The following is a 56,435-nucleotide window of genomic DNA, read 5'->3' as shown; positions in this document are numbered from 1 at the left end:
CTGTCTTGGCCAAAACCATTACTGTGGTGCTGGCCTTTAAGGTGACTGCTCCAGGCAGAAGGGTGAGGCAGTTGCTGATATCAGGGGCACCAAACTCCATCATCCCCATCTGCTCCCTGATCCAACTCGCTCTTTGTGGCGTCTGGATGGGGACAAATCCGCCCTACATTGACACAGATGCTCACTCTGAACATGGCCACATCATCATCGTGTGCAACAAGGGCTCCCTCACTGCCTTCTACTGTGTGCTGGGATACCTGGGCTCCCTGGCCCTGCTGAGCTTCACCGTGGCTTTCCTGGCCAGGAACCTGCCCGACACATTCAATGAAGCCAAGTTCCTGACATTCAGCATGCTGGTGTTCTGCAGCGTGTGGGTCACCTTCCTCCCCGTGTACCACAGCACCAAGGGGAAGGTCATGGTGGCCATGGAGGTCTTCTCCATCTTGGCCTCCAGTGCAGGGTTGGTGGGCTGCATCTTTGCCCCCAAGTGCTACATCATTTTGTTAAGAACAGATAGGAATTCTTTACATGGGTTCAGAGATTTTAAAAAATCTGGAATAAAGAACCCTTCTTAAGTTAAAAATGTATGCTTTTCTAAAATATATGGAGGATCTGAACAATATGCACCAATTTTCCATCAGATACGAACTTGTAACAGAATATTTACTTCAACAAACAAAAGACTCCTGCTTCTTTCTGTGTCTTAAATTCACTAACTCTTCTAATAATCACTTTTTCTATTTAAATTTTATTTGGATTTTTTGTTTCTCCAGTGAAATCTAAAATCAATTTTAATAGTTATCCTTAAGTTTTATTATATTATTTAGTTTTATCTTGCAACATTTGGATTTTTCTATAATTTTTTCAAATGTCTAGTATGTTAATTTTTTCTGTAGATCATTATATTTGTGAGTTCTCTGATATAGTTCATTAATTTTTTTCTTTTCAAAAAATGTTGATTACAGTATTTTTTGATTAACAGTTATGCATTTCTGTTGTCATACCTGCCTTTCAACATCCCCTAGGCTATTTCTGCAGAAATCTCTTCTCTTACGCCTTCAGAACTCTAGGAATGGCTGGTAATTTGCTATAATCAACTCTCTTGAACACGAAATGTATTGAACACGAAATGTATATGTTAATTCAGGGGATGCCCAGTTTGCTATAGTGAGTTTTTCTATCAATAGTTGTATAAATATTTCCATTTCTCTTGTTTAATCATCCCTTATTAATGTAAGAAATGTATCCATTACTATCTTGATTTACATATGTTATGCTCATAGATAAATAAGTTATACACCGTCATTTGGTTCACATATTTATCCCTGGATTTTTTAGAGCCTATTTTTAATGTGAAAAGAATTTATCTATCTCATTTTCATGTACTTTATATTTCATAAAGAAAAATCTTATTTCCTGTATCAAATTTGACCTTATGCTCGTGTATGTTGGGTCACTTGAACTTTTAAGCCGAATACTCTTTTTTATAAACCTAGCTTTATCTTATCTATTCCTTTACTTATAGATGTTATTTCTGCTTTTTCTTTACACCTCTCAATGATGCTTGATAAAAAGACAACCATGGAATCGTTTCTGTTACTTTTCTTTTCAATAGGACAACCTAATGTTTTTGCCATGAAATATTATGTTTATATTCCATTTTGAGGCCTTACATTATAACTAATAAAAACATATTTGTATATATAAAGCCCTTAATTTGTTTTCAAGTCTTTTCTAGCACTTGTTAATTTTAGAGATATTCTTATTAGTGAGGAATAATTCTTACCTGTGTAAAACCTTACTCAGGTGTGGTGTTCTTTATTGAGACTATGTCAAGTATGTTTAGCGCACTTGCATCCATCTTGAATGCATTACTCGATCTGACAGGGTGTCTCGGCTCACAAACTAAATTTGTTTCACAGTTTTGAGGGAGATGGTTGTGTTTGTGCTTCTGTGGTGAAGATGGTTGTGGTCTTGTTTGTGGAGTTTGCTAATTGAAGCAAAATTTTGTCAAAAGCTTTTGTTTGTGAACTGAAATGTCTGCAAACAGAATCATCTCTAAACTGAGGCATTACTGAATGTCTTTGTAGTTCCATCCTTGTTTGGATTGTTAAGCTTATGCAAGCAATAAAAATTGTTGCTTAAATCAAGGGATGGACTGCATGCATGAGTGGATCAGTGGATGGACTAAATGATGGACAGACGGATGGAAGAGTGAACGTCAGCAGCAAAAATGGGACAAGTCCAAGAATAAGTGAATAAAAGTATAGAGGGAAGGTGTAAACACAAAATTAAAATAAGATGGAGAATTTTTCTCTTTTTTTTTTACATTAAGTATAGTCTACCAATAATAATAAATTTAAAACTAGAAAAATAATTTATCATTGCCCTGTCTGGTCTAAACAACTATCTGCCTTGTGTTCTGCTTAATCCGGAAGAGGCCTCTCCCTTTGTAGAGGCTTCAGACCAAGAGGACAAGGAAGTCCTTGTCCAGCTGAATGATCTGCTGAAGTGAATTCCTCTGTAGCAGACAGTTATCTTCCTGAGTCTTACTTATCTTCACTTGCTTTAGTTAACTGAGGCATCGTCCGGGCCAACATATGTTTCCACTTAGCAATGAACAAACACCAAGATAAAGGAGATTTACTGAGAAAAAAATACACCTGAGTATAGCTTTTAATTCTTCCTTTTTATTTTTGAATTTAGAATAGAAAATAAACATGGATGCACACTGCATAGACCCCTCAGGTATAGAAGACTCAGATTTATTCAAGTCAGCAATACAGCAGCAAAGGGCTAGCATTCATGGTCTCACTAGCAGCTAAAATGTACTGGGAAAATTCAGGCCAATTGGATGTGAGCAGGAGTATTTTTGGACTGTGAGGAGGCTGCTTTGATGAAGCTGACACAGCTGTGTGTCTTGGTTACTTTTCTTATTGCAGAGACAAAATCCTCGATAACCAAAGCTAAAGAAGGAAAGGTTTATTTTGGCTCACAGTTTGTAGAGGTTTCAGACCACAGTCAGCTGGCTCCAGGGCAGAGTGGCGGGGCACAGGGACACTGAAGGGGAGAAACAGTTCACGGCGTCTCCAAACCTTTCCAAACTCTTAGCGTGAGTGAGATCCAGAGTCCCCCGAACCACACGGTCAGGTTCAGTAATAGCAACAACCGAGTCTCATTACACATTATCTTAGTAACTTTTTGTCACTGTTGAGACAAAATACCCAACCTCCAAAGTTAAAAGGGGAAAGGTTTACAGTAGCTCACAGTTTGTAGTGGTTTCAGCTCATAGTTGTTGTGGTCGTGTGTGTGTTTATGTGCGTCCATATGAGAGTGTGCAAATTGGTACCTGTTGCATTGGCTACGTTAACAGGTATATGAACACTCCATTATAAAATCTGAATTATATATTGTGTTTATGCAAATAGACGCGATGTATTATTATCTTGACATATATTTAATATTAAAATTATTATTGATGTTATATATTTACAAAATTTAATTGAACTTTGTATACTTTTTACTTACATTATATTTTTATTTACCATACCTAGTCCTCAAATGCTTAATCATAACATGGAATAATATTTGCCAAAGGGGAAATATCATTTACCTTAAAATTTTGTAGCTTTAAGCTGGGCATGGTGGCGCATGCCTTTCATCCCAGCACTAGAGAGGTTGAGGCAGGAGGATCCTTGCGAGTTCGAGACCAGCCTGGGCCACAAAGTGAGCTCAAGGCCAACCTGAACTGTATAGCAAGACCCTGTCTCAAAAAAAGACAAAAAAAAAATTGTGGCTTTACTTTTTAGTTCTGGGTTTATTAAAGTGAAAATACAATTTCCTTCTCTTTGAAATAAAAAAAGAAAAAAACTCTACAAAAGAAAGAGAATAGCATTTCTTTTTTTACCTTAATCTCATCCCTCTACAATTCACATATTACTTATATGCAACCATTCATAAGCCAATAGTGATGTATATACACTAAATAAAGTCCAAGTTTACATTAGCCTTCATATTTAGCGAGCATCTTTTTTATTTTTTTAATTTTTATTTTAAAGAAAACAGTAGAAAAAAAGAACAATAGCAAAATACAAACAAAATAAAGCAAGAACATTAAAAATGATATGGGGTTTCACACCAAATGATAGGGATTAACAGTGGTTGTTATATTACATATTGTTATGTTCAATGAAGTTGCTCAGAACCAGATGAAAAGTAGAAGATTGATCAAATCATTAAAGGGAATAAGAACATAATAATTTAAAAGGACATTAGACACAATACACAGTTTCATTAAGCAGGATTGTAGGAATTCACCAATGGTTGTTCTACTGCAAATTGTTGTCGTCGCAGAAGTTGCTCAGATCACCACATATAAGCGTGCAGACTGTCTCTCTGCACCCTGAACCAGAGGAGCAAAGCCGGAAAGTGTTTCTATATTTTCCACTCCACAAGATGCTGACAGTGAGAATCACACAGTAGACCTCACAGCACTGGACTTCCAAGAAGTTTTCAAAGGAGGGAAGAAGTTATTTGTGAATCTGCAGTGGTTGAAAACATGCCAGTTTGCATGTGTCAGAATCAAAAAGATGTTCACCAAATATGCAGGCTAATGTAAACTTGCATTTTAATGTTTATATCAATATTGGTTTACTAATTGTGACATATAAACAATAAATCAGTTGGTTGAAGGATGAGAACAAGGCACAAAGGAAGTACTATTTTCAATTTAATTATTAAAACTTTGAAAAGTAGTCATTAAACTGTAAGAGAAATATATTTCTCAATTTCATAGATATTATCCCCTATCACAATTGAGCATCTGAAGTTGTAATGCAAGAACACAGTACACAAATACCAATACAATTTAATAAAAAGTATGACTTCTGGATAACGATTTTTAATGTTTAATATATGTCAAGATAGCACATTGTATCTATTGATATAAATACCATATAATTAAGATTTTTAAATGTAGAGCTTAAGTATCTATTAACCTGAACATTGCAATATGCACACCCTACCACACTCACACATATGTGCATGCACACTCCCTCTCTCTCTCACACACACACACATGCACAAAGCATAGCTGAGACCACTATGTAATTTTATTATCCCATAGTGAAACCATCTTCTCTAAATTCGGAGCCAGAACTGTTGTTTTGAAATAAAGCGTCTCTCCTTAAAATTATGGTACAACTGGTACTTGTGAATATTCATTCAAACATAGGGTCTTCACAGACACAACTGTGTTAAAATAAGACTATTAAGGCAGCAAGCTGCCCTAATTATACACAGAGGGAAATATCACATGACGATAGTGAGAGAGTGGACCCCACTGCGAATGAAGTATTAACAGGAATTGATGGCCCCTACCCAAAGCTAAGAATACATATAGTCAGGTGATATTCAGAGTATCAAAGAAAGCATGAAAAGGGTAGGAACTTGAATCCAAACACCTAGACATTAATGTCAGAGTACCTAATTTTGCTGTTTTAAATCACCTAGTTTTTCATACTTTGTTAAAGCGCCATAGAAAAACAGCTCAGGTGTAGGTGTTAGAGCTTACAGCAGACCCGGAATACAAGGACTTCAACCTCCTCCTTCAAGTTAGAACCTCTTTAGGAAACTATTCATATCTATAGGCCACTGTCTGTGCTTTTCCAGTGCAATTTTTCTGCACAAGTAGTTGCTGAAAAGCCTGTGGGAGTGTCTTAGATGCTGAGATAAGAGTATTTTGGCCCACTACTATGTTGACAATTATGGGAATTTTTGTTGTTTGTGTCCTAGAGTGGAGAATATTCTTCTAAAGGTAATTGGAATAAGATTCACCTTTTTAAAGAAGAATATACCTGATCCTTTTCTCAATAGCTTAATTTTTCTATTTTTATTTTCTAAATTGCTGACTCAGATTCTGTTTACTCTGCTATCCTGAGAAGTAAATTGTTCATATTTCTGCATTCTAGAATATGTGTGCTAGCCGGGCATAGTAGTGCATGCCTGCAATCCCAGCACTCGGGAGGCTGAGGCAGGAGGATCTTTGTGACTTCGAGACCAGCCTGGGCTACAAAGTGAGCTCACAGCCAGCCTGAACTGCACAGTGAGATCCTGTCTCAAAAAGACAAAAAAAAAAAAAAATAGAATATGTGTGCTACTGGAAGAATACCTGGACAAAATGGAATGAGGATCTGGGTGTGGTGGCACACACCTTCTAATCCTAGCACTCAGGAGGCTGCGGCAGGAGAATCGTTGTGAGCTTGAGGCCAGCCTGGGCTACAAAGTGAGCTCATGGCCAGCCTGAACTGCTTAGTGAGACCCTGTCTCAAAAAGACAAAAAAAATTGGAATGAGGAGTCATAAGTTCTTAAAGTTATGCAAAACTGTGTAGAAATACTTAACATATGTTAACTTACTAGTCAGCAATTCAGGAAATGAAAATAGAAAAATAGTTAACACATGTAAACTCACAGTTTGCTGAGATTTCTGCCCAAAATCAGCTGGCTCCAAGGCAGGGTGGCTTGGCAGAGTGCCATCACAGAGGACAACAGTTCATGGTACACACAAGGTCGCAAAAGCAACAAGGGAGGGTGACAAGACTCTTTCTGTCCCTTGCATTGTAGGCAGGCTACCTGCCCTGAGGCAGATGTAGCACTTGCACTCTTAATCCTAGCCAGAACTATGCCAAACCAGCGAACTGATTTACTAATCACACACCCTTAATCCTAGCCACCTCTGAATCCTCCACACTCTAGATCCAGCCACCTCTGCAAAGGCCCTATGAATGAGCTTTGGGGGCCATCTAGACACAAACCAAAACAACACAGGTTAGAATCCATACTTCCTAGAACTTCAAATGACACACTTGGGTGTTGATGTATTTTGGATCAATTTTTGCAGCTTGCAATCTATACTGTGCATTTTTCTCAGATCTGGAATGTGATTTACTGAAGGATGCTTAGATGTGGCAACAAGAATGCCAGACAGGATGACAAGGGTATTAGAGACAGGAAAATCTCTCTAACCAAGGTATGAAATTAAAATTGAATGCATGTGATAAAATGATAAAAAGGTAAGGAAGGGAGATTCAGCATGGCTGAATAGAAGGGGAGCCTCATGTGAGAAGCTCAGAAGGATCCACTGAGAAAGAAAATTATCAAGGTAGATGATATACACAGATCAAGTGAAAAATGGACAGCTATGGAAGGGAAGTGGCACTGCCAGGGCAGGCCTGCCCACCACCACTCCCCACAGCTCTGGGGAGCAGCTATGTTGACGGTGACACCAAAAGTCTGTGGGATGGATCTAGTGTCACTACACAGACCAGGTTCCTGGGACAGACTTTGTATTACTAATTCCTGCTACATAGCCTCCTCTCTTTTTTTTTTTTTGCAGTACCGGGGGTTGAACTCACAACCTTGTGCTTGCCAGGCAGGTGCTTATGCCACTGAGCTATATCCCCAGCCCAGCACATAGCCTCCTCTCTAGACACTGGGGAAAACAGAATTTCTGTATTCTCCGTTCTCTAAACCTAACCCTAAATCAAGACAGTAAAAAAAAAAAAAAAAAAAAAAAAAACACCAACTATAAAAGAAGCCCAGGACCTGAAGGATTCACTGCCAACTTCTACAAAACCTTATATCACATTCTCAATACTTCTCAAGCTCTTCAAAGAAATAGAAAGGGATGAAGTGAATCCAAACTCATTTATGGAAGCCAGCATCACTTTGATTCTATCAAAGACCCAACTAAAAAAGAAAACTACAAGCCAGTCAACTTAATGAACATAGATGCAAACATGCTCAACAAGATACTAACGAATAGATTGGAACACGTCATCAAAAGGATCATGTATTGTGCAGGTAGGTTCCAGTCCAGAGATGCAAGGATAGTTCAACATATGCAAATCAATAAATATACCACATCATATAAGCAAAAGGAAGGACAAAAATTACTTGATCACATCAAAAGAGGCAGAAAAGGCATTTGACAAAATCCAACAGTGCTCCATGATAAAAAAAAAAAGGAAGGAAATAGATATAGAAGCACCATACCAAATCTGATAAATGCTATTTATGACAAACCAGTAGCTAGCATCACATTAAATGGGGAAGCCTGAAAGCATTCCCTCCACAATCAGAACAAGACAATGATGCCTACTATCACCACTTCTACTCAACATAGTTCTTGAAATATTAGAGCAATCAGGCAAGTGAAAGAAATAAAAGGGATACATATAGGAAAGACAGAACTCAAATTATCATTATTTGCAGATGACATGATACTCTACAGAGAAGATCCAAGGAGCTCCATCAAAAAACTCTTGAAATTAATAGCCACCTTCAGCAACGTAGCAGGATCAAAATCAGTGCCCAAAACTCTGGCATCTGTGCACACCAATAATGAACTCAATGAGACAAAAATTAGGAAAACAATACTATTCACGGTAGCGTCAAGAAAAACGAAATACCTAGGAATTAACCTAACCAAGGAAGCAAAAGTTCTTCACAAAGAAAACTACAGTACTCTGAAAAAGGGCATCAAAGAGGACATCAGAAAACGGAAAGATGTCCCCTGCTCCTGGATAGGCAGAACCAAAATGGCCACACTCCTCAAACTATTGTACAGATTCAAGGCAGTCCCAATCAAAATACCAACCGCATACTTCACAGATAGAGAAAACAATCCTAAAATTCATATTTAGCAAGCAGAGACCCAAGAATGCAAATGCAATCTTGTGCAACAAGGGTAAAATAGGAAGCCTCACAAAATCTAAACTCAAGTTATACTACAAAACCATGGTGATAAAACTGGCACAGTACTGGAACAGAAACAGACTTTGAATTTTCCTTAGAGGGTTTAGCTGAGATTCTGAATTTCTGCATTCACTTACTGCTCCTAGGTAGGTGTGATAGACTGACAACGGTAGTCAGCTTATAACCCCCAGCTGAACTGAATCACCATGGTGCTGGGTGTGGGAGGCCCACCTGAGGAATGTTGCCAATAAAATAAAAAGGAGAACTGGAGAAGAAAAAGAGGTGCTGTTATAGGGGGCTGTTGGTTCTCTTGGAGCTGGTGATCCTACTGGAGGAGCTTGTCATGCTGGCTTTGCTAATAGGAACTCGTCTGTCATCATTGAAGGAGCTCGGGAACTTATTGTCACTGAGAATAGCTACCGTTCACTTTGGGCGAGCTCTGATTCTTACTTTGAGCATCGCTTCCTGGCTCCAGAGGGGAAGATGGTGCACTATTCAGTGTTCTGGGGAAGCTTGTTGCGCGGGCTTTTCTGCTATGAACTCAGCGGTTCTCATTGTCAGGGGAGCTCAGGACCTCACTGTCACTGAAATGGCTGTGGTACTTTTCAGGGGAGCTCTGCTCTTTACTTTGAGCATCGCTGCTTGGCTCCAGTGCACATCCTTCAGCCTGCTGGCACAGACTTTCTAGCTTCCACCACTGACCATGCGGCCCTCTCAGCTCAGAACCTTCAAACAGGCCCACATGAGACACTGTCGTGGGCTCTTGACCTCCAGCTGGACTCACGGGGGATATTGCCACAGGCTCCAGGTCTTCAGCTGGACTCATGCAGGACATTGCCGTGGGATCCAGGCCCTAAGCTGGATTCTTTTGGTCTTTAGTGTGTGGACAGATTTCCTGCATTCTTTTGTACTTGACTCTTTGGGTGACTACTATAAAATTATGTGTCCTGTATTAAATTATTTTCCTTGCAAATCCTGACTACAACAGTAGGTAAGTCTTCAGGTATCATTTTCTTTTCTTTTCTTTTTTTTTTTTTTTTGGTACCAGGAATCAAACTCATGAACTTGAGCTTGCCAGGCAGGCGCTTGCACTGCTGGGCTATATCCCTGGCCCTTAGGTGTCATTTTCTGAAATGTTCATTTCTCCCCTAGTTGGCCTCTATTTTTTTCTGATAGTAACATGTGCATATATGACTCACTTTGCTGGCACTGCACTGGTACTTTGAACTCTTTCCATGTTTCTTCATTTTATTTCCTTACTAGTTCTAAATTTAATAATTCCAATAACTGTATCTTCACAGTCACTAATTTTTTCTCAACTCTTGATTCTACTATAAGCCCTTGTAGTGAATTTCTCATGATAGTTGTAGTTATGACCACAATTTCCCTTCAGTACCATTCATAATTTACATCTTTATATTTTCATTTTGGCCAAATTTTTTCACTGTTTTTGTCCATTTTTTCTTTTTTTTTTTTTTTTTTTTTTTTGGTCTTTTTGAGACAGGGTCTCCCTATGCAGTTCAGGCTGGCCTTGAGCTCACTTTATAGCCCAGGCTGGTCTCAAACTCTCAACGATCCTCCTGCCTCAGCCTCCCCAGTGCTGGGGTTACAGGCGTGCACCACCATACCTGGCCACTTTGAATATGTCTACAGAAAATGTTTTGGAAATTTCTTCTAGTACATGTAGCAATTGGGCTTTGCAAGGAAGGGTTTCTATCACTTTTTGTTTTTGTATTTTTTTTGTCTTTCTGAGACAGGGTCTCCCTATGCAGTTCAGGCTGCCTTTGAGTTCATGTAGCCTAGGCTAGTCTTGAACTCACCACCTGCCTCAGCCTCCCGAGTGCTGGGATTATAGGCATGTGCCACCATGCTTGACTATCAGTTTAGTTTGTTTCTTTGAATGAAGCACTTTTTCATTTGTTATCTTGCATTGTGCTAATCTCTGGAAAAGCAGAAATCTGAATATTACAATGTGGTTATCCTGGGAAACCAGGTCTTTCTCTTTATACTACTGTTGCTTGTTTTCTGTTCATTTCTTCAGTTGCTGTGGAATGTCTCTGGGCCTCCTGATCAGGAATGTAAAGACTTTTCAGGCCCTTTCTTAGTTACACCTTTCTTGCATATTTATACTGACGTTCTCATTTCCTCCACTTATGTGATTAGTTTTTGGTAATTTATCTTCAATGTCTTGCTCCCTGAAGGAGAAAAAGAGAAAATGAGGGGGGAAATGAAAGTAATTAGCCTTTTCAGTCCCCTAGAAATGGCATCAGATAGAGCACAGGAGCCTTCTAGCAATAGGGTGAGGTGTACTAACGATGCAGCCCCCCATCATAAATTAGAAAGGAGACTAAGAATACTCGGCACTGCAGGCCACAGATCTTTTTTGCCCACCCTAACTCACGCCAGCTGCCTGCAAGCTGCTCTTTTTTTGTTTTTTGTTTTTTGTTTTGGCGGGGGGGGGGGGGGGTACCAGGAATCGAACTGAGGACCTTGTGCTTGCCAGGCAGGCGCTTATGCCACTGAGCTATATTGCTGGCCCTGCAAGCTGCTCTTTAAAGTCACTTGCCTCTGCCCTCCATGACCCAGGGACTAGGACATGGGTAATCGCTACTTCCCTAAGAGTGAAATGCACTCAAATTAATCCCGTTATAAATAACTCCTGTCTATTAATTTTATTGTTACACTTTTGACATACATAATGATCACAAATTATATCTAATTTTTTCTGTGGAAATTACAAGCTTTCATAGGCTCCACAGTCCCAAAATACTCACACCCAAAGGATTCTGCCCCTGAAATTGTATTCTAGGTGAGGAGGAAGATTCCTTCTAATTCCTATCCTGCCATCTTCCCTGAATTTTATGCTCTGCAATTGAAAATTAACCAGATATTTGGGCCTTGTGACAAGTCCCCTTGCTTGCATTTCAGTTAGTCATACTGCTTTTTATGTGTAATTTTTTTTCTTTGCACTGTTCAGAATCCAGGAAATATAAGCTCACTACTTTTATTGCTTCTGTGAGAGCCTACAAAGAATCTAATCCAGAGAAATGAAAACAAATTGAACAGTGTCATCTTTACTTCAATCAACTCTTATTCTTTACCTAGCAGCTGCGTCGCCCCTGCACTCACTCTGTAATGTGAATATATGGAGAAAATCTGTGAAGGCCAGGCTAAATACTCACATGGGTCATCTCCTGGAGAAAGGGTTTATGAATTTCACAGTTTCTTCAGGTGAGTGTCTTTTTTTTTTTTTTTTTTTGTCTTTTTGAGACAGGGTCTCACTATGCAGTTCAGGCTGGCCTTGAGTTCACTTTGTAGCCCAGGCTGGTCTCGAACTCTCAGTGACCCTCCTGCCTCAGCCTCCCAATTGCTGGGATTACAGGCGTGCGCCACCACGCCAGGCCCCAGGTGAGCATCTTAAAGTAAGAATTTCCCTCTTGAGAATCTTAAGGTGACGAAAGGAGAGTTTCCACACTGAGAGGAGGGAACATCCAGGCATAGTGAGCACCTAGATTTAAATTTCTATGGGGACCAGCTGCAGCACCAGGGATTGAGGCTGCAGGAGGCTGTATTTCAGCAGTCAGGCTGGCAGTGAAGCTGGGTAGGAGAAATCGTTCCTTGAACCTTCTGAGGCAGCGTGAGTAGGGAACCCCAGCTGGTGGGCACCAGGCCTGGGCTCGATGGCTGCATCCTCCCCAAGGTGCACCCCGCCTTCACGTTTTGCCCCAAACCCTCTGTGGTCTTCCCATCATTTCCCGCTCAGAAATTGGTTCCCGCTGCCAGGTGAGATGTGTACTTCTCATAATTGACATGAAGAAACAAGTCATGGGCCAAAGTTCAAGGTATTTCTTTGGAGAATATTGCTGGCAATGCTGCTTTACAAAGCTATATAATGAGTGTTTAGACCTTTATCTTGGAAATAAGTGAAAATTAGATTCTTTAAGGAAACATTTTCCACGTGATAAATTATACTTGTAATAGGCAACATGGCAGACAATTCAGTTGCATTCGATGGTGTAAAAAACTCTTTGAAAGAAGTTAATCCTGATGGAGACTTTGTAATTATGCTCGCAGAGCTGCAGGCTCTTAACAGAGCTCAGGTCCACAGATGCATTATGAAAAAATACAGGAAGCTGGGCATGATGGCCCACGCCTATAATCCCAGCACTCAGGAGGCTGAGGCAGGAGGATGGTTGTGAGTTCTAGACCAGCCTGGGCTACAAAGTGAGCTCAAGGCCAGCCTGAACTGCAGAGTGAGCCAGGCATGGTGGCGCATGCCTGTAATCCCAGCACTCAGGAGGCTGAGGCAGGAGGATTGTTGCGAGTTCTAGACCAGCCTGAGCTACAAAGTGACTCAAGGCCAGTCTGAACTGCAGAGTGAGACCCTGCCTCAAAAGAACAAAAAAAAAAAAATTGATGAAAGCTTACTGACTGGTGAATGGGATCATCCATTACCTCTATCAGGTATTCATGTAATACAAGGTTGTAGAAGAACAGTAGTTACTGCTATAGGTATAAACTGGAACTATCTTTACCTTGGAGGAAGATAAAAAAGATAAGAAGAAAAAGGGAAAAAACAAGAAACAAGATGGAGCTACTGAAAATTGCAATAAAGCAAAAGCTCAGGACGGTGCAGTCATGGAAATGCAGCCATTAAAGAGTGAAGACAGTGGAGCTGGTAATGAGAAAGACAAAAGAAAACAAATTTGCCAAAAAACAAAAATCTGTTTTACAAGGGAAACTAACAAAACTGTTCAGATTGGCAAAGCAGGCCTGTTGATGCCTGCCATCACAGTTATTAGTCTAGTATTATATTTTGTAATTCGTACTTCCTGGGTTCAGGAGAGACCATGACTTGCTAGGTGCACACCAATTTACATACAATATTTCGTGAAAGTCTTTATGATTGGAGTTACCGTTTTAGTGGTTGCAGTGCCAGGACATCTCCCACTTGCAGTACTCAGTCAAGAAAACAATGAAAGATAACTTAGTAAGGCACCTGGAAGCTTGTGAAACCACTGGAAATGCTACAGCTATTTGTTCAGATGAGATCAGAATATTGACAATGACATTTGTTCACTTACATAAATGAAAAATATTATTAAAAAGTTCCTGAAGCAGAAGCTATTCCACCAAATATTTTGTCCTACCTTGTGACAGGAATTTCCATGAATTGTGCTTATAGGTCAAAAATACTGCCATCAGAGAAAGAACGTGGATATCCTCAACATGTTGGTAATAAAACTGAAAGCACCCATTGGGATTTCTTTTGGATTTAAAACGGGATTATCAGGACGTTGAAACTTCCAAATGCAGGTTGTTGTTTGGACATTGGATAAAGCAGACTGCCCGTCTCAAGTGGATCAAATATATGTGCTTGTCTTCCATTTTGATTGCTTTGTAGCAAACATCTATAGTTTCTATATAAAGTTAATTAACCGTTATTGGGATGCTTTCATTTTCTTGTCTGAAAATGCGTCAGTTGATCGCTGCGGTCTGAGACAGTCGTGGTAGCCATAAAGCCAACAGCCTGAACCCAAGATGGTGAAGAGTAACATCAGGTCCCCACGGTTGCCGTCCTGCCTAAGGTCAGGAGCTGTCTCCACGGGACACCGAGTCAGGAATTTCCGGGCTTACTGTGCCGTCATCTCAAGGAGAAAGTAACAGCAAGGGTCCACTCTGGACAGCCGGGAGCGAATTCAGCTTGAATACAACTCACCCCGAGGCTATGCCAGGTTCCGCCCCGTGAGGTGGCCTGAACTGAGAAGGGCTGGGGGCTGAAACCTGGGCTGCGGCCCCCTTGGAGCCAGGCCCCCAATCCCTTTCTTGTCACTCAGCGTTCACAGGGCGGGGCTCGCACCACTAGCCAATCTGAGCCGTGCGTTAGGGCCTAGAAGTATCCAATCAGGAGCGCCGGTGGGTGGAGCCTCCCTAGCACCGTTCAGCCGCGCCGCCATTTTGTCTTCCGTTAGCTCCACGAGGGAGGCCGCAGGTGCCTTTCTCTCGTCAAGGTGTTCCCCGCAAGGGCCCAGCACTGTGGAAAGCAGCGGAGACCCCGCGCCGGAGACCCCGCACCGGAAATGGTGAGCTGGCGGATCAAACCCTCCGCGGCCGCGTCTGGCCTGGCCTCGGCCTGGCCTCCCCGCTCCCCCTCAGTGGCGTCTGCGCCGCTTGAAGCCCGCAGGCCGGGGAGGACACCCGAGGCCCGCACCGCCCTGCGGTCCCCAGGGCGCGGCCAAGCTCAGGAGCAGGAGGCGAGTTCCTCGTGGCCCTGCGCATGGGCGTGGATGGGGACACTGGGCGCCGATGCTAAGAGCCGCTGTGGTCGGGTGGGGGGGCGGCGCTGGAGACGGGGCCACTTCCTTGCGGGGGCTGGCAAGAGAGGGGTCCCCCGCTGGGGCTGAGCCGTGTTGCCTGAGATCAGCCTGACCAGACATAATCATGGAGAAGGGGAATGTGGGGTTGCTCGGTGGAAGGAGGGGCGGGGGGGACAAGAGAGGTTTGAGGTGTTGTAGATAAAACATGTTTTGTTCCTACTGATAAACTCATCTTTTTTATTGCCAAGAATAGGAAACTGGGGGCTGGAGATTTAGCTCAGTGGCACAGCGCCTGCCTGGCAAGCGCAGGGTCGTGAGTTCGATTCCCGGTACCGGAAAAAAATAAATAAATAAAAGAATAGAAAACTGGAAATTGCGTGTGTGAATTTGTCCAGGCTAAAGATGGGTCGTCTAAGAGTTCTGAGAATGGGGTTCCTTTGCTCTCGTCCGTTTCTCTGCAACAGAAAGTGTTGTGAGGTGGCAGTTCCATAAAATACCCTCCGTTTAGGAGCAGGGTATGGTGGCTCACGCCTGTAATCCCAGCAGTCGGGAGGCAGAGGCAGGAAGATCACAGTTCAAGGATAGCCTGGACAACATAGCAAGACCCTATCTCAAAAAACCAAATAGTAAACAAATAAAATAAAAATAACTGCTGTTCAGCAAAAGTACAGCACTTGGATAAAATTGAACCTCTTCAGCTGGTTGTTTTATCTAGGAGTTAAAGGCAGTATAGTTTGTGCCAACTGAGAACGCTGGTGAGCGTCTGACTCAGAAAAAGACGTTTTTGTTCTCTGTTGGAAAAAGGGCTCATGTTGAGAATTTATTGGGTCTTTGTCCCGAGTTTCTTCATTAAGATCCTAAAACTGATTGTTTTTGGTTGTTCATAACATCTTTCATCTAATCGTAGTTTAAGGTGGTGAGGCAACTCAGGCAGTGAAAGACGGATGTTTCATTCTGGGGACTGGTGAAAAGACAGAACAAGCACATGCTTTGTACAGGTGGCTGCAGTAGGTTCCTAGTGGAGGGACTCTGTAATCTATGCTTACTCAGTGGTGTCATAATTGAATTGTTGGACACCCAGTTAATGCCAAAGATTTGGTTGATATTAAGTACACACCACTCATTTTTGTGTCAGCATTGATGACAGAAAAAGAGATCACAGGTGAGGCCCTTAAAGTGACTCCAGTGACTGATGAATACTGAGAAAGAAGGTCCAGGAGGAAGGAGGCTTTCACACTGAGAGAAAGCCATGAGGTGAGGGGCCCCAAATTAAATTGTTTGATCAGATTCCCTTACTTGCTACCTATGATTTAGCTGCACTACTCTACCTGTCCTCTGGGCAGGAGGTCCCCAAGCACCAGTGTGGTTCTAAATTCTGAGTGTGGATTTGTCAAGTTTGGGTGGAGTTGGCTTCTTTGACTTTTTTTTCTTGTCTTTTTGAGACAGGGTCTTACTATGCAGTTCAGGCTGGCCTTGAGCTCACTTTGTAACTTGCAACGGTCCTCCTACCTCAGCCTCCTGAGTTCTGGGATTACAGGCATGCACCACCACACCCAGCGTCTTTGACCTTTTGACCTTTTATTTCCTTGGTAGAATCCTGTTGCCATAAAATTCCACTTTATAAACTATTTCAGGATTTTATTTTGGGACTTGGGTGTAAGAATGTGATTTTCTTGGTTGGAATCTAAGTGGTTTAAGATTTGAAGTATTAAAGAGTTAGGTAAACTGTGAACACTAATTTTAATGACTGCATACTGACAACATGTGACATAATATACAGTTAATGTTTAAATTTAGAAAAATTTTTACATAAAGACACATTGCCATCAGTAACCTCCAGAATACTTCCCCTTGGTTTAAACACTTATCTCAGCTCTTTCCACTTTCTGAAGCAATTGTGGAAGTCTTTTATGTGTCTTTAGTTGTACTTTTATGACTGTCTTGATGTCACGAATTGACTCCAAAGGTTTACCTTACAAGGGGAGCATCTACAGTTACATGGTCCCAGATCTCATTCATAAAATAATAAGGGCACACTCTAATGTTTACATAAGCTTGTCTTTCCATTGGATTGCACTCAGCAGGAATTCACTATATTTTTTAATCACACTTTGTAAAAGATATGAAAGACTTTCAGTACTGCTTCAGAAAGTGCAAGAATGACAGGGTAAGTGATGGATTGAGGGGGTGAGTTTTTGGAGGGAGATTAATGGCAATGTGTCCTTAACTGCAATAAATTTTTTAGACTATGTATTCACTGTTCATTACCTCCCTTTATACACAGCTACCCTCACATAAGTCACCACAAGTAGATACAGATACTCCTAATGTAGCCCTTGGAGGATAAGACTGATTTTGTCATTAAGGCACATAAACATGGATCTGCCAGACCCATATTTATTCTTTAGAATATTTCTGTGGAGAAATTATGAATTTTAATTTTATGAGTTTTATTATATTAAACAAGTATTTAACAGGAAAAATATCACAAAAACACTGATTTTTTAATATTTATTGTTTATAACACAGCATCAAAATTTTCAGGATTGACTGCCTTTTGGTGTACAAAATCCAAAAAAAAAAAATGAGAAATAAATTCCCATATGAACTACAGTGAGAATACCAGTAGCAGTCTACCAAAAAAATCTTTACTTCAATTATCACACGTAAGGCAATTTGCACACATGACCACAGCACATTCCATTATATTGATAGCGCATGTCTTTTGCTTTCCTGGACTTTTTGTAGGACATACTTTCTCGGGTTAATATTATCCCTTAGTTATTGCAGACCAATCAGGTCCGCAATCTCCCAAACAAGTGGACAGTGAAGGCTAAATAAAAGAGACAAGTGGAATGATTTCAGGGCTTCAGGAGGATCAAAACCCTCACAGAATTCAAGATTCTAATGGGGCTAATACCAAGATCTTCTCTGGGAGGGGAGTACTCAAGAAGGGCAAAACCTCTCAAGGACTTCTCCAGGTAAGACATTAGGTTAATTTAGGAGAGCTGTGTTAACTCCAGGAAGCTCTTCACCCAGGAGTGAGATGCCTGAGGCTATAGTCTTCATCTAGTTGAGGTTGGAGCTCGGTGCCTTTAGCTGTGACATTGTCTTATCCTTTGAGGCTTCATGGCTTCAGCCACCATTACAAGCCTCACTAGGGATCAGTGACTCACAGGGGTTCACTTACTATGAATCCGATGCCCATCTACAGACAGGGAGCCTAGGATTTGGACAGACTCACAAGTAAACATGGAAAGTCAATTGGTTAAGTCTTGCTCAGAACTGCTTCATACATCTCCATCAGTCCTTGATATCTCATTGGTCTTGTTTTGTTATCAGGAAGTTCTTATATTGTACAGTGTGTAGTTAATAGGAACATAAAATATCAACAGAATTATCAGATTCTTAATATATATGGTTCGTCTAGAATAGGCATCCACATTTTCACATCAGCTGTATACTTGCTTACAAAACCTAAAAGATAACATCAGAAATAAATTCTTTATGGAACTACAGTGAAAATTCCAATACAACTCTACCACAAAAATAAGCTTTGCTTCAACTGTCACACAAAGCAGTCGTCACACATCACAATTGTATGTTCCATACACAAATATTGCTTACACGGATAGTACATATGTTTTGTTTTCCTGTACTTTCTTGTAGGGCACAGCTGACATCTCTTGTGATTTCCTGTTGTTGTAGTAGGTCTTCGTGGTGCTGCACCTGCCTATTCACTTGTGCAGTGTGCTGCACAATTTGTTGGCATAGTTCCTTGGGCAGAAATATTTTGTTTTTTCTCTGCTGTAGAAATACTTTGTTTTTTCTCTCTTATGAGCTCCAGTCCCAGTCCTCTAAGAAAATTTTGCCATGATATTTTGTACTTGTTATTTTCTTTGTACGCTATCAAACTATTTAAGCCACATATGTTGAGGATCAAGTAAAACACATCCACTGGCCAATGCATCATGTTTCAAGGGACATCATAGTTGCTACATAACTCATCGACAATATCTACTCCACATTTGGTTTTGTTGTTGAAAGTTTCCATGTCAGGTTTCCATTTTGTCATGGTTTCCCTATCAGTACTTCTGGGTGAAATGTTGGCAGGAGTATGAATTTGTTTGTTTGTTTTCTTTTTTTTTAAGTTTTGTTTTGTTTTTGTGGTTTTTTTGTGTGTGTGGTTTTTTTCCGGTACCGGGAATTGAACTCACAACCTTGTGCTTGCCAAGCAGGCGCTGTGCTGCTGAGCTAAATCCCCAGCCAGAGTTTGTTTTTCTTTACCATACATAAGGCCAATGTTGTATCTTTTAGAAATTCACAGACTGTACTGTACAGATCTCTGTTTTGAAATTGCAACATTTCATTTGGTTTTTTTTGTTGTTGTTGTTCTGTTTTGTTTTTCCAATACCAGGAATCAAACTCACGACCTTGTGCTTGCCAGGCAGGCGCTGTGCCACTGAGCTAAATCCCCAGCCCCCAACATTTCATTTGGAATTTCTGTTTTGTTCCTGTGTACAGTTCCTGTACTGGTCAATTTGTGCTGTGTTAGCAAATGTAACATCAGTTGGGAACCAGTAAACCAATTGTTAAATGTCACATTCCTCTTTGTTGGGAGATGGGATCAATAAGTCTGTTCACAACATCATTCAGTTTATTACTTTATGAATAAGGGCCTCATGGCTGATTCCAGGATAAATGTCTAAATTGAAAGAATAATAAGTCTTCACATCTACAAGAGCATAAATTTTTATGCCATATTATGACCCATGGCTTTTCATTAAGTCTTCTGCATTCCTGCAATCACCATGAGAAATCTGTGCTCTACTGAGAAACGAAGCCCCTTGCCTCAACCTTTCCCTGACTTCTCCTTCAACCCTGTCACTGATTTATGCAGAGTTGGCCATATTGAAACAGATGTTCCCTTAATTAGCTAAAAGAATGTGATCAAGTCCAAGACTGCCAACTTGTCTCCTTACAGCATGTGGGCAAGAAAATTGCCCTACCCCTGCTGATAGCTGGAATGGGGCCTTAAACAGGAGCCTGTGAGGTTCTAGGGCTAAGACATGAGAGAACATCTTAGCTGAGGTGATGGGACTCAATAAGAATTACACTCTTCTGGCAGTAAGGTGCCAGCCTTGCATACATCAAGCTATCCATTTCATTGCTAATTAGAGGCCTTTGTGCCTAATATAATATTGCTGTTTCTCATTGCAGCAGTACCTGCAAAGTTTCTTTTCCCTAGCACTCTGCTGCAGCCCCCACCCACCTCCGTCCCTAATACCAATAAAAGCCATGAGCTTTGGGGAACATCATTCTTTGTTCCACAGAGAGCATTTGCAGAGCTCCTCATCTGCAGAACTTTTTCTCTTTATTTTGCCGTATTGCCAGGTGGGAGACCTGAACCCTCTGCAGGGATTTCAGTAATGTATATAGAACGTAAAACTACAGTAATGTATAGAACACTCAGCAAAAATTACATTGCTGTATAAAGGTGAACTCTACCCCCCAAAAAGTTAAAGCTCTACAAACAAAATATATGGAGCTATACCCAAAAGGTAGGTCATAAGTCTAAATAGCCCGATAACTTCCTGTGTGGCTCATCTACCTCTGTACACACATCCTGTGTGATTTCATCTACTTCTGCACATACAGGTGGCCACAAGACTGTTTTACAAGCTTCACTGTGTTACCATCTACTTATGGTTTTGCCTCTTTTGAATTTTCAAGGCATTATAATGTAGCATTCATATTGTGATTGAAAGACTTTGTGGTTCCTTTGCTTTTTTCTGTTGTGTATGTGATGGTAGATGAAGCTGTATAGTTTGGTCAGTTGATTCACTCATCCCACTGCTAAGAGGTTGGGAGTTTGTTTTTATGTTGGTGCAATTTTGGATTTTGTCCTCATGTATTAATGCATCATAATTTCTTTCACAATATGAAAAAAATCTCATATATAGGTCATCCAAAAATAGAGAGGTGTGTAATTGTTCATAATAGTCCTTTGTTTCTCTTGTTTCTCTGTGCTTTAATAGAAAGGTAAATTGGGCCTGTTGGCACACACCTATAATGCCAGTACTCTGGAGGCTATAGCAAAAGGATTGCAAGGCCAGTCAGTCAAGAGTTAGATGTTTACATCTTTCTTTTTCTCTTAAAATATTCATTACTTGTTTTAGATTTCACTGAAGCACTATGTTTGTGCATCCCAGGAATTTTGAAAGATGTATGATCATTTTCAATTGTTTTGAAACACTTTATTTTATCCTAAACCACCTCTCTGGTACATGTGTAATTTAGAAGTTTTTTATTTTATCTTCCAGTTGTGTGCAGGCTTTTCAACTCTTAAATTCCAGTTAAATTCTAATATGGCCTGAGAACATAACTTGCATTATTTGTGTTCCATTACATTTGTTAGGGTGTATATCAGACTCAGAACCTGATCTGGGTTGGTCAATATTTGATGTGATCTTAGGAAGAATATGCCCTGTACTGTTGTTGGATGGAGTATTCTCCAAACTCAGATGACTCCTGTTGGTGGAGGATTTTATTGATTTCCTGCCTTTGTCAGTGTGAAGTTTCTAGACAACATTTTAGATTTGTAATTTCCTTTTCAGTTTTATATTTTTATGGGAAAAGGGTAAAACAAAATTTCATAACAATAATAGAATAACAATAGTTAATATATTGAGTATTGTCTTTTTTGAAGTAGTTAATGAGTATACAAGATACGGGCTTATAAAATTCTCCAAACGATATTAGCACAAAACTGTCTTTTCAGTGAGCTAAGAAAAACTAGTAATATAACTATCTTGTTTTGTTTTTTTCTTTTCCCTTTCATCCTTTTCCCCCATCCTAGTTCCTTTTCCTTTTCAACAGTTTCTTCCCATTTCACAGTATCTCTTGTGCATTTCTGACCTTATTTATTCTTTCAGTTCCTCCAGCAAGATAGTATGATACTTACACATGTGAGTCTGATTGATTTCACTTACTGAGTGCTTATTTGATATTTCATATCCATTAATTTTTTATACAACTAGGTGCTCCTATATGTGGTGCATATAAGTGTATGATTATAATCTCTACTTGGAGGCTTCCCTTAACAAGAATATAGTGACCTTGTTTATCTCTTTTGATCTGTCTTTGAATGAAGTTCACATTGTCTGAAAATAGAATAGTTACCCATGCTTTCTGCTAGGTTCCTGTCACATGGCATATTCTTTTCCATCCTTTGACTTTCAGTGAATTTTTTTTTTTTGAGTTAAGTGTGTTTCTTATATACAGCATATTGTTGGATCTTGTTTCTTGACCCATTCTGCCGGTCTATTTCTTTTGATTGGTGAGTTGAGACCATTTACATTGATAGCTATAACTGACATGTATTGATTTATCCTTGTCATATTATTATCTGCTGTTGGTTCCCTGTCTTTGCTTGTCCTGCCTGGTGGCTTATTCTGATTGATGTTCTTGGATTTGTGCATATTGTTATCTCTCTCTACAATATGTTTCAAAACACATTGTGAAGCTGGTTTGGTGGTCCTGAATTTCTTCAGTTGTTCTTTATCATGGAAGTATCTTATTTCTCCAGTAATTCTGAAAGACAGTTTTGCAGGGTACATTAATCTATGTTGGATGTTATTTTCTTTCATGACTTGGAATACTTCACTCCAACCTCTGCTTCACTTAAGGATTTGTCCTGAGAAGTCTGCTGTAATTCTGTTGGACTTTCTTTTATAGATGATTTGTTTCTTCTCTCTAACAGCTTTTCATATTCTGTTCTTGTGCTGAATTTCTGGAATCTTATTATATGCCTTGGTGTAGATTTATTTTGGTCATGGCTCATTGGAGGTTTATATGCCTCACTTACTTGTGTGTCATATTCTTTTCCATACTTGGAAAGTTTTCTGCCATTATTTCTGTGAAGTTTTTTTATGTCATTTGTGCTGGCTCCTGCTTCTTTCATTAACTTCATTAACATTATATTCTTCTTTGCATCACATTGCAGTTTTGGATTGTTTTTTCCATGGTCCCTTGTTATTTTTAAGAGATCTTTCTTTTCATGTTGACTAGCTGAAATCCTGTCTTCTAGGTCAGAAATTCTGTTTTCACTTTTCATTGAGGTGATTTTGCCAACTTTTAATGAGAGTTTTTGATTTTCTGGTTATCTGTTTGAATCTGTCTCATGGATTCCATTTCTTTCCTATATCATGCATTCATGGTTTCTATCCTTTTCCTATGCTCCTGTGTTTTTTTTAACTATGTTGATTCCAGATTTCCTAAGTAGATCTTTCATTGTGGCCTTCATTCCTTTTCATGTGGGATATTATTTCTCATTTGATTTCCTCTGTAGTCTCATGCACCTGTTTCTGAACTTGTGCAGCTATCATTCCAGAAATTTCAGATGGGTGGCCTCCATTTTCTTCTATCCTGTTGTCCCTTGGACTTGTCCTGGTTGGGCTTTAGGTATGGGGTTGGGTTTTGCTTCTGTATTTTGTCATTTTCTATTTTTTATTGTATTTTATTTTATTCATGTCTTAATACCTATATATTTCCTGCAGAAGGTAGCTTTTATCACTAGTATTGAAGCCTCCCTACTAAATGTCTGTCTTTCAGAGGTATTGTCTATGTGTAAGAAGTTCTTGTTTTTTGTGTCTGTCCCAAGAGCCTAGCTTCTCAATTTATTGAGGATGAGATGTCACCTTTTGGCTCAGCCCCCAGTCCTTTGTATCTAAATTATGGTAATTGTTATGACCCCAGTCTCAGTATTGTTATAGAAGGGAGAACAACTGATTACAACTAATATGACATCCTGGCTAAAGTATTACAATTAGCAACAGCATCATGCCTGACCTAGAATTTGACAAACTGTGGCAACTCTTGATTTGGTATCTAACCATAGGGGTAAGATCTACACTTTATAATGGAACCCAACATAAATCAGGAATTTCTATATGTGAGTTTCCCTCTAGTGAACAGATTAGAAGATACAGAAACAACTCCAGACATACTCAGCCATCTCATGTTTGACAAAGGTGTGAAACACATTCACTGGAAGAAAAATAGCCTCCTTAGAAAAACTGGCTTTGCACATGCTAAAGATTAAAATTGGACCCATGTCTTTAACCATGCACTAAACTAAATGTTTTTTTGGGGTTTTTTTTTTGTTTTTTTTGGTTTTTCTCCGGTACCAGGAACTGAACTCACGACCTTGCGCTTGCCAGGCAGGCGCTTTGCCGCTGAGCTAAATCCCCAGCCCCTAAACTAAATGTTAAATGGATCAGAGATCTAAATATTAAAACAGGAACATTAAATTTGCTAGAAGATAGAATAAGTAAAACTCTCCAAGACATTGGTGTAGGCAAGGACTGTGAATAAAACCCTGATCACACAGGAACTATCAAAAAGTGTCAACATCTGGGATCTCATTTTATTAAAAAGCTTTTACACAGCAAGAGGAAACACCAGCAGAGTAAAGAAACAGTGTACAATGGGAAAAACTTTTGCCAGCTGTTCCTCAAAGGATTACTATCAAGAATATAAAAATAACTCAAAAAAATCAAACTTCCCCCATTTAAAGACCTAATCCAAAAATGGGCATCTGAGATGAGTGTACACTTCTCAGATGAAGAACTACAAACAGCAAATATATGAAAAAATATACAACATCACTGGTCATTCAAGAGATACAAATTAAAACAACACTGAGATTCCATCTCACCCCAGAAAGAATGGCTGTTATCAAAAAATCAACCAATAACAAGTGCTGGAGGGGTTGTGGGGAAAAAAGAGCTCTTTTCCACTGTTGATGGGAGTGTAGACTGCTGCAGCCATGGTGAAAGTCAGTATGGAGAGTCTTCACAAAACTAGTATTGGAGGTCCCCTTCAACCCACCTATTCCCTTCTGAGTATCATCCCAGAAGAATCTAAGACATCGTACCACAGCAATAGATGTGAACCCATGTTTGTAGCAGCACAATTTGTAATAGTGAGATCTTGGAAACAACCCAGATGCCAGTCAACTGAAGAATGTATAAAAAAGTTGTCGTATTTTTATACAATAGATTATTACTCAGCAATAAAGAAGGATAAAACTTTGACCTTTATACATAAAGGGACACAATTAGAGATCATACTTACTAATAAGTGAAATAAACCAGACCTATATGTGTACACATCATATTGTCTCCCAACTTGAGAAGCTGAAGGAGTAAATAAGATCCAAAATGTACAATAGATAATTGTAAAATGGGGGAAGAAACTTCAGAAGGAAAGATAAACTGGGATGGGGGGGTGGGGGGATGGAGAAAAACATTAGTTTTTATATAAAATATTATATAAATATATATTTAACTTTTATTCTAAAAAATTAACATACATTTACAAAGTAACACAAGAACAATACTGAATTTCAGATAAAGTGATAGGAAATTAACAATAGTTGTTGTATTACATATAGAATCTTCAAAGTGGTTACTCAGGAAAACAAATACGGACATACACAACTGGTAAAACAATCATTAACTGTTCCTTTCCATAGGACAATAGAAGTCAATAGTACAACTATGTTAGGTATCCTGTGTATGCATATATACATAATTTTCCCCTTCTTTCTTTTCTCTTTTCCCTCATCCCAGTTGTTCCTTTGAGCAGTTTTCTTTCATTTCACAACGTCTGTCATACCTCCTAATTTTTATTCACTCTTCCAGGTGCTTACACTAGTGAGACAATATGTTGTTTACACTTGTGGGTCTGATTTATTTCACTTATGAGTATAGGCTGTAGCTGTGACCATTTACATATAAAAGCCTCAAGTTTTTCTTTCTTTATGGCTGAGTAGTACTCCATTATATAAAAATGCCACAACTTTTTATCCATTCCTCAGCAGGTGGGCATTTAGGTTGCTTCCATGACTTAGCTATTACAAACTGCTGCTATAAACATGGGTGCACATATATTGCTGAGATACGATGTTTTCAATTCTTCTGGGAAGATACCTGGAAGGGGAATACCTGGGTTGAGTGGGATCTCTAGACCTAGTTTGCTGAGGAATCTTGAAACTGATTTCCACAGTGGTTTCACCAATCTTCATTCCCACCAGCAGTGGAGAAAAGTGTTTCTCCACAGCCTTGACAGCATTTGTTATTGGTTGATTTCTTAATGATAGCCATTCTTACTGGGGAGAGATGAAATCTCACTGTTGCTTTAATTTGCATTTCTCCAATGACTAATGATATTGAACATTTTTTCGTGTATTCATTTGCCATTTGTATTTCTTTATCTGAGAAGGGTGTATTCATCGCAGATGCCCATTTTTGGATTGGGCCTTTGAATTTGGGGTGCGCTGATGGTTTTTAGTTCTTTATATGTTCTAAATAGAAGTCCTTTGTCCAAGAGACACTCAGCTAGAATCTCTTCCCATTTTGTGGGTTTTCTTTTTACTCTGCTGTTGATTTCTTTAGATGTGCAAAAACTTTTCAGTAAGATGTGATTCTTTAAAGTATTTCCCATGCAGTTGGCTTTTGTTCATGAACTTTCTACCTATCCCTGTGTCTTCAAGATTTTTACCTACTTTCTCATCTAATAGATTTAGTGTTTCCAATTTAATACTGAAATTTGTGATCCATTTTGACTTGAGTTTGGTGCATGGTGATAGACTTGGGTCTATTTTCAGTCTTCACCAAGTGGTAAGCCAGTTTTTCCAGCACCATCTGTTAAAGAGGCTGTCTTTCTTCCAGTGAACTTGTTTGGTCCCTTTGTCAAAGATAAGATGGCTGAGTGTGTTTCTGGTTGTGGCTGTTTCTTCCAGTCTTTTTCATTGATCCTCACATCTGTTTTTTAGCCTCATGTCTGTTGATTTTATTACAGTAGCTTTGTAGTATAATTTCAGTTCAGGGATTGTGATTCCACATGACTTGTCTTTCTTGCCCAGAAATGCTTTTCTTATTCTGGGTCTCTTCTGGTTCCAGATGAATTTTAGGAATGTTTTCTGTAAATCTGTGAGGTATGTGAATGGTATTTTAATGGGAATTGCATTGAATCTGTACAACAATTTTGGTAGTATGGCTATCTTCACAATGTTGGCTCTTCCTGTCCATGAGCAAGGAATATTTTTCCATTTACTGAAATTCTCTTTGATCTCATTTTAGAGTACTGCAGTTTTCATTGAATAGGTCTTTTACTTCTTTTGTTATAGGTTCCTAAATATTTCAATTTCTTGGATGCCATTGTAAAAGGTAGGGTTTCCTTATTTCTCTCTCAGTCTGTTTGTTGTTTGTGTATAGGAATGCTATTGATTTTTGAGTTTTGAAACTGTTGACTTTGTATCCAGCTGTGCCACTGAATTTGTTAATTAATTCAAGGAGTCTTCCAGTGGAGTTTTTGGGGCCTTCTATGTAGAGTATCATGTCATCTGCAGATAGGGATTATTTCACTTTTTCCTTTCCTATCCTTTTATTTCTCACTCTTGTCTAATGGCTCTGGCTAATGCTTCCAGAAATGTGTTGAATAGGAGTGGTGACAGTGGACATCCTGTCTTGTTCCTGATTTTAAAGTGAAAGATTTTAGTTTTTGTCCATTTAGTATGATGTTGGCTGTTGGTCTGTCATAAATGGCTTTGATCAGGTTAAGGTAGAGGCCATCTATTCCTATTTTCTGTAAGGTTTTTATCTTGAATCATGTTGGACTTTGTGGAAAGCTTTTTCTGCATCTATTGAGATGATCATATGGTTTTTGTCTTTGGCTCTATTGATATGTGTATAGCATTTATTGATTTGCATATATTGAACCATTTCTGCATTCCTGGAATGAATTCAACTTGGTCATGGTGTATGATTTTCTTGATGATTTGCTGCATTCTGTTTGCTAGTATTTTATTGAGTATCTTTGCATCTGTGTTCATTAAGGAGATTGATCTGTTGTTCTCTTTCTTGGTTGGGTCTTTCTCAGGTTTTGGTATCAGGATAATAACTTGACCCCAGAAATGAGTTAGGGAGAATTGCTTCCTTTTCAATGTCATTGAAGAGTTTCAGGAGTATTGGCATTAAATCTTGTCTGAATTTCTTGTAGAATTCTGCTGTGAATCCATCAGGGCCTAGGCTTTTCTTTGTCAGTAAGTTTTAATCACATTTTTAATCTCATTAATTATTACTTGCTTATTCAGGATTTTTATATCTTCCTGATTTAACTTTGGCAATTCATACATATCTAGGGATCTGTCCATTTTTTCTGAGTTTTCTATCCTATGGGAGTAAAGATTTTTCAAAGTAGGTATTAATATCTTTTGAATTTGTGTAGTATCTGTAGTAATTTCATCCTTTTCATTTCTTATTGCATGAATTTGAGGTTTTTCCTTTTTTTAATAAGGTTTCCTAGGGGTTTATTAATTTTATTTTTTCGAAGAACCAACTCTTTGATTCGTTTATGTTTTTGTACTGTTTTCTTCATCTCAACGGCATTAATATCTGCCCTGATCTTTATAATTTCCTCCTTTTTTAGGCTTTGGGCTTTGGGCTTTACTTGTTCTTTTTCTAAAACTTTGATGTGCAACATTAGGGTATTTATTTGTTCTCTCTCTGTTTTCCTGATGTGTGAGTTCACAGCTATAAATTTCCCTCTGAGGACTGCTTTCATTGCATCCCACAGATTCTGGTAAATTGTATTTACATTTTCATTTGTCTGTAGATATTTTTTAATTTCTTCTTTAGTTTCTTCTGTGGCCCATGGGTTGTTCAGGAAGTTGTTATTTAATTTCCAAGTGCTTATGGAGTCTTTGTGGTTTCTTGTGTCATTAATTTCCAGTTTCATTGCACTGTGGTCAGATTCTATGGTGGGGATAATTTCACTTCTTTTGCATTTAGTTAGGTATGCTCTGTGGGGTAGATGATGGTCTATTTTAGAGAATATCCCATGTGCAGCTGAGAAGAATGTGTAGTCTGATGTTGTAGCTTGGGACACTCTATAAACATCTACTAAGTCCATTTTTTCACAGATTTGGTTCATGTCTGTTGTTTCTCTGCTTTTTGTCTAGTTGACCTACGTCTTTGTGCCACTGGGGTGTTCAGGTCCCCTAATTACAATAGTGTTCTTAGTTATTTGGTTTTTCATGTCTATTAAAATTTTCTGGGCTGGGGATATAGCTCAGTGGTACAAGTGCCTGCCTGGCAAAGTGCAAGGTCCCTAGTTCGATTCCCAGTACCAAAACAACAAAAATTTTCTTACATAGTTTGATACTTCCATATTTGGTGCATACGTGTTTAAGATTGTTATCTCTCCCTCTTGCAATTTTCCCCTAACAATTGTGTAGTGACCTTCTTTATCTCTTTTAGTTGTTCTCGATTTGAAGTTCACATTGTCTGCAAACAGAGTAGCTTTCCATGCTTTTTTCTGGGTTCCTGTTGCATGGAGAATTTTTTTCTGGGTTTTTTTCTGGGTTCCTGTTGCATGGAGAATTTTTTTCCATCCTTTGACTTACAGTCTGGATTACCTTTTGAGTAAAATGTGTATCCTGTGTACAGCATGTTGTTGGATTTTGTTTCTTGATCCACTTTGCCAGTCTGCTTCTTTTGATTGGTGACTTTAAGCCATTTACATTAATGGTTATAACTGATATGTGTTGGTTTATCATTTGTTTACTTGCCTTTGGTTTCCTACTCTTTCTCTGTGTTTAATTGCTTGCTCTGTATGGAGGTTCCTTTCTATTCTTAAAATTGTGGTCATTTTTATCTCTGTCTAGAATATCTTCTAGTACCCTTTGTAAGGTTGGTTTGGCACTCATGAAGTTCTTCAGTTCTTTGTCATGGAAATATTTTATTTCTCTATTAAATTTGAAAGATACGTCAGTCTGGGTTGGAAGCTGTTTTGTCTCAGGACCTGTAGTACTTCACTCCAAGCTCTTTTCGACTGGATTGTTTGTGTTGAGAAATCTGCTGTGATTCTGATGCACTTTCCTTTATAGGTGATGTTTCTTTTCTCTAGCGGCTTTTGATATTTCGTTCTTTTGCTAGATATGTGGGATCTTGATTATTATGTCTGGGTGTAGTTTTATTTTGGTTATCACTAGTTGGAGTTCTGTATGCCTTATTTACCTGTACATCAGATTCTTTTTCCATCCTTGGGAAATTTTCTGCTATTATTTCTGCCAATATTCTTTTTATGTCATTTGTTTTGCCTCCTGCTGTTTCATTGACACCTATTAGTCTTACATTATTTTTCTTTGTTTCATTTTGCAGCTGTTGAATTAATTTTTCCTGGTTCCTTGTTAATTTTAAGAGATCCTTCCTTTCACAATTGTAGCTGCAGTGCTGTGTTCAAGATCTGACATTCTGTCTTCGGGTTCATTCAGGCAGTTTTGCCAGCTTTTGATGGAAGTTTTGATTTCCTGAATATCTCTTTAAATCTGTTTCGTGCATTCTGGTTCTCTCCTGTATTGTTCGTTTAACATTTCCATCAGTTTCTTGTGCTCATTTATTTTTATAAATGTCTTCTTTAGATGTGCTGAGCAATTCTTTCATTGTTGTTACTTTTTACCTGGGATTATGACTGCTCTGGTGTCTTCTATGGCGTGATGGAGTTGTTTCTTTACTGCCACTGCAATCATTTCAGCAATTTCAGGTGTGTGTTTACCAAGTTCTCCTGGACTTGTTCTGAGTGGGATGGAGTTCTGAGATTGCATTTTGGTCCTTCATCTTGTCATTCTTTATGTCAGAGGCAGAACGCCAAGTTTTACTCTTGCCTGCAGCTCACCAAATGTCACTAGCACGTGGTGGTCAGACTTGCTTTTCAGTGGCCACCAAGATGGGCTTTTCAGTCTGCAGTCACCAGGCAGCTGGTGGAGTGTACCTAGTTCTCCCAGATCTCAGACATAAACCATGGTAGCAGTGTATAGCAGATTGCCTGACCTAGTGTCCCCAGGCAGCTCAGGGAGTATGGCAAAGTGATCATGGACCTCTTGGTCCTGTGTCCGCAGGCAGCTCCTATTTTAGTTCTTTTTATCAAAGTTCAGTATCTCAAGTCTTTCAGATTCTTTCTCTTTTAGAGATAGATGAACTATTGGACCACATTATCTCAAGTCTTTCAGATTCTTTCTCTTTTAGAGATAGATGAACTATTGGACCACATTATCTCAAGTCTTTCAGATTCTTTCTCTTTTAGAGATAGATGAACTATTGGACCACATTTTCCCGTTTTCTCAGTGTTTTTGTAATGTATTTCTTTGCTCTTAAAAAGTTAACATTTTGCCAGGGATATAGCTCAGTGGCATAAGCATCTGCCTAGAGAACACAAGGTCCCGAGTTTGATTCCTGGTACCAAAAAAAAAAAAAAGTGAGCATTTTGATTGTTAGAAATGGGTAGTTTGTAAATTGATTCTCCTTTTTGAATTTATTTATGCATGCGTGGATGTCCTTTTGAGTCAGGGTTTGGCTGTATAGTTTAGACTGACCTTGAACTCACTCTGTAGTCCTTGCTGGTCTCAAACTCGAGGTCATCTTCCTGCCTCAGCCTCCTGAGTAATGGAATTACAGGCATGTGCCACCATGGCCGACTCTTTCGCTAATTTTGAGATGTGTATTAGTGGGAGGTGAACTGGGTTTTTCACATATTCCAGGAAATTGGCTGTGGAAACCTCTTGGGTAGTTGGGCTTTAAGGAATTGCATTTCTTTTGACATAAACAGAACTCTTCAGGCATGTTTCAAAATGTCAGATTTATTTCTACCATTTTATTTGAAATGGCTATGGTTTTTTCTCTAATTTTCACTGTAAAAACCTCATTTTTCTGGAGCTAGAATTCAAATTTGTAGTGTCCAGAAACTGGATATCCTGTTGGTTACCTGTCAAACTATTTCCCACACAGGCTTTAGTAGTTCATGATAGTTTAAGATTTTATGTGATTGTTTTACTAATGAATCTATATTGCAGTAAGTTAGACTTTTCTATGTCTGCCTCTAGCTCCCATTTTGAAGACAGTGCTTGCCCCTTGACTTTAGTTCTCTGTCTGGAAGATTTGTGGCATTTATATTTGTTTATGTAAATGGTAGTTTTGCCTTCTCTAGTCTTCCCTGCTGGACTAGAAAGTGAGTGTATGATTGTACGTTTTATGCTTGTTGACAGGTTTTTCTCTTCTGAGATTGCTTTGTTCTTACTGTTCTGAGAAATGGACCCAAGGTCTTGTGCATGAATGAATGCTTTACCATTGAGCTTTACCACCATGGCCATGCTGACCATGTGTAACCTTCTGTTTCTCCTCTTTATATTTCACACGAAGAAATCTTAGAAACTGACAAAGCTCCCCTCCTTTGGAGCTATCATAAGACTCAAATTACCCAAACCCCTTTGGTAGGAGGGAGTTCTTATCATAGCTTACCTGTTAATTTGAGTAAATTCCAGGCAGTTGTTCTCTCCTTTTCCTGTTGAAGGGGAATTGCAATTTTAATTAAAAGCCTGCCAGGAATGCCCAGCAAAACAAAGCAGACATGCCCAACAAGACAGAATAATTCTTCCTTTGGGTAGTCATCTGTATTGTCTTTGTGTAACTGATGATGACCTTGCAATGTAACTTATTTAAGACTGACGACGGTCTTGCAGTATCACCTGAGATGTTTAAGCTCCATTGGCAACCCATGATGTCGCTCTACCCTCCAATCATAATGCATGAAATCTACTGCTGCACTTCCCACTTGCTTTCCCCCTTAAGAGCCCCAAAACCCCACTGGGTAGGGCACTGTCTCTAGGAGTGATCCTAGTCAGGCCCACTGATGATAAAAAATGACTGTCTCCTAGACCTACTTGGTGCCGTGTCTTTCTTTGTTTCGTACATTATGGCATAACACTGGAAACTCAAAAGTGTTCTTTTTTTGCCTCAATATCCAAAAAATAGATGGTTTGCTTCTTTTGATGTGGAAGGCAGTGAGTTGGAGCATGGTCTTATCGGTCTTTTTGATCACATGATACAGGTAGACCAGTTGTGCCAAAGGACCAGAAAAATTTACCAGTAGACAATAGATTCTTTTTACTGGGCTTATTTCTTTTTTTCTTTTTTCTTTTTTTTCTTTTTTTTAAGACAGTGTCTCACCATGTAGTTCAGGTGACTGGCCTTGAACTCATGTAACCCAGGCTGGCCTCAAACTCACAGGGATCTTCCCACCTCAGTCTCCCAAGTGCTAGGATTACAGCCATGTTCTACCACACCCAGCTACTGGGCTCATGTCTAAGGACTATTTGCTAACAACAGTTTTTCAGCTGAGAATAAAACTGATGCACTTGGAGCTAAATTCTCAGATGTAAACTCCTTAGAAGTGATGTTACTTTTGAAACTTTTTGATCTGTAGAAATGTCTATCAGATTGGTATACATATTTCCTCAAGGGTTATATATATACTTCCAAACCACAAGGCAACTGAACAATTATCACTGTTATTCTTGTCTCTATAATTGTTTTATCTGTTTAATTTTTGTCTTACACTCCTGGCTAGTAAGCTCGTTTACTATATGTTTTATGTTTTTCTGTCCTCCAAGGTACTTACTGCAGAGACAGACATAGTGGTGGCTCCATTAATGCCAGTGTCACTGTCAAGGATATTTGGCATTTTCAGTGTTTTTACAGGATCAAACAGGTTCATGATGGTTAGTTTGTTTCTGGATGACCCCCTCCAGAGCCTCATGCAGTCATGGGAGCAGCTTTTTGGAGGCAGCTAAATCTAGAGTTTATGATTGGTTCATGGTCTAGTACTGGGATTGGTGGTGTGTGTGCTACACTTGCCCTAGGGTGGGTAGCCTGAATACAATATAAGGGAGGGAAAAAGGCTTGTTTCCCTTCTCTTTTGGGCTCTTATTGTTTTTGATGTCTTCTGTACCATGAATGGTTTTGGGGGCTGGGGATTTAGCTCAGCAGCAAAAGTGCCTGCCTGGCAAGCGCAAGGTCGTGAGTTTGGTTCCCGGTACCGGAGAAAAACCAAAAAAAAAAAAAAAGAATGGTTGCCCCTTGGCCATGCCACCTGCCTTGGAGCCAGCTGAGTATGGAATGAAACCTCCACAAACTGTGCACTAAACAAACCTTTCATTACTTAATTTTGGGCATCAGGAATTTTGTCTCAGCAACAAGTAACCAAGATGGGATGCAAAAGCAAAGTGCAGCCTCAGACTTACAGTCTACCCAGAACAACAACAGAAGGCATCTGCATAGAGGAAAATGAAGAGACACACCTGGAATTTCCAAACTGATGGCAACCAAAGTAAAGAAACCCATGAGGTTATAGAGAAAATCAAATCAGAAATAATATCTCAGGTTAAAAAAAAGAGTGAAGGAATTTATCAGCAAATCTAGAGTAGACATAGATGAAAAAATAGAGGAGCATAGGAAAATGATGGAAACCTTGAATCAGCAATATAAGAAAAAAATAAAATTCGTAAAACAGATTCAGGGGCTGGGGATTTAGCTCAGCGGCAAAGCGCCTGCCTGGCAAGCGCAAGGTCGTGAGTTCCGTTCCCAGTACCGGAGAAAAAAAAAAAAAAAAAACAGATTCAGACACATATCCAGGAAGTTAAAAATTCCGTTGAAAGCTCGCAAAACTGCCTAAATAAAACAGAAGATAGACTTTCAGACCTTGAAGGCAGCATTGCACCTAATGATCATGAAAGAAAGATCTCAAAAATAAAAAGGGATCAGGAAATAATTCAACGTCTACAACACGATGCAAAGAAAAACAATATAAGACTGATAGGTGTCAACAAAAAAGCAGGAAAAAACACAAATGACATGAAAGGGCTATTTGCAGAAGTAGTAGCAGAAAATTTCCCAAGCATGGGAACAGAATCTGACAGAGAGATAAATGAGGTGTATAGAACTCCAAATAACTATAACCAACATAAATCTATGTCCCGATATGTAATAGTCCAGAAACTTATACACTGAAATTGAAAGGATGGAAAACAATTCTCCATGCAGCAGGCACCTAGAAAAAAAGTAGGGGTGGCTATTCTATTTGAAGGCAAGGTGACCTTGAGGCCAAGAATGATCAAAAGATAAAGGTCAGTACATACTTGATAGGGAAAAACTTCCACAGGAAGAGATAACAGTCATAAAAATACATGTGCACCAAGCTCAAGAGCGCCCTATTTTATGAGACAAATATTAACAGACATGAAAAATCAAATAAGCAGCAACAGTTGTAACAGGGAACCTTAACACTTAACACCCCATCATCACAAAGAGATCAGCTAGACAAAAAAAGCCAACAAGGAATTTACTACACCTGTGAACAGATGGACTTAGTAGGCATTTACAGAGTATTCCACTCAATAACATAAGAATACACATGCTTCTCAGCTGCACATTGGATAACCCAATAAGAGTTCATAAAATTGAAAATGTAGTGAAAAACTTCGCAGCAAAGTACACCACAGGTGCTGGAGGATTCTGCAAGGAATTTAGAGAAAAGTTAATGTCAATACTCCTCATACTCTTCACTGAAATTGAAAGGGAAACAGTACTCCCTCTTTCCTGGAGGGGCGAATTACCTAATACCAAAACCATAGAAAGACTCAACCAAAAAAGAAAACTACTGGCCAGTCTCCCTAATGAACACAGATGCAAAAATCCTCAAACTACTAGCAAACAGAATGCAGCAGATCATCAAGAAGATTACACACCATGACCAAGTAGATTCACCCCAGGAATGTAAGAATGGTTTAACATAATACAAATCAAAAATTCTGATATACCATATCCACAGAGCCAAAGACAGAAATCACATGATCTTCACGATAGATGCAGAAGAGGCTTTAGTTAAAGTCCAACACCCATTTATGATAAAAATCCTACAGAAAATCAGAATAGATGGTCTTTACCTCAATCTGCTAAAAGTCATCTGTTGCAGACCAACAGCCAACATCATACTACCTGTATAAAAACTGAAGGTTGTCACTCTAAAACCAGGAACAAGACAAGGAGGTCTCACAATTCCTATTCAGTGTAGTTCTAGAAACATTAAACAGAGCAACAGACAGAAGAGAGAAATACAAGGAATTAGGATAGGAAATGAAGAAGTGAAATCCTTATTTGACATCATACGCTACATAGACAACCCCAAAAACTCCACCAAAATACTGCTAGATTTAATAGCCAAATTCAGTAGCATAGCTGGATACAGAGTCAACACTCAAAAATCATTAGCATTCCTGTACACAAATAACATGGACTGAGAGAAGTTAGGAAAATTACACCCTTCACAGTAGCATCCAAAAAATGGAATACTTAGGAATCAATCTAATGGAGTGAAAGATCTCTGTACTGAACATTACAGTTCTCTGAGAAAGGATATTGAAGAGGGTATTAGAAAATTAAAGATACTCCCTGCTTATGGGTAGGTAGAACCAACATTGTGAAAATGGCCATTTTTACAATTTTCTAAAATTGTTATACAGATTTGATGCACTTCCAATCAAAATACCATTGGTATGTCTCACAAAACTGGAGAAAACATTTCTAAAATTCATTTGGAACCAGAAGAGTCATAGAATAGCAAAGGCTATTCTGGGCAAAAAACTCAAGGCTGGGGGCATCACAATACCTGACTTAAAATTGTACTACAATGCTACTGTGATCAAATTGGTCTGCTGCTGGCAAGGAAACAGACCTGAGGATCATTGGTATGGATTAGAAAATACAGACACAGCTCCAGACATACTCAGCCACCTTATCTTTGACAAAAGGGCCAAACATGTTCACTGGTAGAAAGATAGCCTCTTTAATAAATGATGCTGGAGAAACTGACTCTGCATGCCAAAGACTAAAATTGAACCCCTGTATATCACAATGCACTGAAGTCAAAATGGATCAAAGATCTCAATATTAAAACAGAAACACTAAGTCTACTGGAAGAGAAAGTATGTAGAAATGTTGAAGATATAGGAAGAGACTTCGTGAACAAAACACAGACCACATGGGAAATACTTCGAAGAATCAAGAACTGGGATTTCTTATTACAAAGCTTTTATACATCAAAAGAAATCACCAACAGTCAAAAGATGACACACATATTGCAAAAAAATTTTAGCCAATTGTCCCCCAAAAAAAGACATATTTAGAACATGTAGAGAAATTTTTAAAACTGAAGGCCCTCAAATTCAAAGACCCAATCCAAAAATGAGTATCTGAGATGAGTACACCCTCCTCCAATGAAGTAATACAAATGGCACATGAATATATGAGAAAATGTTCAACATTATTGGTCATTCAGGAGATAAAAATTAAAGCAACACTTAGATTCTGTCTCATCCCAGAAAAAAATGGCTATCATCAAAAACTAATAACAAATGTTAGAAGGCTATGGATAAAAAGGCATCCTTTTCCACTGTTAGTGGGAGTGTAGACTGGTGCACCCGTCGTGGAAATCAGTGTGGAGATTCCTCAAAAAAGTAGGATTGGAGATTCCATGTGACTCAGCTATTCCCTGCTGGGTATCTTCCCAGAAGAATTAAAAACAGCATACCACAGTGATACCTGTCCACCCATGCTTATAGCTGTACAATTTGTAATAGCAAAGTCTTGGAAACAATCCAAATGCCCATCCACTGAGGAATGGATAAAAAAGTTGTTTATACAACAAAATACTAGTCATAAGGATAAACTTTAGGGTTTCATAGGTAAATGGGGGCAATTTGAGACCATATTCATAAGTGAAATAAATCAGACCCACGTGTGTAAACAATGTATTGTCTCAATAGTGTAAGAACCTGAAAGAGTGAATAAAAATTAGGAGGTATGATAGACTTTGTGAAATGAAAGGAAACTGCTCAAAAGTAAAGAACAACTGGGATGAGGGAAAAAAGAAAGAAGGGGAAATTTATGTATATATGTATATACAGGATACCTAACATAGCTGTACTACTGACTTTTATTGCTCTATTGAAAACAACAGTTAATGATCAATCTGATGTGAAATTGTTTTATCCTTTTTTTCCATGAAGTAAAAAAATGGGTGGATGAGTTTTTCAAGCAGTGCAGATTCTCAGAACTGCTTACTGTCTTCTCTGTATTAGATGGTAAGTAGTAGGGCTTTGACAGGTATTAGACATTTGCTGTAAAAAGAGTAATTCAAGATACCCAAGCAGCACATGTGAATGTGAATGCAGACCAAAAGAAAATACCAAGTCTTGAAGTAAAAATTTGGAATGCACAGTATCATGTGAACTCATTATAAATTGAATAAAGATGCCCTGCTATCAGTCTCACCTTCTTGAAAATATATTTGGGATGTTTTAGGAGTCAGTGACATTTGAGGATGTGGCTGTGGACTTCACCCAGGAGGAGTGGGCTTTGCTGGATCCTTCCCAAGAGAATCTCTACAGAGTGGTGATGCAGGAAACCCTCGAGAACCTGATCTCTGTAGGTAAGGGGGATAATCATTCCTTCAGTTAGATACTTCAAGAACAAATATTCTTCGTTTACCAATGCTGTTGAGGAATTTTCGGTATAAAAAATACTTTAGCAAGTAAAATTGAGCAGGTCTATACGATAGTGTTAATCTAGAGTGTTACAATACATTTTTGTTTTTGAGACAGTGTCTCACTGTATAGCCCAGCCTGGCCTGGAACTTGTGGCAGTACTACTCCCTTAGTCCCCTAAGTTGTAGGATTACATGCATACACCACCATACCAGACTTGTTGCAGTATTGATCATGTTGTAATTAATAATTATTTCTCTGGGTCTATATTTTAGGACACAGATGGCGTGAGCAAGCAAGTGAAGATAAATACAAAAATCCTGGGAAACTTTTACGGTAATTTCCACCTACAAAAGAAAGCACTATTCCTAACAAAATTTTCATGATGTCAAATATTTTAAGAAGATGATACAAGCCGCACTTCAGAATAACTGAGAAAATTATTTCTTAAATTAAACACAGGTTGACCAGCCTTATTCTAAAACTTTCAAATCCTAATTTATCTAATGTCCTAAATTTATTGGGCACTAATGTGACACCACAAGTCTTTCTGATGGTGGTGTTGATGGTGATGTTGTTTTGTTGTTTTTGATACCGGGAATGTCTCAGGACCTTGCACTTTCCAGGTAGGAGCTAAGCTGCTGAGCTATTCTTCTTGTTGTTGTACACAAATTTTGTTTTATGAAAAAGATACTAACAACATTGTATGAAATAATTAGTTCATCTTTACACTTGGGTCCCTCGCCAAGGCTTCTCATTATGTATATGCAAATATTTCAAAATCCAAAACCCAAAACATGTTTCCAAGAATGTTAGGTAAAGAATACTTACCCTGAAGAAAAAAAAGAATACTTACCCTGTACTTACATGTGATCTAGACATTCCTTGTTTACAAAATAATGAACTTACAGTCTTACAAACCTCATATATATATAACTCTTTTCAAATTAGCTGTGTCTGATGTAGTGAATGGTGCTAATTGACTACATGCCTGTTCTTACAGATTATTTAATTATAAAGCTTCTACTTTTTTACTCAGTGTTAAAATATAACCAATAAAAACTAATGTAAGATCATTAATTCATAATGTGCTTCTTTATTACAGAAGTCAGATTGTGGAGAGTGAATATAAAGAGGAAGCTAGTCAGTGTGGAAAAACCTTCAGATCTCCAGACTTTCAGTCTCCAGATCAAACTTTAACTGACAAACCTGGACTACGTCCTTTGGGATGCTCTGCGTTTAAGGAAGTCCTCATTGGCCATTCATCCCAAAATGTGCCCCTCAGACCTCACAGTGGAAAGAAGTCGTGTGAGAATCAAGAACATGTAGAAAAGCCATGTAAGTACGGGCAAAATGAAGAACGCTTTACCCTTCCCCAGTGCTTTGAGAAGCTTGAAACAACATGTACTGGAGAGAAGCCACCTGAATGTAAGCAGTGTGGGAAAGCCTTCAAGTATTATAGTGGCTTAAAAAGACATCAAAAAATGCACACTAGAGGAAAACCCTGTGTGTGTAAGCAGTGTGGGAAAGCCTTCATTCACTCCAGTGCTCTTCACATACATGAAAGAACACATACTGGTGAGAAATGCTATGTTTGCAGGAAATGTGGGAAAATGTTTTCACATTGTGCTTCCCTTCAGCTACATGAAAAAATTCACACTGGAGAGAAACCTTATAAATGTAAAGAATGTGGGAAAACTCTCCGGTCTTACAGTGCTCTTCATGTACATGAAAGAACTCACACTAGTGAGAAACCTTATGTGTGCAAAGAATGTGGAAAAACATATGCACAGTGCGCCTCCCTTAAAGTGCACAACAGAATTCACACTGGAGAGAAACCTTACAAATGTAAAGAATGTGGGAAGACCTTCAGGTCCTCTAGTACTCTTCATGTACATGAAAGAATTCACACTGGTGAGAAGCCCTATGTGTGCAAAGAATGTGGAAAAACATTCACACATTGCTCTTCCCTTCAACAGCACAGAAGAATTCATACTGGAGAGAAACCTTATAAATGTCAGGATTGTGAAAAAGCCTTCAGAACCTCCAGTAGTTTACAGAGACATAAAAGGACTCACAGTAGAGAGAAGCCTTATGCATATAAACAGTGTGGGAAAGCTTTCAGTGACTCCAGTGTTCTTCATGTGCATGAAAGAACTCACACTGATGAGAACCCCTATGTGTGCAAAGAATGTGTAAAAACATTTGCACATAACACTTCCCTTAAACTGCACAACAGAATTGACGCTGGAGAGAAACCTTACAAATGTGAAGAATGTGGAAAAGCCTTCAGGTCCCCAAGTACTCTTCATGTACATAAAAGAACTCACACTGGTGAAAAGCTGTATGTGTGCACAGAATGTAAGAAAACATTTCAGTGTTATACTTCCCTTCAAATGCACAGAAGAATTCATACTGGAGAGAAACCTTATGAATGTCAGGAATGTAAAAAAGCTTTTAGCACCTCCAGTAATTTTCAGAGACATAAAAGGACTCACAGTGGAGAGAAACCTTATGCATGTAAACAATGTGGGAAAGCCTTCAGTTACTCCAGTGTTCTTCATGTACATGAAAGAACTCACACTCATGAGAAGCCCTATGTGTGCAAAGAATGTGGAAAAACATTTGCACATTGTACTTCCCTTAAAGTGCACATCAGAATTCACACTGGAGAGAAACCTTACAAATGTAAAGAATGTGGGAAGACCTTCAGGTCCTCTAGTACTCTTCATGTACATGAAAGAATTCACACTGGTGAGAAGCCCTATGTGTGCAAAGAATGTGGAAAAACATTCACACATTGCTCTTCCCTTCGACTGCACAGAAGAATTCATACTGGAGAGAAACCTTACAAATGTCAGGATTGTGAAAAAACTTTCAGAACCTCCAGTATTTTTCAGAGACATAAAAGGACTCACAGTAGAGAGAAGCCTTATGCATGTAAACAGTGTGGAAAAGCTTTCAGTGACTCCAGTGTTCTTCGTGTACATGAAAGAATTCACACTGGTGAGAAGCCCTATGTGTGCAAAGAATGTGGAAAAACATTCACACATTGCTCTTCAACTGCACAGAATAATTAATACTGGAGAGAAACCTTATAAATATCAGGAATGTTAAAAAGCCTTCAGAACCTCTGGTAGCTTTAGGAGACATAAAAGGACTCATTGATAGTAGAGAGAAACCTTATGCATGTAAATATGGGAAAGCCTTCAAATGTGTCATGTATCTCAAAGTACATGAAAGAATCTATACTGGAGAAAAGCCTTACGTATGTCAACTGTAGGAAAGCATTTATTTACTCCAGTTCCCTTATAGTGCACAAATGATCTCATACTGGAGACAATCTTTATAATCGCAAGCAGTGCCAAGCCTTCAGATGTTCCAGTCATCTTCACAGACATTAAATGGCTCACTGGAGAGAAGCCCCATAAGCAAAGAAGCAAAGCCTTCCATCATTCTCATACCCTTCAAATACATGAAAGAATCCACACTAGAGAGAAGCCATATACAGCTAAGCAGTGTGAGAAAACTATTCTTACGTTGCAGTTCCTTTCAAGGACATGTTGGAGAGACACTTAGCTATAAGCATTGTGCTAGTGTTAAGTTTTTCTAGTACTCTTCAAATACATAAAAGGATTTATGCTAGGTACAACTCTTACCTATGTGAGCAATAGAAAAACCTTCACTTTTCCCAAGTATTGAAGACAAGAAATTCTATGTATGTAAGCAATAAGGAAATACCTTCAGATGTTCCAGTTTCCTTCAAAAAATGAAAAAATTCAGAGAAGACTATGTACATAAAGAAAAGCCTTGACTCATTCTCCTTTCCTGAATACATTCCACCTGTGTTCAATTCGTGAAAAGAAACACTAAATATAGGATGGCAAAACCTTCGTTACTGTATCACCTGTCTGAAATGCTCAAATGCATAGTGGAGCAGAGTCATCATTGTACGGTGTGGGAAACAGTCATCTTTTATTCACAGATTTTAGTAAATAAATATGTAAGTAAATCCCTTAAGTATAATAGACCTCAGTTGTCCACATGAAAGAATTAACACTGGGGCCAGGGATAGAGCTCAGCAGCCCAGCACCTGCCTGCAAGCGTAAGGTCCTGAGTTTGATTCCCAGTACCAAAGGAAAAAAAAACACTGGATAAAATTCTCTATATGTCAAAAATACTAATTGGCAGTCGCAATTAATACTTTCCAAGACCAGTGAAAATTCATCCCATGAAATTCTGTGAATGTAAGTAACACAGTGTAAAGAGAACGAGGCAATGTAATTTGGATAAAATGCACCAGAAGATGCCCCATTTGAAGGAAATGTAAAAGGTATGCATTGTCCTTGTCAGTGGCTCCTTGTTAAAGTTCATCTCTGGATTATGGATGTTTTACTGTGGAAAACAAAAACATGTGCTAAGTGTTATTAAAGCAGTAGTATATGAGGTGTGTGTGGATTTTTCCCCCTATACTGGGGATTGAACTCGGGGTGCTTCTACAGCTCATCTACATCTGTAGTCATACAACATTTACTATATCTGTACATTGTTGATTTATGTATTTGTTATTAACCATATATATAAAGATAAATATAATTTTGACACAAATTATAAGTTGACCAAGCCAGCCCAAAACTTTTGGTCCTCCTGTTCAAATCTCCCAGAGTTGGGATTATACTTGTGTGCCACAGTGCCCAGGGTGGTGTAGAAACTTTATTTTCTTCAAGTTACTCAGTAATACAAGGATTATTCTATTGACAGTACACGGAATTTTCACCAACTTTTTTTTCATTTCTTGGGACTGAACCCAGTATCTCTCACATGCATAGAAAAGGCTCTGCCAGTAACTCACAGTGTTCGATTTTTTATTTTTATTTTGAGACATTTGCACTTAATTCTCCAGGTTGACACAGAACTGTTTCTTTTGCCGTAGTGTCCTGATTAGCTTGGATTAGAGGCATGCTTCATCATGCTGAAAAGTTTATGTATAATCCATCTTTTTTTAATAAAAAGGAGTTTTCAGTGTGACAGTTGAGGCAGTGGCACTGTACATGCCTACAATAGACAGGCCATGTGCTCAATGCCAAGCAGGACAGACGATGAAAATGCAACTTTTGGCTGCATATTTTACTGTTTCAGTTTCCTTCAAACATGTTTGTTCTAGATAATTTCCAAACTAAGCATTACAAAGAATGTGTGAAAAGTTAAGTTTAGATTGTGAAAGGGAAAGAAACTGCTCAAAAGGAAAGAACAACTGAGCTGAGGGAAAAGAGGAAAGAAAGAAGGGAAATATGAATAAATAAATGTATACACAAGATAGCTAAGATAATTGTACTAATTTCTATTGTTATTGAAAGGAACAGTTAATGTTTGTTTGAATGTTTGAACTGCTTGATTGTTGATTGTTTTAATTGTTTGATTGTTTCAATTGTTTGATCAATCTACAGGCCTATATTTGTTTATCAGAGTAACCAATTTGAAGATACCTATATGTAATGCTACAACCATTGTTAATTTCCTACCACCTTGTCTGAAATGCTGTATTGCTTTCATTGTTTTTATGTCTGTGTCTGTTAATACGTTTTAGTTCTTGTATCTTTAAAAGAAAAAAGTTAAGTTTATAATTTTGGCAAGTTTTTATCTTTCATTACAAGTAAATCTTACCATGTGATAGTTGCTACATTAGTTATGTTGTCTTCTCAGAAATTTTGATCATAATTTCTCAAAGACCACGGAGATCATCCACTTTGTCACATAGGATGGAATGCATTAATCTATCCACAAAGCATTCTCCATAGAATTTTTATATCATTGGCTTTGGTTTTAGGGAAATCACTACTCCCTCACATCATGAAAAAATTAACATAGCACTTCCCTGTCAGAGTGAAACAGTCTTTGAAATTCAAAGACATTTCCTCCTAGATATATGTCATTTCTTACCATTATAACATCAAGAAGTCAAACCATCAAAAATTGATGATCTTTGTCCTTAGTGTTAATACTTTGACAATCTCTATGCATCCAATGAGTGTATTATCTTTAGGTAAGGTGTCAGAGTAGAATCCTAGATTGGACTGGAGTACTATGCCTTTTGTAGTTAAGCTTTTGATACTCAAAAAATAAAGTTTTAATAATTTTGGAATGCACTTACTACCAGCATTGTAAACTGGAAATGTACACAGTTTCATATGAATGACCTTAGCATTATGTGCTCTGAATCTAAAGTTATGAAAAGTTGTTAATCTAAATAAAGTTGGATTTTTTCAGTCCTGATGGTTATTTTTTTTTTTTAAGGAAACAGGTTTACAGGTTTACAACTGGTGTTTATAAAGTGTGAGTTGAACTGTATGTGTTCTCTTTGGAAAGTCATTTTGTGAATGACAATGTCTGCTTTCCCATTTCTGTATTCATACTCAATACCTCTTCAGTCAGGGTCATACTGCTCCCCAGGTCTGGCTGCAGAGTCCTGCCCTTACGAATATATCACCTATCTATAAAGAGCAAAGGCATAGTGCATAATTTTCCACTGATTGAAGATTTTATTGTCTATAACATGATCTATACGTGTGTTTCAGATTTCTCATCAGTGGCACAATATAGTTGACACAACTTAAACGGCAAATTTAATTTTGCTCACAACTTAGTCCAGAGTCAGCAGAAATGGCATGGCAGAAGGGCATGACCTAGAAAAGTTGCTTATCCCATGGCAGCAGGAACCAGTGAGTGGGGGTGGGCACAGCCTCACATCAAACGTGACACCTATTCCAACAAGGCACAATTTAACATCGTTTATGAACTTGCCAATAGGTCAGTCCACCAATCACCATCCAAAAGCCTCACCTCTGAATGTAGGAGACTTTTCAAGGGATATTTTGTATCTAAATACCATGGGGTCCGAGTTTCTAATTATTTTGGCACTGAAGCTTCTGCTTAAATCACTTGAGGATTTTATATATGGCTGTGTTCTTCTGGTGCTGGATAGAGTGAATGGTGAAAATAACACCAAGAGTTCATCTCAAGCCCCAGGGTTCATGTCAGTGTTAGGTCATCACAAATGTTTACTGTGAGAGCTTCGAGCACATCCACTGTGGTTAACTCCTTGAAACACCAAAGTATGTATGGTCCAACGTTAATTATGGGATAACTGAGATGAGCTGCACTTTGAGTGGACCACAATGCAAACACCAGAGAAAGTACGGGTGGTCCAATGTTAATTACGGGATAACTGAGATGAGCTGCTCTTTGAGTGGACCACGTTGCATAAGGAAGACTAATTTACTGCAGAAAAAGGACTTGCCAAGGTTTTCAGACACAAGTTTTACTCTTCCCCACTATGGTAAGATGCAGCTGGGCTGTCCATACAAAGAGAAGCTGGCAGTTTGTCAGGTGGCAAAAAACTAAGTGGTGACCTCTGCCATAGGCCTCTGATAATGAGCACGTCCTCTTCAAGCAGGCCCTGATTCCACTGTACAAAACGCAGGCATGAGGCCCCCCATGCTTTGCTGATGACAGCTCATTGTGTTGCTTTTTCCAGTATAATTCTCATAGTCCCTCTATTTGGTTTAAAGAAATACATATTCAAGTATTTTGCAATAAGGTATTTTGTATGTGTTGAAGTTTAGTTGAAGGGGTATGTACAGATGGTCCTACCCCAACCCGTTCTGTAATGTATGTCCCCATTCCCAGCTGCATCTCCCCATCACTCATCACGGTATTCGTTCCTAATAATCAAATCAGCTTGTGTTATATGATTTACTAATATGCTTTTGTGTTCTGTGGCTCATACACACCCCATTTTAAGCTGCCTGATGCCTGAAATCTTGTTGGAACCATCCCCAGGTCTTGGGATGCACTTCTGAACAACTATTGATATTCCCAGGATGAGGCTAGGCTACAGCTTTTGAGAGGAGGCTCCCAGAAGCTCTACGGAGACCTTGGGAGAGACCTTACTTCTCTGTACCCAGAAATAGTGACAGGGAAAGACAGGGCTCCTGAATGTTGAATTTGGGTGAATCACAGTCCAAACGTGGGTGTGTTCCAGATCTGAACCATAACGAGGTACATGATCAAGGTTACACCCAAGAAACCATACTTAAGTGATTCATGTGAGTGGAAGAAAGTCAAGTGCTGTTCATCAAGGCAATGGTAGAATGACTTCAAAGGAGGAGTGGAAATGTTTAAATGTGTTGATTGTACTGGGATAGTGACACATGGCCGTAATATCTACTGCAGAGAATGAGGACTGCAAGTTAGGCTGGTCTGGGCAGCTTAGCAAGACCATGTCTCAGTAGAGTTGGAGATACACCTTAGTGGTTGAGTGCCCCTGGCTTTGATCTCTAGTCCCCTCTCGGCTCTTTAACAGCTTCCTGCTATCTTCGTGGTCCCATATTACTAGGACCTTGAGGGAAGAAAGATTTAATGGAAGTTGCCCGAGATGCATGTGACTTTTAGGCATAATGTGTAAGTCCACCATGGAGCTCTGTTCCCTGTATTCTCACACAGCACGCCTGAGTCACCTCAGCCTTTGATACAAATCAACTGCTTGTTCCCTGTAATTCTAAGTACCAGTTGTGCCATAATTTTAAGGACAGAATTTAATTCAGAACAGTCTGGCTCCAAATTTAGAGATGATTTCACTGTGGGATAGCTAAAGTTTATGTAGTGGTCTCAGCTATGCTGTGTATGTGTGTATGCACATATGTGCATCTTTCAATGCTCAGCTTAATGTTTAAGCCTTTCATTTAAAAATCTCAATTACATAGTATTTATACCAATAGATGAAGTGTATTACCTTGACATATTTAATGTTAAAACTCATTATTCAGAATTTTTATGAAATTTTACTGATATTTTGTACTGTGTACTTGCCTTACAACATTAATTAGACCATGGGAAAATATATTAAAGAATTGCAAAGTGGAAAAATTTAAAAAAAAAAAAAACATTAATTAGAATAGCTAGTTTTCAGATGCTCAATTGTGACAGGGAATAGCATCTAAGAAAATGGGAAATATATTTCCTTTACAACTTAATGACTTCGCTTATCAAAGTTTTAAGTGTTTAATAATTAAGTTGAAAATGGCATTTCTTTTGTGCTTTGTTCTCATCCCTTAACCAATTGATTTATTATTTGTATGTCAGTTAGTCAATGTTGACATATAAACATTAAACAAAGTCCAAGTTTACATTTCATATTTAGTGAACATTATATTGATTTTGACACATGCAAACTGGCATGTTTTCAACCACTGCAGACTCACAAATAACTTCTCTCCTTTGAAAGTGTAGAAGGGAAGCATCACAGTATATTGTCCAGTGGCATTAGCCTGGGGGAGAGAAATTAAGAGTGGGAAGAAGGTCACAGTTCAGACTTTAGTAATGCAATGTATTTTTGTACTGACCTTTTTTGTACTGACTAGTTGAGAATTTCTGGATTTAGAGTAATTCCTGCTTCTCCAGGCAATGGGGAGCCTATGTGGCTAGGAGATTTTTAGCACAGGTGACTGACACACACATAAGCGTGGATAATACAGGGAAGGCTCCGTGTCTGCACTGCATGCTGTATGAGGCTGTTAGTTTGTAACAGGCTTTGCAGGGCATGGGGTTTGTATGTCCTCTACCGAGCACAGGCCTTTCCACACCACTTCAAAAGCACCTTGCAGTGACATCTCTGCTGTCATCCATGTGTTTCACCCCAGACAACATCGTGCAATTAGCCTCTTGACATATGCTTAGGACAGAATCTGCTCAAGCGATCCAGGCTCCTGGGAATTCGTTATAAGCAGACTTATGTGAAGTAATGCAGCCTGGAGATGAGGAAGGTGACCTTCAGACATTTTTCAACTTCCGTTTTTCACCTGGACACCAGGCATCAGATGCAGAGCTTCAGAGAGAAACAGCAGAAGATTACTCCAGGGGTTTGGAGGAGCTTTGGCTGAGAGAAGTCAAGATCATGAAAGCATCCACCATGGTCTTAACAAAAAACTCAAGCACACACATGTACACACACTGTTCATATTTAACTGACATTGCAAGGTACCCATTAACTCAGACTTTATCCTTGGTAGACACAAGATGCTGTCTTTAAGTCTATTTATCTTTCTCCTGTAGCTTCCTCTCTTAATGTGCAATTTGGATGACAACTGTCTATTCAGAAGCAGCACCAGTGCGCACAGGGATGGAGATGTGGTCATTGGGAGTTCCTTCTCCCTTTATATCTATCTATATATCAGTGATCTCTCTGAAATACAGCCTAATGAGAACATGATTATCCTGCAGTAGGTACTGTTTATTCATTTTCTGCTTGATCATCGTGATTGGTAATACCTGCTAGGGTCTATAATTGGGCAGACCAGTACTCTGTGTATGCCCATCCTGTCCTCAATCATCCTTTCACAGAACTGTTCATATTTATTTTGTATTTCCTCTTCTTCATTTCAAAGTTGGAAAAAGATAATAGTTTATTTCATGTTTTTAGCCTCCTCTTTTAAAAGTTAGAACCAAAGGTTACATCACCTTCTGCCTGATTGTATGATAAATGCATCTCACTTTACTTGAGCTGCCCCTGCATGATGATAAATAATGTCCAATAAAAACTCAATCCAAAACAGGGCTGGGGATTTAGCTCAGCGGCAAAAAGCGCCTGCCTGGCAAGCGCAAGGTCGTGAGTTCAGTTCCCGGTACCGGAGAGAAACCAAAAAAAAAAAAAAAAAAAAAAACACAATCATTAGAATACTATGGGGTTAAGTAACATATCACTTCTATGCAATTCACAGTCTGATAATGTATCATTATTGTGCATAATATTACTTACATTCAGGCTGCTACTTATGCTATACCTTCTTGGGGAGCTCCTTCCTATATTCAGTGACAATTTGAAATAATCTACATATTATGCTTTCATGCCAGAGAAACTCCATGAACCTGGAGCTGCACAGTGGGCCAGGAATAAGGGAGAATGTTTGTGAAATTTTTATCTAATTTGATTTTGCTTCTCACCCACATTCTGTTTTCATATATTACTCTATGAGTTCTGTAAGCAGAGGCATAATAAAAACAGGCACAAATTTATATGTGAAAAGTAAACCCTAGAAAATACATTAAAAATTACATGAAATTGGAAAGCAAATAGTAAGTGAGAACAAAGGAAATAATATTATTACAAAATATAAAGAGAATGAAATTCATCACTTGAATAGGAACTCTGAAATTTGATGGAAAAAAGTCACAACTTAGTTATCTTTATTTGTAAATGACATGAAAAAATCAAACTAAACATGAAAAATTTCAAAAGAGGTGAATAATTTTGAAAGAACTAGTCAGCCAACATTAAGAATAAATGAACAATAGCTGTTCTTTTAATTTTAATATTTTTATTATATGAAGTGTATAACAATTCCATTTATCATGGGGAGTTGGTGCATGTATATAATGCATCTTAATTTTTTTATCCTATCTTCCATCTCATTCCTGCTACTCCTGGCTTCCTTCTTCCCTCCAACTGTTGGGTAAATAGAACAAAGAAAATGTATGATTAAGAATAATAGCAAAGCTTGGGATATAGCTCAGCAGCACAGCGCCTGCCAGGCAAGCACGAGGTCATGAGTTTGATTCTTAGCAACAAAAAATAATAATAGTAATAATAATAATAGCAGAGAAATATGTGGACAATTTACAATGGCATGAGGTTTGAAAATGTCACAAAGAAACATTAATTGTGATCTTACATAGTATAATATTTTAAGGTAATATAGAGTTAAAGCAAAAAATGGAAATGAAGTTTATGAGGATGAGTATTAAGAGGGAATAAAGCTAGTAAGAAAATTACTGCAGTGTGTGAAAGAAAAATAACAAATGTGTGTTAACAAGATAATGAAAGTTACGTAGGCAGGCCTAATTTATTACGCACATGTAGATCACTGTACCCCACAACTGAAGAGCACATATGCAGTGCTGGGACGTAGCACAGTCGTAGAGCACTTGCCTAGCACGGGGGAGACCACGGGTTCAGGTTGCAGTGGTGAATAGAAGAAAGCAAGAGTACATATTCTCAAATCCGCTGAGAGCAATATCAAGATGTGAATACGAACTGGGCTGTGAAGCAAGCCTCACCAGCGAGGACAATTAAAAACAATACCAAAATTGTTTCTTTGTTGTGTTCTTGCAGAAATCAGGTATCAGTGAATAGAAAGGCAAAACTTTGTCCCTTGCTGGGGCACCATCTTCAGGATGGTGGGAAATCTGAAGAGCATGAGGTTTATGTACAGTACACTCTGCCACATGTTAATTTTTGCGTTGTCAATATTTATATATATCGTGGAAAAAGATGAAAATTTTAGAAGAATATGTGTTTCTTAGTTTCCTAAGAGATTTCACTGCAGGCAATCCTCCATTCTTGTCCCAACTGTCTTTGCCTTTGCAAGCTTCTGTCCCCTTTGAAGCCCTGAAGATGACAAAAGTGTTCCAGGTCTTGGTGATAGCAGTCCCAGCTTTCTGAACCGCAACAGCCACCCCAAAGATGTCATGTTTTTGTGTCCTAGATCCTTCATCTAGCATTGTTCTTCCTCTTTGGTGGCATTGCAACATTTATATGCTTATCATTTCTATATGAAGCATTTAATAATGTGTTAGTATGTGCAAATATTTTAGTTCATACAAGGAAATATTTATAAAACCCACACTAAATGTAAACTGCTCTTATGATCTTCATGCATTCATTTCTGAATTCATTTTTCTTTACGCATATAGAAGTTAGTAAGGACCTCACAGAGCGTAAGTTAGATTATTTCCTTTAGTACAAATTCTAAGACCTTACCTGAGACAGCTCATCCAGAAACAGACTAAATTTTCTGGGTGTTTATCTTAATTTAGTATAGCCTTAACTCAGATTGCTGTACAAAGATGTACCTCAACTGCAAGTCTAAAACAAGAATTATATGTATTTAAAATTTCTTCATGCAAAATAATTACAAAAACATCTGTTTCCTGGTTTCTGAGTGGCAGACCTATCAATCTGTCCTCACATGACAGAAGAATCAACCAAGTTAATTCTGGCCACCTTGTGAGGACACTAAACTCCTTCACAAGAAATCCACCCACATGATGTTATTTAATATTATTTCTCCCAAAATCAACCTTCTAGTACCATTTTACATTTAAGTGTAGGGTCTTAAATTATGAATCTGGGTTAGTTCACCAGCATTTAAGTCACAAATGGTATTATAGCAGATTCAAATGTAATAATTTATTATTTTCTCTGAGGAAACCTATGGTCTCCATGCAGGCTTGTGCCCAACAACTACCAAAATTTTCTAGCCTTCATTTTTGCAGTTAAAGAGATCAACACCCACAGGTGAGGCAGAGTGTGCAAGAGGGAGAGTAAAGTCATGTCACACATGTTGCCTCCTCAGGGTCTGAAGTTGATGGAAAGGGAGACTGGGATTGGGGTTTTTTTGTTTTGGTTTGGGTTTTTTTTTTTTGGTACCAGGAATCAAACTCAGGACCTTGTGCTTGCCAGGCAGGTGCTTATGCTGAGCTATATCCCCGGCCCTAGACTGGGATTATGCATCACTGAAATTTAAAAATTTTAAAGTCGCAACCTGTAGTACACACAGATCAGTGAATTATTAAAACCATTTTTGTCTGCAGCAGAGAGAAGAGTTTGGGAAGAGAAGTTGTTCACTTGAATTCAGCTTCTGGCCAGTTACTTTCAAGGATATGGCATTTGTGGAATATGCCAAGGAGGTGGGAGGAAGGAGCATTTCTTTTACTATTTCCAGCTGCTGCTTAACACTATTCAGGTCTAAGTTTGTGCTTGATGTCAACCTTCTTTAAATCACTTCAAGTGTTCTTTTTCTTGTAGCTTAGCTTTGGCTCCTTTGACCCCATGTTCAGTGACAGAGGCCAGCTTCCTCCTCTGTGTCAGGTGGGCCCAAGGACACATCCCTGGCCCTCGGCGTGGTCTCCTTGATGCTTCATTTCAGTTGGACCTGGGTGGGCCTGGTCATCACAGAAGGTCAGAAAGGCGTTCAATTTGTCTCAGACGTGAGAGCAGAGATGGACAGGGATAGAGTCTGTGTAGCATTTGTGAAAATGATCTCAAATTTTCTTGCATCACACACATCAGCTCTACAACATTGCCAGTAAACATAGTTGTCATTTACTATGATGCAAAGTCTAAATGATGTAAACTATCATGCTTAGTGACACGGAGGGTCTGGGTGACAGACTCACAATGGTATGCTGACCTGGCTGAATTTCAGTGCTCAGTGTCTGATTCTGATTATTCAGTGAGGAGCTGTCCGCCTAATGCCTCTCTGGCACGGCTGCCTGTGAATCAGTTTGACGCGGCCATGAGTGCCGGGAGTTACAACACATACAGTGCTGTGTACGCTGCGGCCCACGCCCTCCACGAGATTCTCCGTCAGCAAGTTGGAATGAAACCAATCAGAAATGGGGGCACAATGGTGTTTTCCCCCTGGCAGGTGAAGTCTATTCTATTACATGGCATGGCCTCTTAGCATGATCTGTTTTCAAGGGTAGTATGGGTGTTCCAAGCAAGCCGTTACAAAATATTTCTCAAACATGCAAGGGATTCTAGACAAATTTCATCCATAATGTAAATTTTACCTTAAAATGAGTCGAAACCTTTACTTTTTCCCAAGGATATCAGTTCTCTCCCCACTGTATGCAGTTCTTGTGGAAATATGTAAATATTTTTTGTGAACCATGGTCCAGTAATATGCATGGGATAATTTCAGTTCTTTTGCATTTCTTGAAGCATGCTTTGTGGCTAATATATGGTTCATTTTGGAGAAAGTCCCATGTGCTGCTGAGAAAAACGTGCACATTGTTGTTGTTGGGTGGAACACTCTGTGAATATCTGTTAAGTGCATTTGTTCGAAAGATTGGTTCAGCTGTAACATTTTCTTGTTGGTTTTTGCCTTGTTGATGTGTCCATTTGTGACAGTGGTGTATTGAGATCCCCCATTACAACCATGTTGCTGTTAATTTGATTTTTTATGTCCATCAGTACTAGTTTTTTGAAGTTGTGAGTGCCAGTATTAGGTGTGCATGTACTTGTTAATTCTCCTTCCAAAGTGTTTCTTTAACCAATATAGAGTGACCTTCTTTATCTCATCTGGTCAGCCTTAGCTTGAAGTCAACTTTGTCTGAAATTAAGACAAAAACTCCTGCTTCTTCCAAATTCCTATTGCATGCAGTATGGTTTTCCATCTTTTAGAAACAGATGTGTATCTTAAATATATTTACATGCTCTTATATATATTTTAAGGAAGAAAGGCTGAAATTCTGCACTTGAAGTATTTTCAGAAAGTGGAGAAAGAGCATAGCAAGCACAAAGAAAACAAGATAGCAAGTAGCATGACAGAAAATGTTACGACACTTACACAAAGAAAGTAAAAATTTAAACTAACGTTTATTGTAAAAATATAAACTTTGATTTTTCTTTTTTAAGTGAAAAAATAAAACTTATGAAACAGTTTCAAAACTGGTTAGTAGGAGAGTTACAATAATTAATACATTGCATGTTGTTGTCTTCATAGTAATTATTCAGAGTACAAGATAGGCATAATATTTTGTTCAAACAATATTAGCACAAGACTTTCTTTTCATGACAAGTGAAACTAGCCATATACCTATCATAACTATCTTGTGTATAAATATAGCTTTTCTTTCTCCTTTTTTCTTTTTCCTTTCTGCCATCACAGTTTGTCTTTTCTTTTGAACAGTTTCTTCCCAATTCACAATATCCATTGTATATTTAGTCTTCCAGTTTCTCACACTAGTGAGACAATATGATGTTTCACATAGGGGTCTTATTTTTTCAGTTATGAGTATGATCTCAAGTCGCATCCATTTATAAAAGTCTCAAGTTTATCCTTCTTTGTGGCTGAGTAGTACTCCATTATATATATCTGTATATACATAGATATTTTAATATATAGGTTTTTGATCCATTTTGATGATTAGTGCATGGTTATAGACATGGGTCTAGTGTTAGTCTTTGTCGTATGGAAAGCCAGTTTTTCCAGCACCATTTATTAAAGGAGCTATCTTTCTTCCAGTGAACATCTTTGGCTCCTTTGTCAAAGAGAAAGAGGCTGAGTGAGCAGTTTTGCTCCTTTGTCTTGTCCTTTTCTAGTTTCTATCCTATTTTATTTTCTGTGTTGATACTTGTCAGTTTCTTATGCTAGCCTTATCACTGGTGTCAAGGCTTTCATAGGAGATGTCTGTTCCTCTAGATATCTTCTAGATGTAGGTGGTTCTTGGTCTTTATGTCTATCCCAAGTACCTAACTTCCCAATATATTAAGTCTGAGGCATTGCAATCAATTTGACTTAGGACCCATTCTTCTGGTACTGGACTATGGTGATGGTTACGACCCCTTATAATCTCAGTGTTGTCGTACAGGAGGAAAGTTGGTTATAGCAATCATGACATAGGGCTGGAGGGCACCGGATAATCATCGAGGTTTGCATAATTGTAGGACACAGGAGACAAGTATTGGAAGAGAAAGCCTAGGAATTTTGAAGTGAACCAGAAAGAGAAGAGCGTGTTTGCTCACATTAAAATATCATAGTCAAGCAAAATAGTTGACAAAAGAGAGGAAGAGGGTGACTAGAATAAAACAAAAGGAAAGGTTAGCAATCACATGTTGGCACATATTGCTAATGTTGCATGGGGTATTTCCACACCTCTAGTTCTGCTTGTCCATCATGTGCACCTTAGCCAGGTTCTGCTGTGTCACTGCAGTACCCATAGGTCTCCAGGCTGAGCCCCACAACTGGATCCTGGCTAATCTCAGACTTCTCTTACCACCTCCCAGGTCAGTGGAGGGACAGAGAAGCCAAACAGACTCCTCTCACCAGCTGTGCCATCCCCGGGCAATGGAGGAAGGGAGCAGCATGCATTAATACTCCTCTTACCAACTGCAATGTCCATGACAATCTAGATAAACTTTAACATATTTCATAATGAAAAGCCAAAAAAAAAAAAAAAATCACAAAATAGTAAAATACTATGATTGAAAACATGGTCATTTTTACACATAAAAGGAAATATCTCACATGAAAACATTATATAAATAATTTCACATCAAACTCTGAAAATTACCCTGCCGCCACCACAGGAGGGGCCTTGGACGCAGGAAGCCTCAGTGTGTTGCCTGGGAACCCAGATCCTCCAGCCCTGCCCCCTGCCACCACCTTCCTGAGGGGCCTTGGACTCGGGAAGCCTCGGTGAGCTGCCTGGGGTCCCTGATCCTCCAGCCCCGCGCCCCACCGCCGCCTTCCTGAAGGGCCTTGGACATGGGAAGCCTTGGTGAGCTGTCTGGGTGCCCAGGTTCTCTGGCTCCACCCCCGCTGCAATCTCAGGAACAAACCTGAATCCCTGGAAACCTAGGGAGATTTGAAAATGACAAAAAGAAAAAAATGCAATCTCAGCCAAACACCCTGCCCAGAACCAGTTGAGGAAACATCAACATAGAAGAACACGGCAGTCACACACCTGAAATTTCTCAAATGATAGCAACTGAAGTAAAGAACCAACTATATCAGGCTATAGAGGAAATCAGATCAGAAATAATTGCTCAGGTAAAAAAAAGAAATGACAAACATAATGAAAGAATTGCTGGTTCCTTGTTGATTTTAAGAGATCCTTCCTTTCACAATCATTAGCTGCCACGCTGTCTTCAATATCTGAGATTCTATCTTCAGCTTCATTCAAGCGGTTTTTGCCAGCTTTCAATGGAAGTTTTGATTTCCTGGATATCTCTTTAAATGTTTCATGCGTTCTAGTTCTGTCCTACATTTTTCATTTAATGTTTCCATTGTTTTCCTGTGCTCATCTATTTTTTATATATGTCTTCTTTAAATTTCTTTTTTTTTTTTTTTTTTTTTTTTTT

The 56,435-nt window shown here is 38.8% G+C and overlaps 2 protein-coding genes across 4 annotated transcripts in view; both read left to right on the top strand.

The window, feature by feature from the left end:
* The window catches only part of LOC102030469 (vomeronasal type-2 receptor 116-like), a 19,770-nt gene extending 19,195 nt beyond the window's left edge, over nucleotides 1–575 (top strand). Inside the window, exon 6 of the mRNA XM_013507190.1 lies at nucleotides 4–575. Coding sequence (XP_013362644.1) covers nucleotides 4–575 — 572 coding nt within the window. The remainder of the gene's footprint in view (nucleotides 1–3) is intronic.
* A 14,119-nt stretch (nucleotides 576–14,694) lies between these two features.
* On the top strand, nucleotides 14,695–43,803 carry LOC102020835 (zinc finger protein 14-like). Of its 3 annotated transcripts, none has more exons than XM_013507323.1 (5): nucleotides 14,695–14,838; nucleotides 38,331–38,457; nucleotides 38,788–38,848; nucleotides 39,618–40,408; nucleotides 41,501–43,803. In XM_013507323.1, the coding sequence occupies exons 1-5, from the start codon at nucleotides 14,836–14,838 to the stop codon at nucleotides 41,590–41,592; spliced, it is 1,074 nt and encodes a 357-aa protein (XP_013362777.1). In that variant the 5' UTR covers nucleotides 14,695–14,835; the 3' UTR covers nucleotides 41,593–43,803. The 3 variants fall into 3 exon arrangements, with proteins under 3 accessions (XP_013362777.1, XP_013362778.1, XP_013362776.1); XM_013507324.1 differs by lacking the exon at nucleotides 41,501–43,803 and adding an exon at nucleotides 40,492–40,572 and having other exon boundaries at nucleotides 14,696–14,838; nucleotides 39,618–39,850; XM_013507322.1 differs by having other exon boundaries at nucleotides 14,698–14,838; nucleotides 39,618–43,803.
* Nucleotides 43,804–56,435: the final 12,632 nt, after the last annotated feature.

The sequence above is a fragment of the Chinchilla lanigera genome, unplaced genomic scaffold (assembly GCF_000276665.1).
Source record: "Chinchilla lanigera isolate Chin_1 unplaced genomic scaffold, ChiLan1.0 scaffold00123, whole genome shotgun sequence".
In the NCBI taxonomy this organism is placed as follows: Eukaryota; Metazoa; Chordata; class Mammalia; order Rodentia; family Chinchillidae; genus Chinchilla; species Chinchilla lanigera.
The sequence above is the reverse complement of the archived record's forward strand: the minus strand, read 5'-3'. Positions and strand labels throughout refer to the sequence as shown.

Coding starts and splice junctions, on each gene's coding strand:
- LOC102020835 (XM_013507322.1), top strand. Junction 38,458..38,787: donor CGAGAACCTGATCTCTGTAG/GTAAGGGGGATA, acceptor TCTATATTTTAG/GACACAGATGGCGTGAGCAA. Junction 38,849..39,617: donor AATCCTGGGAAACTTTTACG/GTAATTTCCACC, acceptor TCTTTATTACAG/AAGTCAGATTGTGGAGAGTG.